This window comes from Oncorhynchus masou, chromosome 24, assembly GCF_036934945.1.
Source record: "Oncorhynchus masou masou isolate Uvic2021 chromosome 24, UVic_Omas_1.1, whole genome shotgun sequence".
NCBI lineage: Eukaryota > Metazoa > Chordata > Actinopteri > Salmoniformes > Salmonidae > Oncorhynchus > Oncorhynchus masou.
This window is the reverse complement of record NC_088235.1, coordinates 21,530,066-21,601,081: the sequence shown is the minus strand read 5'-3', so window position 1 is coordinate 21,601,081 and position 71,016 is coordinate 21,530,066. Positions and strand designations below refer to the sequence as shown.

The 71,016-nt window shown below is 41.0% G+C and overlaps 5 protein-coding genes across 7 annotated transcripts in view; 3 read left to right on the top strand and 2 right to left on the bottom strand.

The window, feature by feature from the left end:
* The window catches only part of LOC135511906 (PHD finger protein 10-like), a 17,369-nt gene extending 2,999 nt beyond the window's left edge, over positions 1–14,370 (bottom strand). Inside the window, exons 1-9 of the mRNA XM_064933426.1 lie at positions 13,986–14,370; positions 8,533–8,639; positions 8,089–8,219; positions 7,750–7,833; positions 7,476–7,600; positions 4,757–4,906; positions 3,945–4,054; positions 3,701–3,845; positions 3,400–3,525 (exon numbers count right to left, since the gene is read on the bottom strand). Coding sequence (XP_064789498.1) covers positions 3,400–3,525; positions 3,701–3,845; positions 3,945–4,054; positions 4,757–4,906; positions 7,476–7,600; positions 7,750–7,833; positions 8,089–8,219; positions 8,533–8,639; positions 13,986–14,054 — 1,047 coding nt within the window. The 5' untranslated portion in view covers positions 14,055–14,370. The remainder of the gene's footprint in view (positions 1–3,399; positions 3,526–3,700; positions 3,846–3,944; positions 4,055–4,756; positions 4,907–7,475; positions 7,601–7,749; positions 7,834–8,088; positions 8,220–8,532; positions 8,640–13,985) is intronic.
* A 13,956-nt stretch (positions 14,371–28,326) lies between these two features.
* LOC135511904 (proteasome subunit beta type-1-like) lies at positions 28,327–30,850 on the top strand. Its single transcript, XM_064933425.1, has 6 exons — positions 28,327–28,521; positions 28,883–28,990; positions 29,311–29,392; positions 29,545–29,674; positions 29,813–29,919; positions 30,543–30,850. Exons 1-6 carry the CDS (start codon positions 28,424–28,426, stop codon positions 30,726–30,728), a joined length of 711 nt encoding a protein of 236 aa, XP_064789497.1. The 5' UTR covers positions 28,327–28,423; the 3' UTR covers positions 30,729–30,850.
* A 6,452-nt stretch (positions 30,851–37,302) lies between these two features.
* Positions 37,303–45,690, top strand: tbp (TATA box binding protein). 3 transcript variants are annotated; one of them, XM_064933421.1, is made up of 8 exons: positions 37,303–37,410; positions 37,883–38,090; positions 38,209–38,534; positions 38,720–38,807; positions 42,402–42,493; positions 42,579–42,746; positions 42,924–43,018; positions 44,601–45,690. In XM_064933421.1, the coding sequence occupies exons 2-8, from the start codon at positions 38,040–38,042 to the stop codon at positions 44,678–44,680; spliced, it is 900 nt and encodes a 299-aa protein (XP_064789493.1). In that variant the 5' UTR covers positions 37,303–37,410; positions 37,883–38,039; the 3' UTR covers positions 44,681–45,690. The 3 variants fall into 3 exon arrangements, with proteins under 3 accessions (XP_064789493.1, XP_064789495.1, XP_064789494.1); XM_064933423.1 differs by lacking the exon at positions 44,601–45,690 and adding an exon at positions 43,359–44,578; XM_064933422.1 differs by having other exon boundaries at positions 37,310–37,410; positions 37,973–38,090.
* A 128-nt stretch (positions 45,691–45,818) lies between these two features.
* On the bottom strand, positions 45,819–49,869 carry pdcd2 (programmed cell death 2). Its single transcript, XM_064933424.1, has 6 exons — positions 49,478–49,869; positions 47,602–47,841; positions 47,356–47,496; positions 47,092–47,192; positions 46,553–46,666; positions 45,819–46,307 (listed from the first exon to the last, which is right to left on the bottom strand). The coding sequence occupies exons 1-6, from the start codon at positions 49,764–49,766 to the stop codon at positions 46,149–46,151; spliced, it is 1,044 nt and encodes a 347-aa protein (XP_064789496.1). The 5' UTR covers positions 49,767–49,869; the 3' UTR covers positions 45,819–46,148.
* Positions 49,870–51,247: 1,378 nt separating this feature from the next.
* On the top strand, positions 51,248–59,707 carry LOC135511901 (rho-related GTP-binding protein RhoU-like). Its single transcript, XM_064933420.1, has 3 exons — positions 51,248–51,970; positions 52,347–52,405; positions 56,634–59,707. The coding sequence occupies exons 1-3, from the start codon at positions 51,715–51,717 to the stop codon at positions 57,087–57,089; spliced, it is 771 nt and encodes a 256-aa protein (XP_064789492.1). The 5' UTR covers positions 51,248–51,714; the 3' UTR covers positions 57,090–59,707.
* The last annotated feature ends 11,309 nt before the right edge of the window (positions 59,708–71,016 follow it).

The window sequence follows — 71,016 nt, the reverse complement described above, 5'->3', positions numbered from 1 at the left end:
ATTCATATCATTATCAGTATGAAAATAAATACAGATTTTGTGTTAGGATTCAGATGGCTACCCCTGCAGTGTAGTGCCAACCAAGGATATTCATATCATTATCAGTATGAAAATAAATAAAAATGTTGTACAGCTCCTGAACTCTAACTTGCATTAAAATTATAATAAAGTCAACTTTAAGGCCATGTTATCTATAGCTATGTAATTATTCTGCAAGTACTGTATTGACTTTAGCCTTAAATTCAATGAGCGCCGATTAGAAAGTTAGTGATAAAATCTGAACACATCTAAGCCATATAGTTTATTTGTATGCATTACATACTAACAATAAATGTTTAAACTTCTAAAGTTTGGCTTGTTAATAAATTATTAAAATTCCCTTTGGAAACATGCTGATTGGAAAGTTAACAGACAAATCAATCCCTGTGGAAAGTTATGAACACTCCACAGCAATCAATGATCACATCCGGATGTAGTGTAGTAATACCAGTCATGCTACATTTGGCCTTACTGCTCTTGCTGTCATTCTTAGCAAACTAACTTTTATTAATCTCCCATGTTGCCTTGCAGTAAGACAGAGAGTAAATTACCAGAAGGTAGATCATGTTGATCCCAGAAAAGCCATACTCCTACCTGAACCCAACAATAACTTTCAGAGGCAATCGAAAGTAAAAAAAAATAAATTAAAAGCCAACATATAGAAAGTGTTAACAGGCCTCTGGCAGAGTAACATTGTGTTCTCCAGTCTCAAACAAAGAACAGTATGTAAGGTTATTTCAAACAACTGCAGAATACTGCATTAAAAGTACTGACAACTTGAATTATAAAACGTTCAAAACACTCAAGTAATACTGTAGTTGAGGTGCTACTACTAAATAAAATGGATGCATCTTATAAAGTCTGTATCATAACAAGAAATACTGTGTGGTTTAAAAATAATTAATCTAACAGACAAATATATCTGCTTACATGTCTCAAAGGGATAGTTCATCCAAATGATATATTGGTTTCCTTACCCTTTAAACAGTCTATGGACAGGGTATGACAACCATCCACGCTTTGGTTTCGTTTCCAAAGGAACCGTTTCCAAATGCTAATGTTTTAGCATTTGTGACACAAAGCCGCTTCAAGTCATGGGACTGATAATAGCATTTTTCACACATCACGCCCAAATCATCAGAAATGTATTGTAAAGTTCCATGAAGTCACTTATAAATTATTTGAACATGAAAAAGCTAATAAAAATCGGTCCCATGACTTTAAATGGATTTGTGCCACAAATGCTAAAATGTGGAAACAATGCCATGGAAACAAAACCAAAGCATGGATCGCTGTCATACCTTGTCCATATACTGCTTACAGGTTAAGGAAACCAATTTCATTTTGTAATTTGGGTGAACTATCCCTTTAATTAGTCTGTTGCCATGTAGACAGAAAAGAGGTATATTAAGACATTCAAAGAATACAGTGAAAAATGTACAAGTCTTCAGGACCAATTGAAAGTGCTGTGAAGAAAAAGTTCCAGATGTGACAGAACTACTCCAAAATGTTATTGCTTATAAAGTCTGATATAGAACCATCAGTGTTTCAACCAATGATGTATATAAACCCTGGATTGCTGATGCTATGTTTTGGCCAATGAGAGGCTTTGATGTCACCAGTCAACCATATTGGCACTGCCCAGAAGAAGCAGTCTTCCATAGGAATTCCACAGTATTTCAATTAAAATGTTAAGGACAAAATTACATGTAAATATGTTGTTGTTGTTGTTATTGTAGCAGGGAACGTAACAGTACTTTCACAAAATAATAATACCTTAAAGCTAGAATCCTTAGTAGATACATCAATTTTGGGATTTCAATTAATTATCTATACCCATTGATTTTTGAAGAAAATCATTTATAAATGCCTCATGAGCTTAGTTCAACTGTTGTCCACCATCAATACCCAAAATAGAAGCTTGTTTTACTCCAATGTTTGTAAACAAAGTAAATTGTAAACAAAGTAACTGTGACCAAGAGACTGAAAAACAGCTTCAATCTCAAGGCCATCAGACAGTTAAAAAGCCATCACTAGCCGGGTACCACCCGGTTACTCAATCCTGCACCTTAGAGGATCCTGCCCTATAAACATAGACATGTAATCCCTGCTCACTTTAATGTTTACATACAGTATTCTATTCTACTGTATTTTAGTCAATGCCACTCCGACATTGCTTGTCCTAATATTTATATATTTCTTCATTGTATTATTTTACTTTTAGGTGTGTATTGTTAGATATTACTGCATTGTTGGAGTTAGCGAAATGCTTGTGTTCCTACTCCTGCAATAACATCTGCTAAATATGTGTATGTGACCAATACAATTTGAACACTGTATAGCCTCAAAATGGTTAAAACTATACGTTTGGTATAATGGATGGTCAGTCCTTGCATCCATAGTTCTGTCTCTGAATTTGAGAGAGGTTACATTTCTCCAGGCCCATCCCTCAGACTTTAACAAAACAGAGACAAGGTGTATGCTTTTTTATTGTTTCAATTAAGGATTCTAGCTTTAAGGACAATGTTTTTATACTTTTTTATGTTAAGTCCTCTAGTGTATATACTGTATATAAATCATTGGTTTTAACCATACGGTTGATCTGGAACCATCAGTATTTTAACCATATGGTTGATCTGGAACCATCAGTATTTTAACCATACGGTTGATCTGGAACCATCAGTATTTTAACCATACGGTTGATCTGGAACCATCAGTATTTTAACCATACGGTTGATCTGGAACCATCAGTATTTTAACCATACGGTTGATCTGGAACCATCAGTATTTTAACCATACGGTTGATCTGGAACCATCAGTATTTTAACCATACGGTTGACATGGAACCATCAGTATTTTAACCATACGGTTGACATGGAACCATCAGTATTTTAACCATACGGTTGACATGGAACCATCAGTATTTTAACCATACGGTTGATCTGGAACCATCAGTATTTTAACCATACGGTTGACATGGAACCATCAGTATTTTAACTATACGGTTGATCTGGAACCATCAGTATTTTAACTATATGGTTGATCTGGAACCATCAGTATTTTAACTATATGGTTGATCTGGAACCATTAGTATTTTTAACCATATGGTTGACATGGAACCATCAGTAGCAAACTGGACCAAGTGAATGAAGGAAGGCAGAACAAGTCCACAGACTTGAGTGTTGCCCCAAATAAGAACTATTGCCACCTGGTGGAGTATGTGTGTGAGAGAAGTGACAGGGCCAGAAAACAAAGGAGAGTCTCTCTATTGAAAGTGCTGAAGAATCTGGAAAGGGTAGTAGAGAAGGGGAAAGGCAAGAGAAGTGCTGTTGAAGAATGTCAGGGGCTTTTTTCTTCTACCTTGTACCCAGGGACAGATTTGTGTTGGTTGGGGCGTGGGGTGGCAGTCCTGTCCTTGGCCTTGCCCTTTGACTGCACTCCACTGTCCTGACTGTCCCCATCTGAGGTGTTTCCAGATGAGCTGTCCTGTAGACACAATTCAGTTCTTACTATTCAAGCAAGCTGCAAAAGAGCTTACATTGAATCAACTTACAGAGCATCTCTAGGCATTTACTGGTAATACAATACAACATGTCTTTGCATCTCTAGCTCTGAAATCAAGTGAATTGTATAAAACCAGTTCAAGGATCCAGTTCCTTACCGAATTTTTCTTGCCCTCTTCTCCCTTGATGTCATCTGCATGGTCCGAGTCCCCATCACTGTCCAGGGCAGGCAGCTCTGGGTCCAGGGGGGGCTCGAACAGGGCTGTGTTCAGGGGCAAGTAGCGCAGCTCGTTGGGAGAGTACCTGTATCAAACACAGGAACATCAATTTATCAGCTACTCAAATATCTTTAGAGGTCAGGACCTGCATTCAGGAGACTAGTTTTTGGTTAGTGAACCTTACCTTTTGTAGTAGTCCTGGAACTGTCCAGGGATGAGGGCCACTGGATAGGGTCCAGTCTTGGTTCTCTCTGGAGGAAGGACTTTATACCTCCCTTGGGGTACTTGGATAATCTGTTAGAAAGTTAGTTGAAACTTTTACTCCTTCAATTGCAAGTTCAACTCCACATAGATAATACAGTTAATGAATGTACCAATACACACTGAGTGTACAAAAAATTAGGAACACCTTCCTAATATTGAGTTACACCCCCTTTTCCCCTTAGAACAGTCTCAATTTGTCAGGGCATGGACTCCACAAACTGTCAAAAATGTTCCACAGGGATGCCGGCCCATGTTGACTCCAATGATTCCCGCAGTTGGGTCAAGTTGGCAGGATGTCCTTTGAGTGGTGGACCATTCTTGATACACATGGGAAACTGATGAGTGTGAAAAATCCAGCAGCATTGCAGTTGACACCAACCAGTGTGCATGGTACCTGCTACCATACCCCATTCAAAGGCACTTAAATATTTTGTCTAGTCTATTCACCCTCTGAATGGCACACATACACAATCCATGTCTCAATTGTGTCAAGGCTTAAAAATCCTTATTCAACATGTCTTCATCTGCACTGATTGAAGTGGATTTAACAAGTGATAACAATAAGGGATTATAGCTTTCACCTGGATTCACCTGGTTAGTCAATGTCCAGGAAAGAACAAGTGTTCCTAATGCCTCGTACACTCGGTGGATCTACTCAAACATGGCAAGGGAGTTCTTATAAACACAAAAGACTAATGGAGCTATATGTCTTTATTCATGGAATTAACGTACATGTGTCTGAAGGTCAAAATAGGCCCTTCTCTCTTCCATCCTTTCCCTGTTGAAGTTACTGTTGAACTCAGCAGCTTTCTTGGCAGCTTTCTGTATGTACTCTGGCACTTTACTGGCTTCAACCTTCTGAGGCCTTTGTTGCTGCATTTTCTAGGAGATAAAAAAAAAATTGAATAAAAACTTACCAACAACATATTGAATAACCATGTCAACTTTAAATGAAAATACAGTTCAGGAGTTGTCCTTGTTTTTGGTCACATTAGATGTTGAGAGTCTATATACCAGCATTCCCCATGTGGGGGGGCTGGCAGCCGAACTCACTATTTGGGAGACAGAGATACTAACGAATATCCACCAACAAACTTTATTCTAGAGCTGGCTGAATATGTTTTGACCTACAGCTATTTCAGGTTTGATGATGAATATTCCCTCCAAACGAATGGAACATTGATGGGGTCCACAATTTAAAATGTAAAAATCCACCACTTATTGTGTATAGGACAGGTTGCAATTTACGCGATAAATTGGTTCATGTCAATTGCCAGCCAAAAAATACATTTCAGCCAGGTTCTTTTACACCCTCTTCCAAATGGTAGCTATAAATGCAGAGGATGCGCACAGTGCAACAATATCATGAAGTGTGAATATTTCTGCCACCCACATACAGGAAAACGGTTCCAAATAAATTACATTATTAAATGTCCATGTGGGCTGTGCTATGTAGGTAAAACCTCTCGTTCTCTCAAACAGAGAATCTGTGAACATAAGTACATTTTAATGACCTAAAACATGACATTTCTACCTTTAGATTTTGTGGAATAGAGAAAGTTAAGATATCAGACATGGGAGGTGATATCAATAATACTCTGAGTAAAAAGGAATGTTTTGGGATTTTCACCCTGCAGACATGATTTCCTAAAGGTCTTAATGATGAAATGCCTACGTGTGTTATGTTGTAAATTTGAACATGAATGATGCCCCTATTTCAGATTACTCTGATGTTTTTCGTACGATGTACCCAATGATTAATGGAAACTTGCTTGGTAGGTCTATGTCCTCATTGTGGTTTAACAGACGTGTTTAATACGTCTTATTTACACACTTTATTTGAATATTTACGAAATGCATATTGTTATATTTGGTAGCACTTATTTGTTTTCCTTCGCCTCCAACCCCTTTTGATGCGTGGAACGGATGTGGGTGGGTGGTCTACATAAGGGTGCAATTATTTTTTTTACTCACAAAAGCTCTGACGAAGGCCGTGAGGTCGTTACGTAAGCTTATTAAAGATCAGTGATACTATCAAAAGCTGTGTGCAGTTTCCTTTTTACCGCATCTTGTTTTTGAAAGAAAAGCTAATTTTTGGTCCATTAAAATAGCATCAAATTGATCAGAAATACAGTGTAGACCGTGTTGATGTTGTAAATGACTGTTGTAGCTGGAAACGGCTGATTTTTTAAACAGAATATCTACTGGCACATTATTAGCAACCATCCTGGCAGCTTCGTTAAATATTACCCGCAAAACACCAGTCTCAACATCAACAGTGTAGAGGCGAATCCGGGATGCTGGCCTTCGAGGCAGAGTTCCTCTGTCCAGTGTCTGTGTTCTTTTGCCCATCTTAATCTTTTATTTTTATTGGCCAGTCTGAAATATGGCTTTTTCTTTGCAACTCTGCCTAGAAGGCCAGCATCCCAGAGTCGCCTCGTCACTGTTGACGTTGAGATTGGTGTTTTGCGGGTACTATTTAATGAAGCTGCCAGTTGAGGACTTGTGAAGCATCTGTTTCTCAAACTAGACACTAATGTACATGTCCTCTTGCTAAGTTGTGCACCGGGGCCTCCCACCTCTCTTTCTATTCTGGTTAGAGCTTGTTTGCGCTGTTCTGTGAAGGGAGTAGTACACAGCGTTGTACGAGATCTTCAGTTTCTTGGCAATTTCTCACATGGAATAGCCTTCATTTCTCAGAACAAGAATAAACTGACAAGTTTCAGAAGAAAGTTCTTGGATTCTGGCCATTTTAAGCCTGTAATGGAACCCACAAATGCTGATGCTGCAGATACTCAATGAGTGTAAAGAAAGCCAGTTTTATTGCTTCTTTAATCAGGACAACAGTCTTCAGCTGTGCTAACATAATTGCAAAAGTGTTTCCTAATGATCAATTAGCGCTTTAAAATGATAAACTTGGATTAGCTAACACAACGTGCCTTTGGAACACAGGTGTGATGGTTGCTGATAATGGGCCTCTGTACACCTATGTAGATATTCCATAAAAATCAGCCATTTACAGCTACAATATCCATTTACAACATGAACAATGTCTACACTGTATTTCTGATCAATTTTATGTTATTTTAATGGACGAAAAAACTATTTTCTTTCAAAAACAAGGATATTTCTAAGTGACCCCACACTTTTGAACGGTAGAGTATACAAAAAATAAAAAATACAATTGGACTTGAGTTCCCCAAATATATAAAAATACACACGCATACACAGAAGTCTTGGCTTGAGTTGCACAAATATTATTTATATATAAAATATTCAGGGAACTCAAGTCCAAGACTTCTGTAACAAGATATAGAAATCTGCAAACACAAAGCTTACTTTGCATCAATTAATATGTCAATGTTGCTGAGCATACTACCTTGAGTACTAACGTTAGTGGTACTCTGAACAGAGTACTAACATAGTGATACTCTCTGAACAGAGTGCTTACAGAGTACTCTTCTGTTATCCTCTGGCGCTCCCTCTCTTGGAGGATTACAGAATACTCAGCATGTTTTCCTGGGTACTCCTTCATCATCAAATCAATCACTTCATCACTTCGTAAAGCAGTCAAGCCTGAAAAAAATATTTACAATTAATTATTGTATTCACGAGTAGCCCAATTCCCCAAAACAACTCTTGGTGAGGCTTGAGGCCCTGGTGGTTTATGCTGAACTCTAAGCTCTTCCTGATTACGCAACAATTCCATGTTTTTCACTTCTCACCCAATGTGCACTGTGTCTCTGTGATGACATTTTGCTCCCTCAGATATAGCTTCTCCTTGTGGGAGAGGTCTCTCCTTTCCAAATCTAAAAGAAGAATTGATTGATTGATTGAATTGATTGGGTAATTAAAAGTAGTAGACTGCTCCAGCCAGAGACAACATTAATGATTGAGGATAAAAACAATCAAACCTAGAGGCTTATTTCCATTGAGATAAGGCATGGTTAGTCAGAGACCCGTATGATCTACAGATAGGCTATAACAAGACTACTAGCCTAATAATCAAATTGACACGCAATGATCCTACTACACCATACAAGCCGAACATTTAGTCACATTACCTGGATATTTTCGCTTGAATGAAGTGACTCCCAGATATTCACTGACTTGTTCTTGTAACATATAGTACTCCCCACTACCGTCTGACGGCCACCTGTACTCGGTCAGATTTTCTGCTGAGAAGTATGTGGGCCTGGGGAAACACATATGACTGAAAAGTTAAGAGCAGGGTAGAAGTATTAAGCCTGTTTGAAAGACGGACTCAATGTTATTGGACACGTAGGCTGCGTTTAGACAGGCAGCCCAATTATGATATTTTTGACCAAGCAGATCTGATGTGAAATTATCTGATTTGTCAAAAGACCAATTAGTGGAAAAAATATCAGAATTGCACTGCCTGTGTAAAAGCAGCCAAAGTGTTTGTAATGGGGATTGGACATGGTCCATTAGGAAGTAGTGATGAAAATATTTCAAACTACGCCTTCAGATACAAACTGACCACATACCCAAGTTCCTGACTGAAGGTATCGCAACTTCTGGAACTGTCACCTGAACCCATGCGCTGTCTTTTTGGAGCTTGACTGCCATCATTGGACACTTCCTCGATGTCATCCTAAAATGATAGCCAATACTGTTAGAATACACAAAACACCTGAACTATTTCTACTTGTTAAAGTTAATAGTTTTCTCCAAAAATAATGTTTTCGGGATGTTTTCAGATCTCAAGGGGTGAGTTAATTTCCTCTGTTGTGTCGATCCAGCAAGCACCATTCCCCCCTCTCATTCGATAAAGCTGGCCTAGAGGTAGCCCGATTGCCTTCCACTGTGTACAGCAAAAGGCATGCACATATACATAGAAACCACTAAACATCGCTTGTCTGTCACAAATGATGAATAAAATTATATTTGAACTTACTCTGCCGATTGTCCATGGGGTTGGTCCATCAGCTAGTCAAAATGTAAGACAAAATATCCACAGGAAATCATTATTAAACGAATTCAAGACGCGAGTTTGTGGCAAACAAGATTTGTTTGCTCATGACACATCGCACGTGCACAAGATGGAAGTACATGCACGCGACAAATGCATACTAACCAAAGTATTGGAGGTGTTTACATGGTTTTTCTTATGTTCTTTGGCACAAAGTCGGGTAAATAACACTTTCCTGCGGATATTTTGTCTCCAATTTCGACCAAATTAAGTACCAACAGCACAGGAAGAGTAAATTAAAATGTACTTGTATTAAACATTCTGCATTGTAACCCCATCCCTGGGTCTCTCCTATTTTCAGTTGGCAACAGCTAACGTTAACTGCAAAAAACACTCAAACAGGACTGTTTTATCTCCATCTCTTCATTCAAAGACTCAAATCATGGACACTCTGACAGTTGTGGCTTATTCGCGTGATGTATTGTTCTCTCTACCTTCTTGCCCTTGCTGTTGTTTGTGCCCAATAATGTTTCGTGCTGCTGCCATGCTAAGTTGTCTTAGGTCTCTCTTTATGTTGTGGTGGCTCTTGTCGTGATGTGTGTTTTGTCCTATAATTTAAATCCCAGCACGGGAGGACTTTTGCTTTTTGATAGGTCGTCATTGTAAGTAATCATTTGTTGTTAACTGACTTGTCTAATTAAATAAAAAATAAAGGACACTTCAAGTTTTTGCTGTGTTTTGTTTCAGACTGTATACCAATAATTGTTATCACAATCTGATTTAGGCATTCCTAGAGGAAAAACAGAGAGCATTGGATTTGGACTGTGGTCTAACGACACATGCACAATGTACGATGCAAACAAAAACAATGAGCAGAGGTCAAGACAGTTTCAGGTTGGATATTCGACGGATATTCGCCTGTAGCTTTCCTTACGTCCACCAACAGCAGTTAGGGACCGTCAACATAGTGACAAATCACATTTTTCAAATTTCGATAGCTCTTTAACCATTACTCCTAAAAAACCCGATGGCATAGACACACGTTGCACACACACAATGTGTGTTACTTCTCGCACTATTTTAAATTATTTATTTATATTTTTGAATTTCAATAGCTTCTTGGTCATGTGACCTACTGATTTCAAACAAGGTTCAGTCTCCACTCAATGGGCCTACATATCGCACACCCTTTACTTTGTCGATTTTCATCTCACACGTTTTTACATGAATTTTTCCAAATGTAAAATTTCAATAGCTCCTTGGTCATGTGACCTAATGATCTCAAAAAAGGTTCAGAATGTCCACTGACTATGCCTTCATAAATCGCACACTTTGATGTGCGTCTACTTTCATCTCATGCTATTAGACTTAAATCTGTAAGCCTGAGACCCACACTCAGAAGTAATTTGGAGAAAAAGAGTATCTGACCGATAGACCCCCTTGTACGCTCAAACCCTTCCAGGACATTACAATCTCACATCGCAGGATATTTGATGGTCCCTAGACTCCTTTCTAACAGTCCTCAAGCTTCAATAGGATAGTCGATGACTGTGTAACGGTTGAAATTCAGAGTCAACGTTATCATTTTAGTAAGTCTTATGGTCGGGTATAAAATGTCTCCAGTTTCTTGCTTTCTCAGGTCCTGCTGAGTGGACGGTATTGATGCCTTTTCAGTCTAGCTCCAGTCAGGTGTCATTATGTTATAAGCACCACGCCACCCCACTCCCATTTCATAACACCCTCTCACCTTCTACCATTTGTCTACACTCCAAGAACCATGAGAGCCCACTAGCTGTAGACGCCCCAAGATCCATGACAACTGAGATTCCCATATCCATAGCCTTCTTAGCTTGTCGGTCTAAAAGGGTTTTTGTCCTTACTTTGTTGAAATATCAAAGACAAAGTTTTTTGTGTGACTCTGGTAAGTCATTTCAAGTGAAAGCCAAATTTTCCCTGGTACAAAAATGTGTACTACTAACGAGTTCTGTTTATTTTGACTATGCAGCATAAAACTCTTAATGGGAGCTGAAAAACACTTTCACAGCTGTATGTTAATAAAGAAATACTACAGCTCAGTGAAATGGTAAATGTTAAGTCAGCTGTGGGATATGGACTGTAGAGGGGGATGCTATTGTACTGACAGTAGAGTCATCACTATTTCAGGACTTTTCTTTTGATTAGGGTCACAGCACTGGAGAATAACCTGGTTCTGGTCCAGAGGTACCGGACTCAATTGCCTCTAAAAATAGAAAATAAAGATGTTTGCTTGTACACTGGTCATCCTTATGCACTCCATGCAATACTTGCTGTTGTTTGTAATAGTTATTGTCATGTTTTTGGAAATACACATTTTTTTATTTATTGTATTTTACCTTTATTTAACTAGGCAAGTGAGTTATGAACAAATTCTTATTTTCAATGACGGCCTAGGAACAGTGGGTTAACTGCCTTGTTCAGGGGCAGAACGACAGATTTGTACTTTGTCACCTCGGGGATTTGAACTTGCAACCTCTCGGTTACCACTACTCTAACCACTAGGCTACGCTGCCGTCCCAGTATAACTGTCCTTTGTCGTTGGCATACAGCTGCATGGTACTGTGACAGTTGTCATGTTGTCCATTAAGCTGGTCACAGCGCTGTGGCAAAGAAACAATTGCGAGGTGGTGGTTGCGGTTGTGAGGTCTACAGACAAAAAGTCCTCTCTCCTTCTCCAATTCAGTTTAAAACTCTGCAGCCCCACAAATGCTTGTGGGTGAGGTAATAAATGGTCGTCATAACATGACAATAAGCATTTTTTTTATCACAATTCTTAAAATAGTGTAAAAAATGTCATACAGTGTCAAGGATGAACATAGAAGTACATTAGATGTGCACCTAACCAAGTCTAAGGACATGTAATATCACTTTGTAGATAACTGGAATTGGAGTTGAATGTTTCTGATGTACACTTGAATATTTACGGTCCTTATGTCACTTAAGTAAATAGTGACTGTGTCATCACGTAAACACAGTATTGTCAGCAATAAGACACTTTGACTACATAACACCTTATGTATGATACTTAATCTCCCTAACAAGGCATATACAGTGGGGAGAACAGTATTTGATACACTGCCGATTTTGCAGGTTTTCCTACTTACAAAGCATGTGGAGGTCTGTCATTTTTATCATAGGTACACTTCAACTGTGAGAGACGGAATCTAAAACAAAAATCCAGAAAATCACATCGTATGATTTTTAAGTAATTAATTAGCATTTTGTTGCATGTGTGCCACTGATAAAGAACCTGGATGTGGCCCAAAGACTGACTGGGTTAGTAACTTTATTTAACATGTTTATAATCTTTTGACAACAGTTTTGACAACAGTGACGGCATGTAAGACCATTTATGATATAAGACAATGGATGGCTAATTCGTCATACTGCATTGATATTTGATATTATTTATAACATGTTACAAGTTGTTTTGTTTTGATTGAATGTTTTGCATGCCAATTGAGATTCCATGTGCTGTGCCTAGGAACGAAGACAACAGAGTTCAACAGAGTAAAGAACACAAACTGGAAGTGCAGTCTGTTGTTGAAAATGTATGCTATATCCTATCCACACTGAAGAGGCTCTGACATGTACATCAACCAGGGATAAAGTTAACACGGTGAAATGTGTCATACTTAATTGAAGTTAAGTGTCTGTTGACATGTTGGAAAAGATTAAAGGTATACAATTTCTGTGTAATTTGTCAATATTAAATGTTTATTCATTGATATACTGGCCACCATTACTGTGGTCACATGTTCAGTATATGTATTGACCAGCAAACCCACTGCAGCCTACCTTACTAGCTCACTCTCATCCCTGATTCGGACAATGAATAGCATGAATCTCATACTTTGCCCTTTATGGTTGATATTAACGATGAAAGGAGATATTATCTGTCTCTCTCCTATTGTGTACCGCTGTTAAATACTATGGTAAAATAAAATAAAAACAGGGAAAATAAGTATTTAGAACTACCAATTATTGTAGATAAATATTAAAGAAAAGGGTAAACAACACTGGACTGAACCCCCAAATTGTCAAACTAATATTAATGTACAACAATATAGAAGATACATAACTAGAGGTTATGCAATGGATGTATATCCACTGCACACTTCTTAGGTGTGTAATTGACATGACCAAGGAGCTATTGAAATTTAAAACTATCAAAAATGTACATTACATCGAGTGATTTTACAGTACACAAACAAGAGTGTGCAATATAGAAGGATAGTCAGTGTACATTCTGCACCTTGTTTGAAGTCAGTAGGGCACATGACCAAGGAGCTATTGACATTTTAAATGTTTTAACATTCATGTAAAATCATGTGAGATGAAAATGGACAAACTGGAGTGTGTGCAATATAGAAAGAATGGAAGTCAGTGGACATTATGAAACTTGTTTGAGTCAAGTAGGTCACATGCTATTGAAATTTGAATGTAAAAAAAAGTTTATTTACGCTCCCTAACTAATTCAACTAGGAATACAGAATGCTGCTCACATTTCCACATGTTTATTCGCTTTGGAAAGCGAATGGATGTCCAAATCGTGTAAATAATTCCCGTGCAATGTTGTGCGCAATTTTTCGAATAAACGAATATTTGGAGGTTTGAACGCGCGAATATCCAACTTGAAAACTGTCTATACCTCGGTAAACAATGATACGCTGACAGTACTAAACAGCTAAGATGCTAGATGCTATGCTAGCTAAGTAAATTCAGGTAACGTTATGGCTAGCTAGTACCGTAAACTGTCTAGTCGTTAACTAACGACGACACAAAAGTTAGAACACATCGACCCACAACAGCTAGATTGCTATCAATTGTATTTAACTAGCGAAACGGCAGTAGGTTGAATTAAACAGTTGTGTTCTCAGCTAACTAACGTTAGCTACCTTAGCCTGTTGTGTCTTCAACACAATATGTATGTGGCCAGCAATGTGTAACGTTATACTGGTATTTCTGATCCGATATATTTGCCAAGTTTACCTTTACAGACTGAGCTCCCGGGGTTGCAGGGTTGCTATCGCAAGGTCTGGTTGGGAAAACAGTAGCCATGTTTAGCGGTTACTGTGCTGCTTGCTTCAGAGATGCACACCAGGATAATAATGTTACCGACTGGAAACAGAGACAAGGAACAAATCTCCTTCAAGTGGCGGTAAAGCAAGTCTTTGGATGGGGAATACATGTTTGCCAACATAGGCTACATCGTACAAATTCATGAAAATAAAAATGTGCTTTGAGGTCTTCATTTAAGAGTTCGGCACAAGGTTTGCAGTGTGGTTGAGGTTATGTTTAAATTTTCAATTTAAGAAATTAAATTGTAGTAATTCGCGGGGTATATCCATAATTATGACTTGGTGATTTGGTAACTAATAACAACCAAGTATGGGTCACCGCATACGCGGAAAGCGGGCGTGGCGAAATAAGTGGGTGCATCATCAGCGAACTGTGATTGGTTAAACAGTTTTGATAGATTAAAATTGTGTTTTTTGTTTTATTCGTCAGGATGCACATGATACACACCTCCAACGAAATGCTTAACTTGCAGGTTCCTTCTTGTCAATGCAACAAAAATAAAAGATAATATTGTAATGACCTGACTAGATCATAAATGAACAATTGTCCAGACAGAGGCTTGAGTTTGCGAATTGACGGTTTATTAAACCAACTTTACACAGGCTACTGTTTGGGCCGTAGCACACGCCAAAAAGATGACAGATAACCCACAAGCCAATCGTGACATTCTCTTGGGAAGCCCAGACGTAAGAGAGAGAGAATAAAGGCTGAACCTGGTCTTAACTTCCAATGCTCCACCCCCCTGCCCAACCCCCCTCCACGCCACTCCGCCAACCACCAGGATGCCCGGCATCAGAACATTCCAGGCATTCCCGTGATTGGCAGATAGCAGGTTGATTGACATGTCGGACCCCGCGAACACCGGGTACTGGTCAGTACAACACAACCACCTCCTAGCCTAACACATAACACACAGCTGTCTGTGCGGGTCGCTACAATATGAACAAAGTAAATGGCTCAGTAGAATAGAATACACATTTTAGCATAAGTATAATACAAGAAGGCACAATTTATAGTCCAATAGTAACACGTGTTTTGGGGAAGGGGGATAGGGTGGTGAATGTTTTTTAAATTGTGCAGTATTTAGCAATCTTAACACTTGTAGCAGCAGTTGTGATGGGTGTGTAGCATGAGTGTATACATGTGTGTGTTTGGTCAAACACTTAAATGGTTCCAATCGTTTTTTCACCATTCATTTTCCCTATAGGGGATTTTAGAACTACTTCAGAAAAGGTCTGTTTCATCAATGCTAGAAAAAGTACTCAATTGTCATAGAGTCAACGTAAAGGAGTACAAATGTGCTTAACATGTCACATAAGTTCTATGGACTCACTGTGTGTTTAACATGATTTTTGAATGACTACCTCATCTCTGTACCCCACACATACAGATAATTGTAAGGTCCCCTCTGTTGAGCAGTGAATTAATTTCTAACACAGACTCAACCACAAGGACAAGGGAGATTTTACAATGCCTCGCAAAGGTCACCTATTGGTAGATGGGTAAAAAAAAAGCTGACATTGAATATATCTCTGAGCATGGTGAAGTTATTAACTAACACTTTGGATGTACCAAGATACAGGCGTCCTTCTTAACTCAGTTGCCGGGAAAGAATGAAATCGCTCAGGGATTTTACTGTGAGGCCAATGGCGACATGAAAACAATTACAGAGTTTAATGGCTGTGATGGGAGAACTGAGGATGGCTCAACAACATTAACATTTTGGTTAGTATTGTGGAGTTACCACAAAGTGAAAAGGAGGAAGGAAGCCTGTACAGAATAAAACATTTCAAAAACATGCATCCTGTTTGCAATGAGGCACTAAACTGAAACTACAAAAAATGTGGCAAAGAAAAGAACTGTCCTGAATACAAAAGTGTTATGGTTGTGGCCAATCCAACACATCACTGAGAACCACTCCATATTTTCAAGCATGGTGGTGGCTGCATGATGTTATGGGTATGCTTGTCATCGGCAAGGACTAGGGAGTTTTTGTTGGATAAAAATAAACAGAATAGAGCTAAGCACAGGAAAATTCGTAGAGGAAAACCTGGTTAAGTCTGCTTTCCAACACACTGGGAGACAAATTAAACTTTTAACAGGACTATTACTGAAAACACAAGGCCAAATATACACTGGAGTCTCTTACCAAGATGTCATTAACTGTTCATGTGGCCTAGTTACAGTTTTTACAAATCGGCTTATTTAGCAGATGTTATTGCAGGTGTAGCGAAATGCTTGTGTTCCTAGCTCCAACAGTGCAGTAGTATTTAACAAATCAACCAACTTGACAGAGCTCATAGAATTTTTAAAAGAATGTGCAAATATTGTACAATCCAGGTGTGCAAATCTCTTAGAGACTTACCCAGAAAGACTCACAGCTGTAGTCACTGCCAGAGTTGATTCTAACATGTATCGACTCAGGTGTGTGAATACTTATTTAAGTAAATTAGATATTTCTGTAAATTAATACATTTGCAAAAATGTCTAAAAACATGTTTTCACTTTGTCATTATGAGGTATTGTGTAGATGTGAGAAAATATATTGAATCTATTTTCATTTCAGGCTTTAACAACAAAATGTGGAATAATTCAAGGGGTCTGAATACTTTCTGAAGGCACTGGACACTAATATATAGGCTATACGAATTATGCATTAATATATTAACTTCTAACTTACACATCACTGTCTTTTTCACTGTTCCCTTGCTCAATTCATGCAAGGGAACAAAAAGGGGTTGTGTCTTCGTCAGAGCATCGTTATCTCTTTATTTTGTCTAGTACAGCCATTTAGCTTAGATAGCATGGCATATAAAGCATAGAACTAACAACCAGTTGGCTTGGCTGGCAACAAGCACCTTAGATTTGTGTTGGGACTATATCTTATGGAAGGAAGGAAATAGTATGAATCAATTAATCAAAAATAAAGTTTTTAATGAAAATAAGTCAATCATTATTTGAATATGTCGGTAACCGTTGTATAAAAGTGATAATGCCCTCCAAGCTGTTGGAGGTTATATTGGCACGGTTTGCTGGCCCTTGACGTATATAATCTACAGACCACGGCTTCTTGGGCATTATCACTTAAATACACCCATTTCCCAAGTCCATCATGGCACAGGGGCCACCACACTCCTTCCCGGTGTGCTGCCAGCTGCAACCACTTTTTCATGGCCGACTCCACATCGCTTTCAGACGCTCTATATGTTAACGGATTCTTCCAGACAACAGCTAATGAACAAGAGCACAAGTGGTTGCAAAGATGTGAAAAGGCAGTTGCAACAGGGAGAACGGAATACTGTAAAATGCCATGGTAATTGCACTGCAGGAAGCTATGTGTCACGTTGAGACATTTGTAAATATGAGAAATCCTTACCAATCAAAACCTCCCTCAGTAGAAAGGGATGCAAGAGGGATTTTTCTATTTACTCCTCTTCAATTCATGTTTTTTTGCCAGCGTGTTGGAAATTGTGCGCCTCATTAAACGCCACACAGCATCTTTCACGTCACATCCACTAATTAGGCTCAAATGGTTCATCTAAAGGAAAAAACATTTGAATAATGTATCAATTGACATAAAACTTTAAGCCACAAGTGACTGCTTTTCCCCAGGTGAGAGATGCATGGTTCTAAGAAACACATATGCTTATTCTGAGCATCAAAACATTATGCTTTTATCCTACATCAAGTTTAAACGTTTTTACAGGGGAGTGAGACGCCTTTTCATAAACAATATTTTGTGGACATAAATCATACTTTTTTTGTCTTGCTCAACTGAACAATTATTTTATTCTCATAAACTCCCATTGAATCTCTCAAAAAGAGCACAAGATACAAAGTGGAATGAAACTCACCAGTTTAAGTTTGAAGTCAGCCCCCTGAAGATCAGTTTCTAGGCTCTGGAGACCTTGCTGATCCTTCATCTATAACACAACAAGGTGGAGAAGAATGAGGTAAGTGTATATTGCTGCCCACCAGGAGCAGGGGAGACATGGAAGATGTGTCTACCCACTGGGCACACACAGGTTGAATCAACGTTGTTTGCATGTCATGTCATTTCAATGAAATTATGTTGAATCAACGTAGACGTCTGTGCCCAGTGGGTATCCTCGGTGTAGAATGGGCACATGCTTCCCATCTCTCCCTCCACTGCTGCTACTGAAACATGAGTGAGGTATTGGCATATGTAAATGGAATACACTATATATTTTATTATCATCATCATCATCATATACACTGATTTGACAAAACATTAGGAACTGCTCTTTCCATGACATACTGATCAGGTGATATATATGATCCCTTATTGATGTCACTTGTTAAATCCACTTCAATCAGTGTAGATGAAGGGGGGGAGACAGGATAAAGAAGGATTTTTAATCCTTGACACAATTGAGACCCACTTAACATACTGCTTGACTAGTTGGGCCCAAGCTTGCTGTACAACATTAAAACCTATTCAGTCTGTCTACAAACAGGCTCTCAAAGTGCTTGATAGGAAGCCCAATAGCCATCATCATTGTCACATCCTTAGAAAGCATGAGCTCTTGAGTTGGGAAAATCTTGTGCAATACACCGACGCATGTCTTGTATTCAAGATCCTTAATGGCCTGGCTCCCCCTCCACTCAATATTTTTGTTAAACAGAAAACCCAGACATATGGCAGCAGATCCACAAGTTCTGCCATGAGAGGTGACTGTATAGTTCCCCTAAGGAAAAGCACCTTTAGTAAATCTGCATTCTCTGTGAGAGCTTCCCATGTCTGGAATACACTGCCATCAGACACACATAACTGCACCACATATCACACTTTCACAAAATGCTTGAAGACATGGCTAAAGGTCAATCAGATTTGTGAACATGGTCCCTAGCTGTGTGTCGCAGCTTTCCATGTGTCTGTTGTCTGTAGCTTGTGAGGTGTGGAAACACTTTGTTGCTTTTATGAATTTTGTCTTGCTGCTTTTTGCTCTGTCTTGCTTGTTCTATGTTGCTATTGTCTATATTGTAATTGTTTTTAATAACCTGCCCAGGGACTGCGGTTGAAAATTAGCCGGCTGGCTAAAACCGGCACTTTTACTGAAACGTTGATTAATGTGCACTGTCCCTGTAAAAATACAAATAAACTCAAACTCAAACATGGATTGTGTATGTGAGCCATTCAGAGGGTGAATGGGCAAGATAAAATATTTAAATGCCTTTGAACAGGGTATGGTAGTACGTGCCAGGCGCACCGGTTTGTGTGTCAAGAACTGCAACGCTGCTGGATTTATCACGCTTAACAGTTTCCCGTTTGCATCAAGAATGGTCTACCACCCAAAGGACATCCAGCCAACTTGACACAACTGTAGGAAACATTGGAGTCAACATGGGCCAGCATCCCTGTGGAACGCTTTCGACACCTTGTGGAGTCAATGCCCCGAAGAATTGAGGCTGAGGGAAAAGGGGGGTGTGCAACTCAATATTAGGAAGGTGTTCATAATGGTGGTACACTCAGTGTATATATTATGTATTGCTGCTCACCAGAAGGAGAGACAGGTAAAATGTGTTTATCCTTTGCAAACACCCAATTGTCCTGGTCAAAGCAAAGCTGTCTTTTGAGATAGGAGTGAGCTGTAATGTACTTCTCAGCAGATGTATGCTTCCTTAATTGATGTTTCTTCATCATTTTTGTTAAGCCATAAACTGCAGTTACGACATTTGATTTTCCTCTTGCTTGCAGGTCTCATAGCTGGACACGCTGAACCTGGGTCTCTCGCAGTTGCACTGGTTACATCTGCACTGGTTACATCAGGGCCTTTCGCAGTTGCACTGGTTACATCTGCACGGGTTACATCTGGGCCTCTCGCAGTTGCATTTGTTAAATCTGGGCCTCTCGCAGTTTCACTGGTTACATCTGGGCCTCTCGCAGTTGCACCTGGGTCTCGCCCACATACTCACTCACATTGTAGAATGTGTTTGGTAAAATCACTCCTATTTACATAGATCTTGGGGCAGTATGGGCTGTGAAAATGCTTTGCTGCTCTCTACACTCCAAATGGCATATGAATATTGTGAACTCTGAAATGGGGGGAAAAAAACAATCAGCATCCAGGACCCAAAGTTCCCCAGTTGATAAAAAGCATGGTATCATGTGCTAAACTAGCATAATTAATGGATGAGATTACCTCTATGCAGCACAGCCTTCAATCTGTGAGACTCAATGTGTGCCGACACACTGGCATAGTCTCGGGGCTTGAAAATGGAGAGCTGGCAGTAGGGGCAATGATACAATTGGTACTTCTGGAACTTGGATAAAACAACACGGCCATCAGCTGCTTTCCGCACAGTGATATGCTGTCAAACACAAATGAAAAATATCCTGAACAATAATATAAACACAACCATTTCAAAGATTTTACTGAGTTACAGTTCATAGAAGACTTAAATAAATTCATTAGGCCCTAATCTATGGATTTCACATGAATGGGCAGGGGTGCAGCCATGGGTGTGCATAGACCCACCCACTGGGGAGCCAGGCCCAGCTAATCAGACTGAGTTTCCCCACAAAAGGGTTTTATTACAGAGAGAAAAACTCCTCAGCAGCCTCCTGAGTGGCGCAGCGGTCTAAGGCACTGCATTGCAGTGCTTAATAAGACGTCACTACAGACCCGGGTTCGTTCCCAGGCTGTGTTACAACCGGCCATGACCTCCATAGGGCGGTGCAGCATAGTCCGGGTCACCCCCAATTGGCCCAGCATCATGTTTTGGAGGACGCGTGACTCAACCTTTGCCTCACCCGAGCCCATTAGGGAGTTGCAGCTTTGAGACAAGATCATAATTGGATTGCAATTGGAAATCAAGAAATTGGGGAGAAAAAGGGAGTACAATACAACAACAACAAAAACACACAAAAATTGGAAAAAAAACACTCCAGCACCCCCCTTCCCCCTCCACAGACAATCCCGCAGATGAAGAAGCCAGATGTGGAGGTCCTGAGCAGGCGTGGGTACACGTGGCCTGCAGTTGTGAGGCATGTTGGATTCTAAAATGACGATAGAGAAATAGTTTAACAAGTCAGCTAGGTGAGTTAATAATGTTGCCTCACTGTGTATCGTACATCATGAATAAGGAGTTAGCGTAACTTTGCGTTCAAACAGGTCTGCAACGAATGGGCCTAAAGCCAATGTTCCCTCAAAAACAATTAGACACTGAGGAAATTTCAGGTCTGCTGAGCGCAAACTTCACAGTTGTGAAAATTCTGTGCAACGTCCAGCGCTGAACACTGAGGCTGTATCCGCTTTATGTTAGTTTTAACAGTGGCCAAGTCGGCTACTGAGGCTATTTGATCATAATGTAGACCTACCAGAGTGGCTACCAGAGTGGCCTACCATAAAAAATAATGGAGAAAATGCATCCCATAACATTTTAACATGGAAATAGCTGTTCTATCATTCAGCCTACAGTAGCAGCCAAAGTGTGGTGCTCAATGTAGGCCTACATTCCATGAGACTTGCAAGACTTGACAACATGCAGGGCTTGACAACCCACTTTACAAAATAAAATGCATTATTTTTCCCATACCATTATTACAGAGAATCAGACAAATTATGCTACCCTCTGTCTATTGGCTACTTATTCAAGACTGTCTCAAAATACAACACTGTCCCTTAAAAAAAAACTGGCTTTTCAATGATGTTTAGCAATGCGCACGTTTTGTGCTCTTGTAGGAAGCAATCAGTCCCCTATTGCTGGCTACAAATGATCTATAACCACGTAGCATCACTACTCAGGATGGTTCTGACTTAGAATATGTGGACAACCTCAAATACCTAGATGTCTAATTAGACTGTAAACTCTCCTTCCAGACTCTCCAATCCAAAATTAAATGTAGAATCATATTCCTATTCCGCAAGAAGGCATCCTTCACTCATGCTGCCAAACATACCCTCGTAAAATTGACAATCCTTGACTTTGGGGAAGGCATTTACAAAATAGCCTCCAACACTCTACTCAGCAAATTGGATGCAGTCTATCACAGTGCCATCCGTTTTGTCAACAAACCCACCACTGCGACCTGTATGCTGTCGTTGGCTGGCCTTCGCTTCATATTCGTCGCCAAACCCACTGGCTCCAGGTCATTTATACGTCCTTGCTTGGTAAAGCCCCGCCTTATCTCAGCTCACTGGTCACTATAGCAGCACCCACCCATAGCATGCGCTCCAGCAGGGGTCACTGATCACCCCCAAAGCCAATTCCTCCTTTTGCTGCCTTTTCTTCCAGTTCTCTGCTGCCAATGACTGGAACGAATTGCAAAAATCTCTGAAGCTGGAGACTCATGTCTCCCTCACTATTTTTAAGCATCAGCTGTCAGAGCAGCTTACAGATCATTGCACCTGTACGTAGCCCATCTGTAAATAGCACATCCAACTACCTCATCCCCATATTGTTAATTATTTTATTTATATATATTTTTTCCCCCCTTTGCACCACAGTATCTCTACTTGCACATTCATCTTCTGCACATCTTACTCCAGTGTTTATTTGTGAAATTGTAATTATTTTGCCACTATGGCCTATTTATTTCCTTACCTCCCTAAACTTACTTAATTTGCACACACTGTATATAGACTTTTGTATTGTGTTATTGACTGTACATTTGTTTATTCCATGTGTAACTCTGTGTTGTTGTTTGTGTCACACTGCTTTGCTTTATCTTGGCCAGGTAACAGTTATTAATTAGAACTTGTTCTCAACTGGCTTACCTGGTTGAATAAAGGTAAAATAAATGTGGGAATGTCTTATGTCCGTCCTACATGTAGTGTTGGTACATGGAATATTTCTCAACTGCATATATCATAAATTGCTATTGCAAATAGAAGTATTATGTTCAACAACTGACATTTTCAGATATTATTTTGACAAACACACTTTGGTGCTTACAATTTGTTATTGTCATAGAGTTGGTGGGCACTGTCATCTGGGATCTTTGTGATATGACTTTCTTTAAGCACGTACTGATGAATCTGTCACTTGATATTTTTTTCTTAAAGTCTACAAACACTACAGTCGTGGCCAAACGTTTTGAGAATGACATAAATATTAATTTCCACAAAGTTTGCTGCTTCAGTGTCTTTAGATATTTTTGTCAGATGTTACTATGGAATACTGAAGTATAATTACAACCATTTCATAAGTGTCAAAGGCTTTTATTGACAATTACATTAAGTTGATGCAAAGAGTCGATATTTGCAGTGTTGACCCTTCTTTTTCAAGTCGCAATCCGCCCTGGCATGCTGTCAATTAACTTCTGGGCCACGTCCTGACTGATGGCAGCCCATTCTTGCATAATCAATGCTTGGAGTTTGTCAGAATTTGTGGGTTTTGTTTGTCCACCAGGCTCTTGAGGATTGACCACACATTCTCAATGGGATTACGGTCTGGGGAGTTTCCTGGCCATGAACCCAAAATATCGATTTTTGTTCCCCGAGCCACTTACTTTTGCCTTATGGCAAGGTGCTCCATCATGCTGGAAAAGACATTGTTCGTCACCAAACTGTTCCTGGATGGTTGGGAGAAGTTGCTCTCGGAGGATGTGTTGGTACCATTATTTATTCATGGCTGTGTTCTTAGGCAAAATTGTGAGTGAGGCCACACCCTTGGCTGAGAAGCAACCCCACACATGAATGGTCTCAGGATGCTTTACTGTTGGCGTGACACAGGACTGATGGTAACACTCACCTCGTCTTCTCCGGACAAGCTTTTTCCGGATGACCCAATCGGAAAGGGGATTCAGAGAAAATGACAGTCCGCCGGTCCTCAGCAGTCCAATCCCTGTACCTTGTGCAGAATATCAGTCTGTCCCTGATGTTTTTCCTGGAGAGAAGTGGTTTCTTTGCTGCCCTTCTTGACACCAGGCCATCATCCAAAAGTCTTTGCCTCACTGTGCGTGCAGATACACTCACACCTTCCTGCTGCCATTCCTGAGCAAGCTCTGTACTGGTGGTGCCCCGATCCCACAGCTGAATCAACTTTAGGAGACGGTCCTGGCGCTTGCTGGACTTTCTTGGGTGCCCTGAAGCCTTCTTCACAACAATTGAACAGCTCTCCTTGAAGTTCTTGATGATTCGATAAATGGTTGATTTAGGTGCAATCTTACTGGCAGCAATATCCTTGCCTGTATCCATAGATTAGGACCAAATTTTCACAGCAACTTTGTGAAAATTAATATTTGTGCCATTCTCAAAACATTTGACACGACCGTACATTTATTCACTCTGTGATAGGGTTGGATCCTATATGCTACTTGTATTGTCCTGTTTTGTTTTGATTGAATGTTTTGCATGCCAACTGAGTAAAGAACACAAACTGGAAGTGCAGTCTTTGTTGTTGAAAATGTATGCTATATCCTATCCACACTGAAGAGGCTCTGACATGTACATCAATCAGGGATAAAGAGAAAGTTAACACGGTGAAATGTGTCATACTTAATTGAAGTTAAGTGTCTGTTGACATGTTGGAAAAGATTAAAGGTTTAATATTTAATTTGTCAATATTATATTTTTATTAATTGATTTACTGGCCACCATTACTGTGGTCACATGTTCAGTATATGTATTGACCAGCAAACCCACTGCAGCCAACCTCACCAGCTCTCATGCCATTGGGTTAGCTACAACCAGTTTTGAAAATGTTTGGAGTAATGGTTAAAGAGCTATTGAAATTCGAAAAATGTGATTTGTCACTATGTTGACGGTCCCTAACTGCTGTTGGTGGACGTAAGGAAAACTACAGGCGAATATCCAACCTGAAACTGTCTTTACCTCGGTGTAGGATATGGGATCAAACTTTTGCATCCGTCACTCTCCTCGCCCCAACCTGGCATTGAACCAGGGACACTCTGCACACATCGACAAGACACCATCGAAGCATCGTTACCCATCGCACCATTTGTGGATTGGTGATTTACATTTGTGGAAAGTTATTTACATTTGTGGATTGGTATCTTACATTTGCGAATACATTTGGCATGATATTGATCCCATAAATCAATCACGTCGAGCCGTGTTGACTCAAAAAGCAGTGACAGTCTCTACGCCCCCTATGTGTATTATCGTTAGCTAACAGCTAACTTAAGCAGTCACTCAACAGCAAACGGACTCTTAGTGATGATAGCTAGCTAGTTACCTGGGGACCAGACTGAATTTCTAAATGCACCGTCTGGAACATGACAGTGTTTGATTCTGGAAATGGTCCTCTCAGGTCATCTACAATTGTCAAACACTTATGTTCCAGACGGGTATTAATAAATGGGTAATTCCACGGTAGTAACAAAATAAATACCAATGATTGCAAAGTTAAACGAACTATACAACTCTATGCACAAGGACTACTTTTAACAGTTTCCACATAAATGTTTTAAGTCATTGCAAAGTAGCTAAAAAGTAGTTAAAGTTGCTAATTAGCAAAAATGCTAAAGTTGTCTATGATGAGGTTCGAACGAACACGAAACCTTTGGGTTGCTAGATGTTCACATTTATGCCCACCACTACCAACCACCATCCTTTCATTTTTTGCCTTAAGTAACCTTCTGTGATATGTAACCATACCAGTGCTTAATTGGAACAGGATCCAGCACCTCTCCGTTATGGACTGTTTCATTACAGAACCTATTTGGCCAGATCTGGTACCTATCGTGGCATGAAAACGAATAATCACTTTTTACAATGTCAAAATTTGAATGAAAGCAAAGTTAATTCGAGTTGCCTCTTCGTTAAAACATTTGCACAACATTGTAGCCAACGCATGGCCATCGCTGTGGTGAGAGAGAAGCTGGTCTCTCTCTTAGCCTAGCTGTAGATTGTAGCCCAATAACGAGGAATAGGCAACAGTCAGGAATGCATGGCAAATCTGTCATTGAACAAACAGCATGCAGATAAAACAGGATTTAAGGAATATTTCAAATTACAATCAAGGGAAAACACAGTTTGTAAAGAAAATGGCTGAATCTGAAAAAAAGAACACTAATCTGTCTGCTGTAGGCTAACAAAATATTTGATCAACTTCCAAATATTGTTTTACAAAGTAAAACGAGAGATATAGGCTTTTGGCACGAGAGCGTTGGCTATCACCGGTGAGTGAACTGCACATCATTGGGTGAGTCTGAAACTGTAAAGCATTTTTAGGACTATAATTTCCTCCTCATTTTGTAGCCTACAACATATGTCTCCACACACTTAGGCCTAGTCTATTGATGGATTCAACACATGGTCGTTTTCATTGATCTCAGATGTTCACTTTGTCAGTGTCAAAGCAGCCTGTCATTTCATTTACAGTATTAAAAAATAATCTGCCAAAGTCTCCAGTCATGTAAAATGACAGAGAATTGCATGAAATCCATTTATAAAAGCCACATTTTCCCTGACCCTTAGGCTACTAAAATGTTCCCCATGTGTGCGACTGTAAGTGCCTCTACTGCTCTATGCCACAAAGCAAATGCAATGATATTATTATGAAGGTGAGAAAAAGTAAGTAATGCACCCCTGGTACCGCAGAGCTCTCCAGATCATCCCCCTCTCACTTTTTGTTCCGGCATCTCCCGATTAACAAATTAAGCACTGAACCATACATACCAAAAGTAACATATAATAGAAATGAGTGTTCCAGATTTACATTTATTATGTCACGTCTTGTCTATGAGATCAGGCTGAATACACCGACTCCCGATGTAGTGTCCCAAAGCTAGGAATAGCCCAAACTCCTTGTCTTGTCCCCAGGGTAAGGTAAACCGCAACATTCAAACAAGGCTACAAACAAGGCTACAATAAAACTAATGGGACTTCAGCGACTGTGTTGACGTCAAAATCGGGGGTGTGAACTAGGTTTCTATTCAAGCGTTGATCGACATGGAAATGGCTCTATAGTATAAGAGAAAAGTTGAAAGAAACTGACCCTCCGTTACATCTTGACGTGTCATGTCGTAACGTACAGCACGCATAAAGCTACTTTTTCTGTCTTACAATCTCTCTCCACCAGGTGTAACATTTCTATCATCCTTTAAAAACAAGAAATGGACAGTGAAGGGGGTAAGGGGATACCTATTTTTTTTAATCATCATTGCATGCAATCATCATTCTCAAAGCTTCTGTTTACTTCTAAAATCACTTTAGCACCGCCCTAAAACCCCGATTCAAATTCGACAAACCTTCAAATGGGTATGTAATGACACATTATATGAACTATTTATAGTGTTGTATTTACATTTGAGAGGCGATAAGTTGGACAGATCGAGATTTTTTAAAAGCAATTTTCCCACACAACTCTTATTAGTTTCGCTTCCCCACCCGCCATTTAAAAAAAAAGACCCGACGGGGCTCATTGCCTGCTTTAATTATGCAGAAACGGGCAGCGTTTAGGTCATGTAATTGATTATGTTGGAAAGGGGAGAAATTATGCTTTACAATGGTATTGACATTACAGTTGATCTGGAAGTATTACGTTTTTGGGGAGCTAAATTAAGGGAAATTGTATGGACCAAAGCGATGTACGAGTTTACGTTAACTTACCTAGCAAGCTAAGGTAAAGGCGAGCTAGCTTGGTAGATTGATACGTTATAGTTATACAGCAATAAAAAGCTAGTGTATACATCTACGAAAAACGTAGATACCGGTAGCAACACCAAAGGCCAGGCTCAAAGTGAATCGCAAATTTGTTACAAAATGTTAACCTAAATGCAATGGCTTTACCCTCATCTCTGCGGACGAAGACACACTGAAAGAGACACAACTGTATTCATTACGTTTATTCTGTTGCAAAACGTTTACTCCGAAAGGAAAAAGTTTTGCAATGAAAACGACTTTCTATTGGACAAATTCAGGTAGGTCCCTCACCGTTTCGTTACTGTTAGCTTCCGTTTTGTTCTTAACGGTTTCCGTTGTAAGACGTGATGAATACACCCCAGCCCAAGCAGCGAAGTCGGCACAAGACAAAAGTGACGTAATTCGTAGGGTTCTGTATTTTCATATGCTAAAGTGATGTTTTTATTTTATTTTAAAAATGCTTTATCTGCTTTCCCAATGAAAATATGTTTGAAAATTGTTTCTGGACATTGTTTCTGCTGATTTGCTGGAAACATTGTTGAGCTGCACAGATTACTGTTCGATTTGAGAGCGCTCCTCCCTCACCGCTTTTCCGAACTCCCTCCATGACTCCAGCCACTGGGTGGTAGGAAAGACAACTTTTCTTGTTTTGTCGGTTGTTGTTGATGATGATGAAGAAGAAGCATTTCCGTCCGCCATATTGCAGTGATACAGCGAGATTTCCCATTTGTCTCAGCAAGTTGAAGAGTTCGGGTTTTCTTGCAAACTGCCATAATGTTTACACAAGTTTATGGAGATAATGGGAAAATGAAGGACTATCACTATACTGGACCAGTAGAGCACCGATTCTCTCCATATTCCTTCAACGGAGGGTAAGCGTCAATATCCAACTAACAATCATTTTGGTAGCACAAATGATAGCAAGCTACAGTAACGTTACCTAGCTAATGCTGTACATAATTGTTTTCTGCAGGAATGGACACTGACTGGAGATAGCGTCTGACTAGTCATATGTCATTGTGCCAATAGCAAACACTTAATCAGATGTTCGTAGTTAAGTAGCGTTAGCTAACTACGTGAACAACAATACATGTTTATCTGGTTTCGATTTCAGTTAGCGACAGTAGCTAACGTTAATTATCTGGTAGCTGAGTTAAGGTTTTGCCAAAACTAACGTCAACTTGTTTGTTAGGGCGTCATGTCAACTGACACTTAACTTTTTTGTGTTTCCAGGACTGTGCTTGCGGTTGCAGGTGAAGACTTCGCCATTGTGGCCTCAGACACCCGTTTGAGTGAAGGCTATTCAATCCACAGTCGTGACTCTCCAAAATGTTACAAGTTGTAAGTCAAGTGCACACAACTGTATTTCCAAGGATGACCGAAGGCAAATTGCCAGATGGTGTGGTTCAACCCCATTTACTGCCTCACTGTTGCTGTGTTTAGACAGGCAGCTCAATTCTGATATTTTTTCACTAATTGATCATTTGACAAATCCGATCAATCACAGATCTTTTTCTGAGCTGAACAAAAAAAAACAATTGGTCTTGGAGAAATCATAATTGGGCTGTCTGTCTATACTTGTGAACATCATAATAAATTATGTTAAATATTTCACCACTAAGTTACGGTACTGTGACTAATACATGTTTATTTTCTCACAGAACAAATACGACTGTCATAGGCTGCAGTGGATTCCATGGGGATTGCTTGACTCTGACCAAAATCATTGATGCAAGATTAAAGGTGAGATCATTTTGAGGCTGTTTCACTTTCATAATTTTTTCTTTCAAAATTGTTATTTGAGCTGAAAGTTATGGCGTACACAATAAGTTAACGTTTGTAAATGTATAATTTTCTAACATCAGCCAATATCTGATGGGAGAATGTATTTTTAGATGTACAAGCATTCAAACAACAAGAGCATGACAAGTGGAGCCATCGCAGCCATGCTGTCAACAATCCTGTACGGTAGAAGATTCTTCCCCTACTACGTTTACAACATCATCGGTGGCTTGGATGAGGAGGGTATGACTCCTGCTCTATTGCTGCTATTACTATTATCACATGCTTGGTTCCATATGTGGAAGGTATTCACTGCATGTGTTAAGTCTAGTCCACTATTTATGACTCTCTAAACTGAGCTGGTTTGTTTTTGCTTTTCAGGTAAAGGAGCTGTTTACAGTTTTGACCCTGTGGGATCCTATCAGAGAGACACATACAAAGCTGGTGGCTCAGCGAGTGCCATGCTGCAACCTCTGCTTGACAATCAGGTAAAGAAACCAAAAAGTGGTATAAGTTGAGCATTGCTAATAGCTTTAGAGGGCTTTGTTCCCCCCCAAAGCACCTCTGTCAAATTTGACAGCACAATATGGCTTGAATGTTTGTATGCCAAATGTGTATGCAGATTTTAGCAGTGGCAGGGAAACCCTAGACATTCTAGTGACCAAGATATCTTTGGTTCGGGACAAATCAAATTTATTTATATAGCCCTTTGTACATCAGCTGATATCTCAAAGTGCTGTACAGAAACCCAGCCTAAAACCCCAAACAGCAAGCAATGCAGGTGTAGAAGCACGGTGGTTAGGAAAAACTCCCTAGAAAGGCCAAAACCTAGGAAGAAACCTAGAGAGGAACCAGGCTATGTGGGGTGGCCAGTCCTCTTCTGGCTGTGCCGGGTAGAGATTATAACAGAACATGGCCAAGATGTTCAAATGTTCATAAATGACCAACATGGTCGAATAATAATAAGGCAGAACAGTTGAAACTGGAGCAGCAGCACGGCCAGGTGGACTGGGGACAACGAGTCATCATGCCAGGTAGTCCTGGGGCATGGTCCATCTCTTTGTTTCTGTATTGCCCCTTAGTCTGTCTTTTATTCTTAATTTACAATTAGATTGGATTCAAGAATATGGAGGGTGTGCAGCACCTGCCCCTGAACCAGGAGAAGGCTGTGCAGCTGGTCAAAGATGTCTTCATCTCCGCTGCTGAGAGAGACGTGTACACCGGAGATGCCCTCAGGATCTGCATCGTCACCAAGGAGGGCATCAAAGAAGAAACAGTCCCACTCAGGAAGGACTGAACAACTTATTTCTGCCACCATTTCAAGCTACCGCTTTTGTCTGGATTTTTCATATTTTGGACCCTTCCCCTGCTTTTCTCTTTACATTCTTGCTGAAGAATAAAAATGTTCCCTGTAGTTAATTTTCTCATGTCAGTATAATTTTTTTTTTTAAGAAACATGAAATGTTAAATGTATTTGATTACAATGAAGTCTGAACAGTTTCCAAATGTATCAAGACAATTCTTGCTCCAACATACACTACCGGTCAAAAGTTTAGAACACCTGCTCATTCTAGGGTCTTTATTTTTACTATTTTCTACATTGTAGAATAATAGTGAAGACATCAAAACAATGAAGTAACACACATGTCGTAACAAAGTGTTAAACAAATTCAGATATATTTGAGATTCTTCAAATAGCCTTCATGACAGCTTTGTGCACACACTTGGAATTCTCAACCAGCTTCTTTTTTTCTTTTTTTATTTCACCTTTATTTAACCAGGTAGGCTAGTTGAGAACAAGTTCTCATTTACAACTGCGACCTGGCCAAGATAAAGCATAGCAATGTGAGCAGACAGTTACACATGGAGTAAACAAACAAGTCAATAACACAGAAAAAGAAAGTATATACATTGTGTGCAAAAGGCATGAGGAGGTAGGAGAATAATTACAATTTAGCAGATTAACGAGTGATAAATGATCAGATGGTCATGTGCAGGTAGAGATACTGGTGTGCAAAAGAGCAGAAAAGTAAATAAAAACAGTATGGGGATGAGGTAGGTAAATTGGGTGGGCTATTTACCGATGGACTATGTACAGCTGCAGCGATCGCTTAGCTGCTCAGATAGCAGATGTTTAAAGTTGGTGAGGGAGATAAGTCTCCAACGATTTTTGCAATTTGTTCCAGTCACAGGCAGCAGAGAACTGGAAGGAAAGGCTTGAGGGACGATCAGTGAGATACACCTGCTGGAGCGCGTGCTATGGGTGGGTGTTGCCATCGTGACCAGTGAACTGAGATAAGGCGGAGCTTTACCTAGCATGGACTTGTAGATGACCTGGGGCCAGTGGGTCTGGCGACGAATATGTAGCGAGGACCAGCCGACTAGAGCATACAGGTCGCAGTGGTGGGTGGTATAAGGTGCTTTAGTGACAAAACGGATGGCACTGTGATAAACTGCATCCAGTTTGCTGAGTAGAGCATTGGAAGCTATTTTGTAGATGACATCGCCAAAGTCTAGGATCGGTAGGATAGTCAGTTTTACTAGGGTAAGTTTGGCGGTGTGAGTGAAGGAGGCTTTGTTGCGAAATAGAAAGCCGACTAGATTTGATTTTAGATTGGAGATGTTTGATATGAGTCTGGAAGGAGAGTTTACAGTCTAGCCAGACACCTAGGTACTTATAGATGTCCACATATTCTAGGTCGGAACCATCCAGGGTGGTGATGCTAGTCGGGTGTGCGGGTGCAGGCAGCAAACGGTTGAAAAGCATGCATTTGGTTTTACCAGCGATTAAGAGCAGTTGGAGGCCACGGTAGGAGTGTTGTATGGCATTGAAGCTTGTTTGGAGGTTAGATAGCACAGTGTCCAAGGAAGGGCCAGAAGTAAACAGAATGGTGTCATCGGCGTAGAGGTGGATCAGGGAATTGCCCGCAGCAAGAGCAACATCATTGATATATACAGAGAAAAGAGTCGGCCCGAGAATTGAACCCTGTGGCACCCCCATAGAGACTGCCAGAGGACCGGACAACATGCCTTCCGATTTGACACACTGAACTCGGTCTGCAAAGTAGTTGGTGAACCAGGCAAGGCAGTCATTAGAAAAACCGACCGAGGCTACTGAGTCTGCCGATAAGTATATGGTGATTGACAGAGTCGAAAGCCTTGGCCAGGTCGATGAAGACGGCTGCACAGTACTGTCTTTTATCGATGGCGGTTATGATATCGTTTAGTACCTTGAGCGTGGCTGAGGTGCACCTGTGACCAGCTCGGAAACCGGATTGCACAGCGGAGAAGTGGGTGGGATTCGAGATGGTCAGTGATTTGTTTGTTGACTTGGCTTTCGAAGACCTTAGATAGGCAGGGCAGGATGGATATAGGTCTGTAACAGTTTGGGTCCAGGGTATCACCCTCTTTGAAGAGGGGGATGACTGCAGCAGCTTTCCAATCCTTGGGGATCTCAGACGATATGAAAGAGAGGTTGAACAGGCTGGTAATAGGGGTTGCGACAATGGCGGCGGATAGTTTCAGAAATAGGTAGTCACCTGAAATGCACCATAAATTCATTTGTGGAGTTTCTTCCCTTAATGTGTTTGAGCAAATCAGTTGTGTTGTGACAAGGTAGGGGTTGTATACAGAAATGGCCCTATTTGGTAAAAGACCAAATCCATATTATGGCAAGAACAGCTCAAATAAGCAAAGAGAAATGACAGTCTACTTCGAGTCAAGGTCAGTCAGGAAAATTTCAAGAGCTTTGAAAGTTGAAGTGCCGTCACACTTGGGGCTCCCAAGTGGGGCAAGACGCTGCATCTCAGTGCTAGAGGCGTGACTAGTGAGAAACTGGTTCAAATCACAACCAGCTGTGTCTCAACCAGCTGGGATTGGGAGTCTCATAGGGTGGTGCACAATTGTCCGAATTCGGCTGGTATAGGCCTTCATTGTAAATAAGAATTTGTCCTTACCTGACTTTTTAAAATTAAATCAAGCGTGATGCACCTTGGTCTGAGGAAACAGATAATATACATTTCAACCTACTATGTGTGCCAGTAGGTGTTCCTCAGGAATTCCAGGCCCTAAACAGGAATGATGGTTTATGACATCTACTACCAATTCTTGGCCCCGCTATTGTGGATGCCAAATAGACCTCATGGATAAATATACTATAATCAACAACGTTTTGTTAACTATACCTGCTCTGCCCATACTGGTATGGCTGAGCAATTGGAGGCTACTACCAGGACCGCCAGGCAGAAGAGATTGACTTTCGATATGATCCTGGTCAGTCAGGGAGGGGTTTGCAAAACATTTGGTGAACAATGTTGTACATTTATACCTAATAATATCCCAGATGGGAGCATATCAAAAGCATTGGTTGGGTTGGACGAGCTTTCGGCAGAAATGAAGGGCGTGGCTGGGGTGGAGGAGTCTGGCTGGATGTCTTGGATGGGGGTGTGGCTTGGTGAGTATGCATCACTGGTGGTTACTGGATTTTTGACCCTAATTCTTGTATTTTTATTATTGATGTGTTTGTTGCTTGCATCATACCTTGTTTGAAGAAGTCTGTTACAGATGTGGTACAGGCTTCAGGTATGATGCCCTTGCTTGATGCTCCTGAAGGAGATGCAGATACGGGATCTAACTTCTGGAGAAAGATGGGGCTGACTGAGGATGACCCCTGGTTTGCTGTGGGCGAGGTCGTGGAATGATAACTTCTTAAATACATAACGTGTACGATATAACTTCTCCTCTCTTATGTGAAGGTTTAGAGTCCCTGGGTGGCAAGGAGCCCACCTGGTACAGGATAGGAGTAGCTGAGAGGACCAGATGGTTTATAATAATGCTTTGCTCTGCTTTACTCTGTTTTCCATGACCAATGTTGTATCCTATATCTAACATGTCAATAAACAATGAAGTTTTATCCTATTTTTGGTAAGTAACACCCTTGTGGGTATCAAAAGGGGGAGTCGAAAATAATATATAATTTGTTGATTTTTTTCTGTTTTTCTGTATTAAAAAAAAGAATAATACACTTTTTATTATTTTCATGAAATGCTATTAACATATTACTATGTTGGGACCGCTGAAATAAAGGATAATGATTGTGGGTGTCAAAAGGGGGAATCAAAAACTCCAGTTTATATATATGTTAATCAACAAAGGGACGTGCATCACTTCATGTATTCACAAAATAAAGGTTTAAAGTTCCTGGGTTCATCAGCAACCTAGTATATTGGATGGTGTAGTTACACCCCACAGGGGTGTAAAAAGGGGGATTGTGAGGTTCTGTGTTATACACTATAGCCCTTACCATATCATATGTGATGGAATATTATTTGCTGTTGGCTTGTGTGGGTATATGTGTTATGCAACATAGCTGACTTGAGACATTGTTAACAGTTTCAGGGCCATGGGCCTTTCTCGTGATGGAAAAATACAGAATAACTTGAAGACAGGCACTGTGCAATGAGTTGTGAGGGCACATTCAGAACGTAGTGTCGCTGGACCTGGTTAGGGGGTCCTCCTGGTTTTCCTCACTAGACCTCCGCAGTGGCTACTGGCAGGTACCCCTCTCCCCAGAGGCAGGAGCCAAAACTGAATTCTCCACTAACAGAGGACACTGGCAGTTCAAGGTCCTGTGCTTCGACCTGTGCAACGCTCCAGCTACTTTTGAGCGTTTGATGGACAGGGTGCTGGATGCCATCCCCCGACAGCAGTGTCTTGTATACCTCGATGACATCCTGGCCCATGGCAGCTCCTTCCAGTCAGCCCTGGGGACGCTACGGCATGTGCTGGAGAGGGTGGCTGCCGCAGGCCTGAAGCTCCACCCCGAGAAGTGCCACTTCAAGAGGAGAGAGGTGTCCTTCTTGGGCCATCGAGTGGGGAAGGAGGGGATCAGCACCATGGAGGACAAATTGGGGGCTGTCAGAGACTGGGGGCTGTCAGAGCATTGGAAGTTAAGACCAGGTTTAGCCTTTGTTCTCTCTCTTACGTCTGGGCTTTACAAGAGAAGGTCACGTTTGGCTTGTGGGTTATCTTTCATTTATTTGGCGTGGTTTAATAAACCGTCAATTCGTAAACTCAAACCTGTGTCTGGACAATTGTTCCTTTATGATTGAGTCAGGTCATTACAATAAGACAAGAAAAATACAATAATTTGTGTGTTATTAGTTTAAGCACACTGTTTGTCTATTGTTGTAACTTAGATGAAGATCAGATCAAATGTGATGACTCATTAATGCTGAAATCCAGGTAATTCCAAAGAGTTCACATACTTTTGCCACTGTATATGCCATCTTTCCAAACATTGGAAGTGTCTCCTTAGACGAGAATTGGTTAAGGCTTGCAATAATACTTTTAGCCAAATAGGGGTGTTTAGAGATTGAGCTTGGAAAGCCGGGACTGAATCTAGTACCACCTGTGCCATAACTGACCAGGGGGCGGTTGTCGATAGTAATGGAATTTAGGCTTACGAGCTTTTTAAGGATGCATCTTTCCTTCACCCGCCGAAGCTGTAATACGGCATTCAGATGCTAGTCAGAACTAGGAAACTGACATTTCAGATTTACAAACTGGTTGTTGTTATACACGTGCCGCGTTTAATTAATCAGCAAGTTGGACATTTCCTAGTTCCAACTAGTTTTTGAACGCAGCACAACATAAATTTTCCAAAACAACAAGCAAAGAAAACGAACGTTTGCTAAGTGCGTTTTTGAAGCATGTGTCGATACTGATTGGACTGATAGAACGACAATGCTGCTCTCGGATCAGCTTTCTCCATTCAGATCTTACCAATTACCATACCACTAGAATTATTCCACAATACTGAGGAGGGATCAGCTCCAAGAAAGATATCACCTATGGCTGCAAATATTGAGTCGGTTTATTCTAACGCTCAACCTAAAATAATGCACAAAATCAAGATCATTGCTCTGATACCTTGAAGTAGTGGTTCCCCTTGCTCTGCAAGGGTCGCGGCTTTTGTGGAGCGATGGGTCACGATGCTTCGTGGGTGCCTGTTGTTGATGTGTGCAGAGGGTCCCTGGTTCGCGCCCGGGTATGGGCGAGGGAACGGTATAAAGTTATACTGCTACACATGAAATATAGACACATTAGCCAACAGAGCATACAAGTAGCAAAATATAACTCAATTTATTTAGCATGAAATTTGTCAAATTAATGTAAATATGCCTATAACCTATTGTATTATTTTATTGCACTCATCTCGGTTTTAATTTGAAGCATTTTTTATACGTCGCTTGCTTGTTTTATTTGTAAAGACATTGGCAACTTTATTTGTAGTGAATTGTTCTGAAGTTATCGACGGGAACAGAGGCTAATAAACCACATGATGCTATGTTCAGTAAATATCTTGTGTATAAAGTTACACGGGAGGGCGAAAAATAATCAACCGATGCGTTAGCTGTTCTACGAGTGGTCTGAGGCAAGCGTTAGATTACGAGCGTTTTCACGTGCAACGTTAATAATGATGGTTTTGGGATACAGCTAGGAGATTTAACGATGGTCCTACGAAAATGTACTATTTAGTGCTGTGTAGTGGCTTTGCTGGCATGTGTCCCACTTATATATTTTGCTCCACCAAGATGTACATGCTAAAATCGGTACTGCCCCTATGCAACCAGGGGTAATGCTTTTGACAAAAGCCAGAAACCAGATTATCTTTCTGCTGCCACATATGTAAGGGTTGAGGGGTACTGCTGAAACAGGGATTGAATCAAAGAAAATCACGAAAGAAAATGCATAATGCCAACCTTTTTTTCTTGAACAGCAATTTCTGTTTTGTATTTTGGATAACCTTTGCCTTTGCTCCTGCCAGATACCATAACCCAAAATGTTACGTGAACTTTGACACCGGAAGTGTTTAAGTACCATACCGGAAATAACTTTTGAGCGAGTGAGCGCATGAACCAGTGAAAGCAGCGGCTAGGTTTTTAATGTGACATTTTAAGTGCCATTTTAGGGACGTGGTGAGTATTTGAAAATGTTGTCCCATCTCAACTTCACCACTTAGTGTGCAAAACACGTATGACCACATGAGTGTTGACATGGAAGTAGCTAGCTAGCGTAAATACTACGCTAACGTTAGACTGGCCAGCTCTGCCAATCATCAATTCAGTTGCGATTTTTGCGCCAAACAATTTGTACGAGTTCTGTGAACATTGGATTTAATTATTCCAATGTGTAATGTTAGTGCTAGCTATATTAAGATGGATTTCGTGCGCCACTACTGCTGTCTGTAGCTAGCTGAAGGTTTGCAAAGGCTAAGTTTGTTAACTAGCTTGCTAACGTCGATAGTTTTTCGCTAGCTACTGCTGTATAATGTGATCGAGTTGAGTCATGATCGAGTTTCTTGACAGCAGGGTTACTTGGTAGCAATTTCACCGGGCTCGATGCTTAGTTAACTTTATGTATGTTTTTTTTCTTCTAATATTCTTTCAGGTCAAAATTATCTAGCTAAGGGGTTCCCTGCTACGCTCTGTTCCAACACATGACTTTTGTCGGCATTTTCAAATACAGAATTGCTCCTAGTCCTAGGTCTCTGAATTTATTTCCTTTGAGACGGTCAACAAATTGTCCACCTTCATAATTTGAGGACATGGAGCAGAACAACAGTTTGCCTCCTTTCCAGGGTCTTGCCTCCCCTCAGGTAACTAATTTGACTAATAATACATGTCAGTGAGATGTTTTTGTTGACAACACAGCTTTGCTCACATGTTCTAGATTCAACTAGCCTAATGGAGGGCTTGTTCTCACGTCTTTTACAGGGGGCAATGACACCTGGAATGCCCATCTTCAGCCCCATGATGCCCTATGGCAGTGGTCTGACTCCCCAACCCGTGACGAACACCAACAGCCTGTCTCTCCTGGAGGAGCAGCATCGGCAACAACAGCAGCAGCAGGCTTCGACTCAGCAGGGTGGGGTGTCAGGGGGCTCGGGACAGACACCACAGCTTTATCACTCCCAAACGGTCACCACCACCACACTGCCAGGAAACACCCCTCTCTACACCACTACACCGCTAACCCCCATGACACCCATCACACCTGCCACACCTGCCTCTGAGAGCTCTGGGATTGTCCCACAACTACAGTAAGTGTTCTTGAATAATGTGTTAGTCTCAACCACTATGTAGGTACTGCTATAAACCTGAAACACAAGAAGCTAAAAGATTAAGGTGAATAGTGATGGTTTGAATATGATTTTTATAGTGATGTGACCATATCAACAAGGAGAATCTCCCATCTTGATTGCATGGTTTATTTCCTTCTCTCTAGGAATATCGTATCCACTGTGAACTTGGGCTGTAAACTTGACTTAAAAACAATAGCACTCCGAGCTAGAAATGCTGAGTACAATCCAAAGGTAAGCATATTGTTATTATTAATTTGTTGCATACATAGATTAGCAGATGCTAACCATTTACCGTCGTGTGAATTGACCATGGTAGCAATGGAAAGGGAACAGTTTAGAGGTTATTGGAATTTTGGCAACAGTTCATCTGACTCATGACTGAATCTAAACATTACACCGTTGATTTGATATCTATTTTACATTTGCTGTACTATAACTAAATCTGAAAATACTCTGAATACATTCAGTAACATAAAAAATGACAAGTGTTTTTTTGAGAGGATTAACTGGGTTCTCCAAGTGGCTACACACCTCTCCAATGTGCACAATTCCTAAGTATTTTCAATGCACTTTTATGACTCAGAGAGTCTTCAACTATAAGGTGCTTTTTTTAAATATTTTTTTTAGCTCTCCTGGCTGTGCCGTTGAGGAACTAGAGCAGCACACTTGTGGTTGTTTTGTTTGGAACACATTCCCGCCATCACACAATTACTGTTTATGCAATCAAAGAGTGGTCCATTTATAAATTGCAAATCTGGGTCAGATGGGCATCATTTGAAAACCTGTTCTCTTGTCAATATGACTAGCTAAGTTATAATATAGGACACAACAGTGTTAGGCTTTCACAATGCAATTCAGGGAAACGGATCATTTTGGTGCGCATGGGGATCATGAGTGCATTAAGGTGTGTGTGCCGCGGTGAATTTTCTTCAACAGACTAACATTCTGTTCAGAACAACCCAGGGTATGTCGCCATGTAATCCTGTACATCAAACATGGTGAGTTTTTTTTGATCTGGAAATGTGAAGTGCACATTTGGACTCACAGGTGTTTGGCTTGTTTGTTTCAAATTATATTGGTCACAATACACATGGTTAGCAGATGTTATTGCAAGTGTATCGAAATGCTTGTGCCTCTAGTTTCAACAGTGCAGTAATATCTAACAATTCCACAACAAAAATCTAATACACACATGTCTAAGTGAAAGGAATAACAATGTAAAAATATATGGGTGAGCAATGTGAGAGCGGCATAAGCTGAGATGCAATAGATAGCATAGAATACAGTATATACATATGAGATGAGTAATGCAAGATATGTAAATATTGATGTATGACATCAGAGGCATTTATTATAGTTCTCAACATCTCACATTTGAAAATACATTGAGTCCTCTTAATTTACAGCATTTACCACAGACAATTATTATTTTTTGTGCAAAAGTTGCGGGAGGGATGGAGGCAACGTCTTGTCGTGCGAAGTGCACAAGCTCTGAACCCATACAGTGCTGTGAAGCGCAAAGCCAGAGCTTTGATGTCATGTATGGCATTTTACTCTACAGCCACTGCATTCCAATTTAGCTGTTTATCAGTGCGCAAATCTCCTGTTTTCAACCCGCATATGGGTACGAGTGTAAAGTTAAAGCAGGTGCAGCAAAATGCCTGATTCTAGCTCCAGCATACACAAATAATCCCCCCCCGGCCTTGACAAAAAAGAATCAAGAAATATCTGAAGATGCAATGTCAGTCCGTAATATAAGTATGCAGTGTGTGTATGGACAATATATAAGTAATGGGTATGCACATCAGTAGTCAGGTAGCCTAGTGGTTAAGAGTGTTGGGCCAGTAACCAAAAGGTGACTAGATGAAAAATCTGTCTGTGCCCTTCAGCAAGGCACTTAACCCTAATTGCTCCTGTAAGTCACTCAGGATAAGTTTGTCTGCTAAATTATTAAAATGTAGTTAGTGTATTCATAAAGTATTCAGACCCCTTCACTTTATACACATTTTGTTACAGCCTTATTCTAAAATGGGTTATATTAGATTTTTTTTTCTCATCTACACAATCATTTATCAAGTTTTATTTCAAGCAAATTTATTACAAATAAAAAAGGATACCTTATTTACACAAGTATTTATGAAACTCAAACTTGAGCTTAGGTGCATCCTGTTATTATTGATCATCCTTGATGTTTCTCCAACTTGATTGGAGTCCACCCGTGGTAAATTCAATTAATTGGACATGATTTTAAATTTTTTATTTTTACCTTTTATTTAACTATCAAATTCTTATTTTCAATGCCGGCCTAGGAACAGTGGGTTAACTGCCTGTTCAGGGGCAGAACGACAGATTTGGAACGCTCTAACCACTAGGCTACCCTACCCCTGATTAGGAAAGGCACACACCTGTCTATATAAGGTCCCAAAGTTGACCATGCATGTCGGAGCAAAAACCAAGCCATGAGGTCGAAGGAATTGTCCATAGAGCTCAGAGACAGAATTGTGCCGAGGCACAGATCTAGGGAAGGGTACCAAATAATTAATGCAGCATTGAAGGTCCCCAAGAATGCAGTGTCCTCCATTCTTAAATTGAAGAAGTTTGGAACCACCAAGACTCTTCCTGGCGCTGGCTGCCTGGCCAAACTGAGCAATCAGGGGAGAAGGACCTTGTTCAGGGAGGTGACAAATAACTCAATGGTCACTACGACAACTCCAGAGTTTCTCTGTGGAGATGGGGAAAACCTTCCAGAATGACAACTATATCTGCAGCACTCCACCAAGCAGGCCTTTATGGTAGAGTGATCAGATGAAGAGAAGCCACTCCTCAGTAAAATGCACATAATAGCCCACTTGGAGTTTGTCTAAAGGCACCTAAAAGACTCTGACAAGATTCTCTGGTCTGATGAAACCATGATTAAACTTTGGCCTGAATGCCAAGTGCCAAGTCTGGAGGAAACCAGACACCGCTCATCACCTGGCCAATAGCATCTCTACAGTAAAGCATGGTGGTGGCAGCATCATGCTGGGGGGATAATTTTCAGGGACTGGGAGACTCATCAGGATCCAAGGAAAGATGAACGGAGCAAAGTACAGTGGTCCTTGATGAAGACCTCAGACTGGATTGAAGGTTCACCTTCCAGTAGGACAATGACCCTAAGCACGCAGCCAAGACAATATAGGAGTGGCTTCGGGACAAGTCCTTGAGTGGCCCAGCCAGCGCCCGGACCTGAACCCGATCAAATATCTCTGGAAAGACCTGAAAATAGCTGTGCAGCGACGCTCCCCTTCCAACCTGACAGAGCTTGAGAGGATCTACAGAGAAGAATGGGAGAAACACTCCAAATACAGGTGCCCCAAGCTTGTAGCGTCATACCCTAGAAGGCTCGAGGCTGTAAACGCTGCCAAAAGTGCTTGAGAAAAGGGTCTGAATACTTATGTAAATGTGATATTTCAGTTTTAAATATTTGCAAACATTTCTAAAAAGCCGTTTTTGCTTTGTCAATATGGGGTATTGTGTGTAGATTGAAGAGACAATTTAATAATTTTTACGTTACAGCCTTATGTTACATTATAGCCTTATTCTAAACATGTGGAAAAGGGAATTCGGAAAGTATTCAGACCCCATGTCGAGAATACACAGCTCATCCTATATAATAACTCGTGCTGTACATTTTCCAAATCATTGTCAGGGCCCAGGGAAAGGTGAAATGGGACCAAGCTAAAATGCCAACTAGAAAGGGCCTGAAAGGCATGTTGCTTCTGGTCCGAGAATGTCCCACCAAGACACTGTTGTTCTATTGAACAAATTCGCAACTTTGTCTTACAGCGATTTGCTGCTGTTATCATGAGAATACGAGAGCCAAGAACAACTGCACTTATCTTCAGCTCTGGGAAAATGGTGTGCACAGGAGCTAAAAGGTTAGTATCTTCTTTCAACAAAGAAAAAACACAACCTATGAGAACATCTATTTAAAGGCCTCATGCTCCCTCTTCCCCCTCCCAGTGAAGAGCAGTCCCGCCTGGCGGCCAGGAAATATGCCAGAGTCGTGCAGAAGTTGGGCTTCCCAGCCAAATTCCTTGATTTCAAGATACAGAACATGGTGGGCAGCTGTGATGTCAAATTCCCCATTCGGTTAGAGGGACTTGTACTAACTCACCAGCAGTTCAGCAGGTTTGTAAAATTCACTACTGCAATATTAAAGTCTGTAATAGCTGAGGAGATGCAATGTCATACTTGGAATTCTGTCATTTTGTTCATTATTTATAATACTGCGATTGGTATTCCTAAAGTGATTTAGTACTGAGAGCAAAGATCATAAGTAGACCTCATCGTTTTCTTGTTTTTCAGTTATGAACCGGAGTTGTTCCCTGGGCTAATCTATAGAATGATCAAACCCAGAATTGTCCTGTTGATATTCGTTTCAGGCAAAGTTGTTTTAACAGGTGAGTTTTTCTCCTTTTCCTAATGACATACAGTGCCTTGCAAAAGTATTCACCCCCTTGGTGTTTTTCTTTATTTTGTTGCATTACAACCTGTAATTTAAATAGATTTGGATTTCATGTAATGTACAAACACAAAGTCAATTGGTGAAGTGAAAATAATAAACTTAACTTGTTTAAAAAAATATATAAATGGAAAAGTGGTGCATGCATATGTATTCACCCCCTTTGCTATGAATCCCCTAAATAAGAAATTGTGTAACCAATTACCTTCAGAAGTCACATAATAATTTAGATTGCACACAAGTGGACTTTAAGTGTCACATGATCTCTGTTCTGAAAGGCCCCACTACCAAGCAAGCGGCACTATGAAGACCAAGGAGCTCTCCAAACCGGTCAGGGACGAAGTTGTGGAGAAGTACAGATTAGGTTTGGGTTATAAAAAATATCCTAAACTTTGAACATCCCACGGAGTACCATTAGATCCATTATTAAAAAATAGAAAGAATATGGCACCACAAACCTGCCAATAGAGCGCTGGCCACAAACTCACAGACCAGGCAAGGAGGGCATTAATCAGAGGCAACAAAGATGACCCTGCAGGAGCTGCAAAACTCCACAGTGGAGATTGGAGTATCTGTCCATTGGACCACTTTAAGCCGTACACTCCACAGAGCTGGGCTTTACGGAAGAGTGTCCAGAAAAAAATCCATTGCTTAAAGAAAAAAATTATCAAACATGTTTGGTGTTTGCTAAAAGGAATATGGGAGACTCCCGAAACATATGGAAGAAGGTACTCTGATCAGATGAGACTAAAATTGAGCTTTTTGGCCATCAAGGAAAACGCTTTGTCTGGTGCAAACCCAACACCACATCACCCCGAGAATACCATCCCCACAGTGAAGCATGGTGGTGTGGATGTTTTTCATTGGCAGGGACTGGGAAACTGGTCAGAATTGAAGGATGGCGCTAAATACAGGTACCTTCTTGAGGGAAACCTATTTCAGTCTTCCAGAGATTTGAGACTGGGATCGAGGTTCACCTTCCAGCAGGACAATGACCCTAAGCATACTGCTAAAGCAACACTCGAGTGGTTTAAGGGGAAACATTTAAATGTCTTTGAATGGCCTAGTCAAAGCCCAGACCTCAATCCAATTGAGAACCCATCCAACTTGAAGGAGCTGGAGCAGTTTCGCCTTGAAGAATGGGCAAATATCCCAGTGGCTAGATGTGCCAAGCTTATAGAGACATACCCCAAGAGACTTGCAGCTGTAATTGCTGCAAAAGGTGGCTCTACAAAGTATTGACTTTGGGGGGGTTGAATAGTTATGCACACAAGTTATGTTTTTTTTTTGTCTGGTTTCATATTTAAAAAATATTTAGCATCTTCAGTGGTAGGCATGTTGTGTAAATCAAATGATACAAACCCCCCAAAATTAATTTTAATTCCAGGTTGTAAGACAACAAAATAGGAAAAATGCCAAGGGGGGTGAATACTTTGGCAAGCACCGGTAGAAAAAGGGAATTTGTCAATTTTTGTCAAATGTAACTTGCATATTTGACTATTGTTGCTGCTTATTTCAAGGTGCGAAGGTGAGAGGAGAAATTTATGAAGCATTTGAAAACATCTACCCGATCTTGAAAGGATTCAGGAAGACGACGTAAATATTTGTCTGACATTATTTTAAAAATTTGTTTTAATAGTCACGGGTACACTTGTCCTTTGTTGTGACCCGTTCCTTTGGGGGACTGATTGGACCTGCACAGTTTAATCAACAAAGCAGGGACCACTCCTATTCACCTTAAAGGGATAATTCTGAGATTTTGGCAATGAGGCCTTTTATCTACTTAGTCAGATGACCTCGTGGATACCATTTTTATGTCTGTTTCCAGTATGAAGGAAGTTAAATGTAGTTTCTTGAGTTAATGCGAACTAGCTTTAGCATGCTAGCAGATACCCGTAGATTTCCAGTCACTGCACTAATGCTAGTTAGCATTGGCTTGCAAAAATACCTTTTAACTTCCTTCATACTGGACATGCATGGTATTTATGAGTTGATCTGAATCTGGGGGAGTAGATAAGGGTGGTACTTGGAGAAATGCTGTATTTTAGCAGTTTTTTTTTGTTTTTGTTTTTTTTGACTCTTGCTTATTAAATAAGGCAGTCTTGGCTGGCTCTTTAATTTTTCTAAAGTAGGTTTTATTGTTAACGTACAGTTTCTCAGTGCATCTTTGTCCACACATTCCCTACAGACATTTTAAGATTGATAATTTAAATGGTTTTGTCTTTTTCATTGTTGTATGAAGAATCTCACTTGGGATTGTATCGCAGCAAGTCTTAACTACCCAATTTGTCATTATTTTAACATTGTTTGGATGACTGGTACTGAAGGCAAGAAAATGGAACATTAATAATGCAGCCTTAGTCTGCATCTTAGGAATGTTATTAGTCATATCTGTATGTACCTCATGTCTTATTTCTCATTCAGTTTTTGGTCATGATTGAAGAACCCTCATGTTTTAATGCTATAATGGACAAACTAGCCTTATTCACCATGGATTTTGTTTCATTTTACACACTGTATTTTTGGTCTACCATGAAAGCCCTGTCAGTAATTTGTTCGTTTTAAATGTTATTTTGCTACCTTGTGAACAGTTAAATGTTTCCTTACTAATTCTGATCTCCCTCCTTTAGTTTAAAAAGCTTTGTCTTGAGGGTATGGCAAGATTTACAACAATCCAGGGAATGACTGTACATGGATTTGAGATAGCATGACCAGTAATGAATGGACACAATGTCACATGACATTAACATGTTTTAATTTGAGCTTTAATGCTCAAAAAATGACATTGCATTACAGAAATGTTTTTAAACCAGTTGAAGCTATGCAAACTATTAGTCCTATGGCAAAACAAATGACATGTTTTTTGCTTATGGTGATAAAGTAAGAATGTAACAACCTGAAGTAAGATTCCTCAAAACAAAATGTATGAGCGATTTGGAACAGATTGTGGCTGTTTATGCGTAGTTTCTCTAGGAAAGGAAATAGCCACTGAGACAAAGAGACAGTATAACTATGCAAAAACCACACTAAATATTTTCTTAACTAGGTACATTTGGATTTTAATACAATTATTTCTGTTCTGTGAAATCTTGTTTCCAGATGAATTCAGAAGAGTACTTGTTGCCTTGGTCGCAGCTGTCAGCACATGTGTAGACAGCCAAGGTTCCCCAGTCTATACTGGCATCAGTGCTGTCCACTTTCAGATCATTCAGTAGCTGGGGCATGACCTGTTGCGATGCAAAACACTATCAGCACATTGTCATTTATAAACAGCAATCCTTAGACGTTGAAACATTAAGGTCTGTCCTGGATCAAAGATCTCCACTGAAAGTGTGGTTTAGTCCAGGATTAGGCTTAAGGGGTGTATTCATTAGTTGCAGACCACTTCAAAACATTTACTCTAGGATCGAAACAAAGAAATTGAGGGACCTACCTGAATTTGTTTAATAGAAACGGTTTCTGTTGCAAATACCTGAAATTCAAAGATACGCCTGGAACCACATGAACAATGCGGGATGCCCTTCTCCACAGGAACATGTTCAGACGAAACCCAAAGAGGAGAGCCATCTCTGAAATATCGCAAAACCTACAATAACACAATATTATAGTCTTCAGTAATTTAGGAAACCCAGAACTAAAATAATTTAATCAGATGCTCGATTAAGTTCTGAGGGAGATGTATGAAAATATACTACTAAGTGTCCACCCAGCTAAATGAAACTCTCAGCCAGAGCATTCGCCAAATGTCACCTCCCCTTATGAAATTCGAAAGCTGTGAATACCTGCGAAATCGTGATTTGTCCAAATGATCAGTGGCAGAAAAAAATATGAGTCTTAGCATCTGTCTTGGCAGAAGCTACGATACCATCCTAAATGATGTGCGTCTGTCCACAAGCGATTTGTTTCAAGTAAAAAATATTAATTTCAGAGTTATCTACACGATGGCCAAATATATATGAGTAATTCTGATGCTCTTCATGTCTGAGGATACTGCTTGAAGAGTTATGTTACCTGATGTGGCTCTGATGCAATCCTCCGTTTAAACTTCTGGAACACTTTGCCATCTTCGGTTTCATGCATGGCCATGTTTTCAAGTTCTGTCTCAGCCAAATCTGTGGGATAGAAAGTATGCTTTTATACAACAGAAATTGTAATCATGTATAGACTCCTATTTAGGTTGGGTCCAACGTCAACATTTTCTCTCATCCTCCTTTTGGTGTCTTAATGGATCTGAAAAGACTAGGCATGTAAATGCAATGCAGTCTAACTTCTTACCATCAACTAAGGAGGAGCATTCCACATTATTCTGTGCATCCCCCACCATTTCACTAGACTCTTCTTTCTGATGTTCCTCAGGCTCTGTGACCAGTTCCAACTCGGGGAACAGGAATGGGGAAGGCACTGCACTTGACGGCACTAAACATGTATTGAAAGTTGAATTTTTATCTTTCAGGCGGGCAGAAAACACAATTTCATAATTATTACAAATAGTGTGACAGTTTATGGTAGCAGTATAATTACCTTGTTTGCAACACTCTTTCTTGTGACAGTGTTTCCAGTCTATGGTCTGGTGTTCTTTGCTGCAGTAGGACACTGCATGGCATTTAGAGCAAACTTTTTGACCAGGACAGCCACAGAGCTTGCATAGTTTAACCCCTGAACTGTGGAGGCAGGGGTCACGCTCAGTCCAATTGGGGTCTTCATCAGATGGAGGATTGTAGGGATAAAAGTCATTTCTCCTTGGCAACTGGCTACGAAATACTGGAAAAGAGTAATCTCAATGTCAGCTTGAGAATAAAAGCAGAGGAACATCATTAGTTTCAAGTTTTATTAGTCTTATGTACAAGATAAACATGGTATAACGCCGTCTAACGAAACGCTTACTTGCAGGTTCCTTTTGGACAATGCAACAAGAAATAAAATAACATGAACATAAATGTCTCAATAGAATAAACATTTTAGCATAAGTATAATACAGGAAGGGACAATTTTATAGTCCAATATGAATGTGTATTGGGGGATAAGTGTTTAAATTGTGCAGTATTAGCAATAGTAAATAAGCGTTTGCTAGCAGCCATTGTGGTGTGTGTGCAGAGTCAGAGCAGGTGGTCAGTCTAGTTCAAGTGTTCAGCACTGCTCTCATGGCTTGTAGATATAAACTGTCGCTGAGCCTGTTAGTATCAGACCTCATGCTCCAATACTGAATGCCCAATGGTAAGGGAATGAACAGCTCGTGGCTGAGGTGTGTGGGGTCCTTGATGATGCTGTGGGACTTCCTCGGGCACTGTTTCAAGTAGATGTCCTTGATGGGTGGGAACACGGCCCCAGTGATGTACTGGGCTGTCTTCACCACCTGCTGGAAGGTTGTGGACAGCAATTCCCTGTCCCAGGCTGTGATGTAACCGGTCAGGATACTCAATGTTGCAGCAGTATTTGGAGAGGACCCGGGGTGGCATGCCAAATTTCATCAGCCACCTTTGGAAATATTGACACAGGTGGTGGTGTTGGTCCATGTCAAGTCCTTGGTGATGTGGACGCCAAGGAACTTATATTGCTGACTACTGCAGTCCTCCTGTTGATGTGGATCGGGCATATTCCTGCCTCTGATTAATATAATCACTAATGTTGCACATCATAACTACACTCAAGGCTCAGCTGAATAAGGAGAGCTCACTATGGATCCCAGCAGCTTTTTGCAACTACCAAACAGCTTCCTCTTGCCAAGGGATGGATCTGGACCTTTGGTAGTGTCAAAGATTTGTTTAACTCGCCTTTGGCCAAAGCCAGGAATTTTCAAAGGGGGCAAATGAGTCAGAGGGGGCAGAGCCAAGCAGGAGCTAGCGAGATCCTATTGGTGCGTTGTAGCATGTATTTGCATTTTTCTGTTAGGGAACGCCTACTCTGGCACGTGTGAAATAACTCAACTTGCACTACTTCTAAACCACTTTTACTTTGGAAAAAGGTAAAATCTACTAAACTTCGTCCACTGTTTGATTATAGTTTTGAGAACAGAAAACTATTGACGTCAAACGTTTCATCGTTGAGTAAATTGACATTATGTCGGCCAAAATCCACCTGGCTCCATCTTCCACTGCCGACCACTGGGCTTCCTCTCGCCATATTTGGTAGTGAGTGGAAACGCCAACCGGATGCTTCACACTTATCCAATCGGTGAAATATCTGGCTCATTGCTCCATCTGTGGTAATGTGCTTGCCCTCTAACAGGTTTGCAAATTCAAACCCCACTCCAACTGTTGCACCGCTGTAGCTAACGTTACACTGGTAGGAGCGGTGGATAATCCCAGCCTTTTAGTGTGCCCCTCTCCTTCCCTGACCATGTGACTATGGGTGTGATGTTGATGGAAATGCAATAGCTAGTTTGCTAACGGCCATTTACCTTTCAGACAACGGCTGTCGTTTCGTGAATAGCAGTCTGGTGTCTTGCAGCAGAATACAAAAAGAGTTCGGTGAAAACTTCTATCCTGTCCAGTTATTGGAGCGTAAACTTGCATGAGAAATGCGGTAGGAAGATGGCATTTTCCACATTCTAACTCAGGAAGACCTGGGATGTCCAACTGACTCAACCATGCAGGTTTGCCTCCAACTTTGCTGGGGAACTGATGACTCTGTAGTTGCCAGTTTTCGGCCTCTTCCAAAAAGCCAAGAGCAACCCCTGTTTCTGCCATAGTGTTAATTGTATCGTACTCTTTCAATCGTTTGCTAGCTGTCTTGTCACAACAAATTCCAACGTGAGTCCCTGTTGTAGCTTTTAAATATGTCCGGAGTGGAACAGTACTTTTAGGAGGCAAACGTTCCGTGTAATTCGCGCTCCTGCCATATCGCCTATTTGCAATTAAAACACTAGAGAGGGAACAGTGCTTTGGCCTTATTATAGTTGAAGAGATCAATCGAATAAATGAACACCTTGAAAATCAGTCTCCTGGGACTGGTATATCTGCTGAGTTTTACAAACGTTTTATCAACAGTTAGCCCCGTATTTTCTAAAAGCATTGCAAATAATGCTCTCCCAGTTTGACTCAAGGTCTTTTCTTTTTTTTCCAAAAATCTTTATTCTACTAGGCTAGTCAGTTAAGAACATATTCTTATTTTCAATGACGTCCTAGGAACAGTGGGTTAACTGCCTGTTCAGGGGCAGAACGACAGATTGGTACCTTGTCAGCTCGGGGATTCGAACTTGCAACCTTTCGGTTACTAGTCCAACGCTCTAACCACGCCGCCCCAGATTACATTAATACCTAAACCCAATAAATATTTGCTTCTCGATAATTGGCGTCCAATCTGTCTGCTCAATAACGACTACAAAATGTTAGCCTCTATATTTGCAAAAAGAATGAAGGCAGTGTTGGGCTCAATTATAGAAAATACCCTATCTGGCTTCATGAGGAATAGACATATATCTAATAATATCCGACTGGTGTTAGACCTTATTAACTATTCTGATCTAAACTTCCATGATAGTTTCATTGTATTCTTACACTTTTATAAAGCCTTCATACGGTGGAACTTGAGTTTCTATTTCTCTCCTTGAGAAATTTGGTTTTGGGGAATTATTTTGTAGCACTATTACAATTATTTATATGAATGGGACCAGTTATATTAAATTAAAGCATGGCACTTGTCCTAGATTTAATTTGAAAAGAGAAATTAGGCAAGGATGCCCAATTTCGATTTACCTCTTCCTGCTCGCAACCCAACTTCTTACACGTTTTTTTTTAAATCCAGCGATATAAAATGTATCTCTATTGTTGACAGAAATTATCATGTGAGCTTGCAGATGACACCACTCTATTTTTAAAAGCTACCAGGGATCGAGAGTCCCATAGGGCACAATTGTCCCAGCGTCGTCAGGGTTAGGGGAGGGTTTGCCCGGTATAGGCCGTCATTGTAAATACGAATTTGTTCTTAGAGATTTTCAATATAGCGTCTTTCATGTCACAGTCCACAAGATGGCAGACTTGAGCTACTGTACCATCGCTCAGCCATTTCATCCAAGAGAAGTAGTGTTGGTGCGATCAAACAGGCTGAGGAATACAATTGTAAGAATTGTGTCCAATTTATGTAACAATTTGACCATCAATAGTAGAGCATTGGAAAGCATTGAACAGACGAAGCCTTACAAATTAGTTCATAAAAAAACAAAACATTTTTGCACATAAATAATCTAATTCTAGCCCCAGAGTATGATATTTTTGCAATCTACGGGGGGCTTGCTTGTTGCTATTGGTCAATGGTGCAATGTTTTTTCTGACTAAGTGGTGTTTGATGATGTCATGTTGTTCACGAGTAGAAGGCTGAGTTTTTTTAGTCATAGGGCTGAGTATGTGAGTGGAGTGCAAACTACAACTTTCGAAAATATTCAGGAAATACATTTCTAATCATACGGGGTGGAAACATTTTCCCCTATTGGATTTATTTCTTGAAGAATTTATTTCTGTACAATGGGGGATTGACATCAAGGTGTCTACATCGTCTTTGTAGAAAGGCAACACTTTTTCTAGCCATGGAACACTACAGGAGATAAGGGACAGTTCTTGTGAAAGTCCCGTTGAAGTCAAATCTAGGAAACAAATGGTTTGGCGTAACTAGGATTAACTGGTTGCTGGACAGATCCACATGGCGATGCCACCCCAGGGCGACGGAGATTATAAACCTGTAGCGGTGTCGGCGACGGTCCCACCGGTTCCTCCTCGGAGGGTTCGGAGCAGAGAGTCGTTTTCGGGCTCCAAGTGTCGGCCCGGTGGCGGAGAGCGCAAAGTGAAGTGTGTGCTTGTCGGTGACGGTGCAGTTGGGAAGACGAGCTTGATTGTCAGCTACACCACAAATGGATATCCAACTAAATATGTCCCAACTGCCTTTGATAATTTTTCAGGTAACTTGACAAATATGTGCCTTTTTAAATCGGGTAGACTATTAGGACCTGTTGTGGTCCTATTGGTCTATGCAATTAATTGTTTTTATCTGGCACTTTTAACAGCATAGGTTTTACCTGAAAAACAGGTATTGTTTTCTATGAATTCTGTATTTGAACTCAGCCTGACTTACAACAATCTAAGTTTTTTTCTTTTCTTTTTTCTGTCAACTGTCTGCTGCCGTAAATTGGCAACAGGAACACTGGTAATTGTTATACTCAATAGTTTGTCCATAACAACACTATTCTGGCCTTAACAGTATTTAATTGCGTTGTGGTTACCAATTTTTTCTGTGTTATATTGGCTGATTTAAATGTATAATTTGTTGTATTTTAGCTGTCGTGGCAGTTGATGGCAAGCCAGTGAAACTGCAGCTTTGTGACACAGCTGGGCAGGTTTGTAATTCAAATACACCTATAGGACAGTTTCATATGATCGCTACAATCCTGGAAGTGTAAAGGATTCATTAAAAATAAACAAGTTGACCTTTTTGCTGTTCCTAAATGTCTCAAATGTCTTCTAACCCCCTAGGCAACTACACGTACGGAATGGGTTCAAATGGTCTACTAGTGTAGGGAAGATAGGGGATCTGTCTGTCTAAATTGATGCTCTACAGTAGTGTTTTTGTCCAGTCATGAATCTGCACCAGAAATGGGCTTACTCAGATAAATACTGTCTTCCGCACATGTGAGGGGGTAACAGGCTTGGGGGGATTACAGAGAGGACTGAATTGAATCTGAGCCTGGAAACGAAACGTGAGATGGGTCTGTTTCTGAGGAGCAGAGCAGGCTGGAGAGAGTCCGCAGTGGAAAACAGTCCAGGAAAGCAGGCAAAGAGAGATCCAGAGCGGTTCTGTCTAGACACAGAGAGAGTCCCTGGCTGGAGGCTGAGCTCTGTGGGTTCGTAGGTTTCTGCTTTGTCTCTTTGCAGAAAGAGCAGCGAGGCTCTGAGGCGATGGGCTTTTCATTAGACACCAATGATCTTTTCAATTGTTTTGAAATAATGTTTTACAAGACAATGCAAGCAATATCATAGTTATAACTTTGTTATAACATAGTTAAACCTTGGTTTAATTGAAATATATTCAAGATGACATTTCTGTTTGCATTAATATTTTGCTTTCATGAAACAGCCCAAAATAATTGTGAAAGCACATGCACCACCTGCCCGCCCAACCCCATGATGTGCTACAAATATGAGATAATGGCTGAGCCAATTCAACAAAATAATAGTTATTACCTTTCAATGCCCAATGTCACCCTGCTCCTCTGGGCATAACTGAGTCCATGTATTTAGCATACTAAGCATGCAGAAGACTGTCTGAATACCAAATACAGGATCCCTCACTGTCAATGTTTTAGTATTTTATTGGGATCCCCATTAGCTGTTGCTGAAGCAGCAACTACTCTTCCTGGGGATGTTGTTGACCTCATTGGGTTCCCGATACCGCTAATTAACTCCCAGCCAATCAGAAAAGATTTGGAGACCCTTTGCTGCTACCATCTGAGGAGGGAAATGCACTATTAACATCTCAGAGAGAGAGTGATAGAATGCACTTTTGTCAATTAACAACAAAATATAATCTCAGTGGAATGCCACCGTTATCTTGCCTCCTATAGAACTATATGTATTGGAGATATGCAAACGTAATATGAACGTTGTGTAATAAGTTTGCCAGATAAAATGGCTAAACACATATTAGCGAAGATAAGCACACACTTATACCTGATAAATTATGTCATCGCTCCACTTGGGCTCTTTAACTGGTAATGTAAATTATGTCACTGCTCCATTCAGGGGCTCTTTAACTGGTAATGTAAATTATGTCACTGCTCCATTCAGGGGCTCTTTAACTTATGATGTAAATTATGTCACTGCTCCATTCAGGGGCTCTTTAGCTGATGATGTAAATTATGTCACTGCTCCATTCAGGGGCTCTTTAGCTGATGATGTAAATTATGTCACTGTTCCATTCAGGGGCTCTTTAGCTGGTGATGTAAATTATGTCACTGCTCCATTCAGGGGATCTTTAGCTGGTGATGTAAAATTATGTCACTGCTCCATTCAGGGGCTCTTTAACTGGTGATGTAAAATTATGTCACCGCTCCATTCAGGGGCTCTTTAGCTGGTGATATAAATTATGTCACCGCTCCATTCAGGAGCTCTTTAGCTGGTGATATAAATTATGTCACTGCTCCATTCAGGAGCTCTTTAGCTGGTGATATAAATTATGTCACAGCTCCATTCAGGGGCTCTTTAGCTGGTGATATAAATTATGTCACTGCTCCATTCAGGGGCTCTTTAGCTGGTGATATAAATTATGTCACTGCTCCATTCAGGGGCTCTTTAGCTGGTGATATAAATTATGTCACTGCTCCATTCAGGGGATCTTTCGCTGGTGATGTAAATGATGTCACAGCTCCATTCAGGGGCTCTTTAACTGGTGATATAAATTATGTCACTGCTCCATTCAGGGGCTCTTTAGCTGGTGATGTAAATTATGTCACTGTTCCATTCAGGGGCTCTTTAACTTATGATGTAAATTATGTCACAGCTCCATTCAGGGGCTCTTTAGCTGGTGATATCAATTATGTCACAGCTCCATTCAGGGACTCTTTAACTGGTGATATAAATTATGTCACTGCTCCATTCAGGGGCTATTTAGCTGGTGATATAAATTATGTCACTGTTCCATTCAGGGGCTCTTTAGCTGGTGATATAAATTATGTCACAGCTCCATTCAGGGGCTCTTTAACTGGTGATATAAATGATGTCACCACTCCACTCAGGGGCTCTTTAACTGGTGATATAAAGGATGTCACCACTCCACTCAGGGACTCTTTAACTGGTGATATAAATGATGTCACCACTCCACTCAGGGGCTCTTTAACTGGTGATAGAAATTATGTCACCACTCCACTCAGGGACTCTTTAACTGGTGATATAAAGGATGTCACTACTCCACTCAGGGACTCTTTAACTGGTGATATAAATGATGTCACCACTCCACTCAGGGACTCTTGCTGGTGATATAAATGATGTCACCACTCCACTCAGGGGCTCTTTAACTGGTGATATAAATGATGTCAGGGGCAGACAAAGTGTGGACTATGGTTCATGGTCTTATGTATACTGAACAAAAATATAAAGTGTTGTTTTCATGAGCTGAAATAAAAAATCCCAGATATTTCCCATATGCACAAAAGTTTGTTTCTCTCTAATTTTGTGCACTAATTTGTTTACATCCCTGTTAGTGACCATTTCTCCTTTGCCAAGATAACCCACCCACCTGACAGGTGTTGCATATCATGACGCTGATTAAACAGCAAGATCATTACACAGGTACACCTTGTGCTAAGGACAATAAAGGGCCATATGCAGTTTTGTTACACAACACAATGCCACAGATGTCTCAAGTTTTGAGGGAGTGTGCAATTGGCATGATGACTGCAGGAATTTCTACCAGAGCTGTTGCCAGATATTTGAATGTTAATTTCTCTACCATAAGCTGCCTCCATCATTTTAGAGAATTTGGCAGTCCGGCCTCACAACCACAGACCACGTGTAACCACGCCAGCCCAGTACCTCCATATCCAGCTTCTTTGCCTGCAGGATCATTTGTGTGTGTGTGTGTGGGGGGGGGGGGGGGGGGGGTCACTTTTGTGGGGAAAAACGTATTCTGATTGGCTGAATCTGGCTTTCTAGTTGGTTGGCCTATGCCCTCCAAGGCCCACCCATGGCTGCACCCCTTTCCAGTCATGTCAAATCCATAGATTAGGGCCTAATTTCTTCATATGAACTGGAACTCAGTAAACTCTTTGAAATTGTTGCATGTTGTGTTTATATTTTATGTTCAGAGTAATTATTTAAATCTATAATATAGTCACGTTCTAGCAATTTAACAATGCTCTTTCTCTACAATTTAGCTATTGGTCGTTTTTCTATTTAGAATTCATGCTAGTGTATTATATGCTGGTTGGCATGAACAGTACCTTCATTACTAAATTGCATGTCAGTCAGCAACATTAGAGGAAATTAAAATCAACTGTAGGCTTTGCTGAAAGAGCTGTCCCTAATCAGAACCACTACGGCATGTCACGCTAACTGAAACTGATACAGGTGTCATGGGTTTTCAGGATGTGGACACAGATTGTGTGTTCCTGCTTGCCAGAGACACTTTGTCATGAGGCTGAGGCGCCACTAGTTACAGACATGCACATGGTGACATAGCCAATGAGGGCAGGATTTTCCTTCTCTTGGCTATGATGATGCCCTTGTCAACCCTATATACTCTTGGGGAAAAAGGGTTATTCGGCTGTCCCCATAGGAGAACCCTTTTTGGTTCCAGGTAGAACGCTTTTTGGTGTTAGGTAGAACCCTTTTGGGTTCCATGTTGAACCCTCTGTGGAAAGGGTTCTACCTGGAACCATAAAAGGTTCTTCAAAGGATTCTCCTATGGGAACAGCCAAATAACCCTTTTAGGTTCTAGATGTCACCTTTTTTTCTAAGTGTACTCAAAGACCTTTTCACAAGGAGGGCTATTGAGTTGAGCTTCCCATTCTCGGTTCTGCTTGTTATCATGTCGTGTCATGAACCCCCTCTCCTCTCCATTCCTCCCTGCAGGATGAGTTTGACAAGCTGCGTCCGCTCTGCTACACCAACGCAGACGTCTTCCTGCTGTGCTTCAGTGTCGTCAGCCCCTCCTCCTTCCAGAACGTAACAGAGAAATGGGTGCCGGAGATTCGCCGGCACTGCCCGCAGGCGCCGGTGGTTCTGGTGGGCACCCAGTCAGACCTGCGGGAGGATGTTAATGTTCTGATTGAGCTGGCCAAGTACAAAGAGAGGCCAGTGGAGCCCCAAGAGGCCCAGCAGTGTGCCGAGGACATGAGGGCCGTGTCATACATGGAGTGCTCCTCACTCACCCAGAAGAACCTCAAAGAGGTGTTTGACGCAGCCATCGTGGCCAGCATCCAGCACTCTGACAGTCAGCAGCAGCAGCATCGACTGAAAAAACGGACTCCAGACAAGATGAAGAAGCTTTCTAAATCATGGTGGAAGAAGTACTGTTGCGTGGTTTAGCCTCTATCTGTGTGTGTGACAGGACGGACGCATAGGTTCCAATTTTGCTTCCATGTCAGCACGTTAACAGACTTCAGGGACAGTAAGGAAAACAGTGACTGGAATATGGACGCAGGTCTGGTCTGGAGTATCTGAGTTATGTGTAGGTTCGGCTTCAATGACCCCATGCTATTTTTGCTGTACCAACGTGAGCTGCACTGGAGACAGAGCTGACTTCCCTCAAAGAATACTCATTGACTTTCCACTGCCTTGTATCCATGATCCTTGGGGGGGGACAGCTTCTACAAGGACGACTGTGGAAGATGAAGCCCTCTTTATAACCAGGAGGGCTTATGTTGTTATATCATTGTGTTATTAACCTGGTTTACTCTGACCTTTCCCATGGTAAGTGTACAGTATGTAAACTCAGATTCATTTAGCATATGAGATTGAGTCAACTTTCCGATGTGGGATTTACCATCTCTTTGATTTAGCAGTGCCTATGGTAAAAATAAAAACAATCTGTGCGGTAATCAGATAATGCGAGGAGAGTACTGTGTAACGTTCATTATTTGAATGCTTGTTCTTCCAGCCCATATTGGATAGCCTCATTTGGCTTGTTGTCTAATGTACAAACCACTCAAAAACAGAATTTCTGTTTTCAAAAATAGTTTTTCAGAATTTCGAACTGTTGTTTAAATTAGGACATGGGTTCTGTCTAAGCTCATATGAGGGTCACAGTCTCTAGCTATGTGCAGGAATTCAAACTAGACTTGTTGACCTTTGGTTCACTTCACCATAGCACCACCTGAGGAGTTTTAAACAAACACCTTACTCTGTACAGGGCTGACTGCAGCTGAGTCAACGTTAACTCTTAACTACCTTACTCTGTACAGGGCTGACTGCAGCTGAGTCAACGTTAACTCTTAACTACCTTACTCTGTACAGGGCTGACTGCAGCTGAGTCAACGTTAACTCTTAACTACCTTACTCTGTACAGGGCTGACTGCAGCTGAGTCAACGTTAACTCTTAACTACCTTACTCTGTACAGGGCTGACTGCAGCTGAGTCAACGTTAACTCTTAACTACCTTACTCTGTACAGGGCTGACTGCAGCTGAGTCAACGTTAACTCTTAACTACCTTACTCTGTACAGGGCTGACTGCAGCTGAGTCAACGTTAACTCTTAACTACCTTACTCTGTACAGGGCTGACTGCAGCTGAGTCAACGTTAACTCTTAACTACCTTACTCTGTACAGGGCTGACTGCAGCTGAGTCAACGTTAACTCTTAACTACCTTACTCTGTACAGGGCTGACTGCAGCTGAGTCAACGTTAACTCTTAACTACCTTACTCTGTACAGTGCTGACTGCAGCTGAGTCAACGTTAACTCTTAACTACCTTACTCTGTACAGGGCTGACTGCAGCTGAGTCAACGTTGACTCTTAACTACCTTACTCTGTACAGGGCTGACTGCAGCTGAGTCAACGTTAACTCTTTACAGCTAGCAGAGTAAGGTAGTTATTAATGACTGAGCAAATAATTCAATATGTTTCTGAAACTAATACACTGGAAAGAGTATGTTAATTGTCCCAAGCAAGCTTAACAATACCATAATATTTTATTATGTTGAAAAAAAGTTGTCAATACCTATTTTCCTATCACTGTGGCATGTGATGTCTATCTCTGTCAATACAGTGTTCTGATTTAACCTATAGAGATGAGGTTATTAGAATTTCAAAATGATAACCATAGAATTAGGAATTAGAATACTAAAATGGACATGCACATTCTTAAGATGGTCCAAAGGTCAGCCATTTTGGTCAGGGAGTTGGTCAACTATGGTTTGACAGTGCTGTGATAAGAAATGGTGTGAAACAATGAATGTGTAGAATTTATCTGCACTGTATGTTTGTTAGCTAGCTAGCCAGCCAGTTTTAGAGGAATGATTACATTAATTTTTCAATTTAGCTGCCAGTATTCCAACATTCCACTCAAACAATGCAGTCAACCCACAGCCGTACACTGGCTGAAATCAGTTGATGATATTAGGACTGAGACAAGTTGTAAATGCAACAACTACTGATGCTGTATCATAAAAGCACTCACACTTTCCAAGAAAATAAAATCAGTGGTCAGTTTACATATATTTTAGAGGCTATTTATACAGACAGTTGGTATAAAACCTGTATAAACTGTATTTATAATTATATGACAATATTATTTGTTGATTATAATTATATTTCTGATACATGCATCTCCTATGCCTCTGCTGCCATTCATTCTAATTACACTGGTTTTGTCACGACTTCCGCTGAAGTCAGTCCCTCTCCTTGTTCGGGCGGCGTTCGGTGGTCGACGTCACCGACCTTCAAGCCATCGCTGATCCATTTTTCATTTTCCATTGGTTTTGTCTTGTCTTCCTCCACACCTGGTTCCAATCCCATCAATTACATGTTGTGTATTTAACCCTCTGTTTCCCCTCATTGTCCTTGTCGGTGATTGTTTGATTGTATGTTATGTGCAAGTTATGTTATGTTATGTTGTGGTGTGCGACGGGTTTTGAACCCACTTTTATTATTTTGTATATGATGGTTTTCGGAGTTTGTGAGCATTTATTAAAAGACATTTATACCAAGTTCGTTCTCCTGCGCCTGACTTCCCTGCCACCAGCACGCACCCCATTACAGGTTTTGTATTTCTCCCTGACCAATATGGCTACCATTTTGACCCCATTCTGTACCTTTGAGGTTTTATGACATAGCCCCTGTAGTAATGTAATAGGATCTCTATGGTGATAACTGTCACCTCTTTCAGAGATTTGTTTTTCAAGCATTGTAACTCAAGCCTTGTAATAGCTCTTCCAGTAGAATGCCAAACTAAACCTTGGGCTAAACAATACAGTTTCATGTATGATCAGATTCACCTCCTTAGATGTTTGATGGACCTCTGAAAGGAAATTATAGTGGAAGACAGACAATGGAGAAGTTAATGTTTTACTGGATCACTCTTAGTCGACTATGTTGCCTCAACGGTCAGTTCAATGTTAATCATAACCATGAATAAATAATATATACAGCTAGTGATTTTATCTCCTCCTTATGAAATACAAGGTATATATTTTCAAACTTCATCCATGTCCAGTTTCTCAGTATTGCAGGGATTACAGTACCAGTCAAAAGTGTGGACACGCCTACTCATTCAAGGGTTTTTCTTTATTTGGACTATTTTCTACATTGTAGAATACTAGTGAAGACATCTAAACAATGAAATAACACATATGGAATCATGCAGTAACCAAAAAAGTGTTAAATCAACATATATTTTATATTTGAGATTCTTCAAAGTAGCCACCCTTTGCCTTGATGACAGCTTTGTACACTTGGCATTTTCCCAACCAGCTTTATGAGGTAGTCATCTGGACTGCATTTAAATTACACATTTATTTTTATTTAACCTTTATTTAATTAGGCAAATAAGTTAAGAACAAATTATTATTTACAATGACGGCCTACCCCGGCCAAACCTGAACGACGCTGGGCCAAGTGCGCCGACCTATGGTACTCCCAATCACGGCAGGATGTGATACAGGTGTGCCTTGTTAAAAGTTAATGTGTTTGAGCCAATCAGTTGTTGTGACAAGGTAGGGGTGGTATACAGAATATGGCCCTATTTGGTAAAAGACCAAGTCCATATTATGGCAAGAACAGCTCAAATCAGCAAAGATAAACAACAGTCCATCATTACTTTAAGACATGAAGGTCAGTCAATCTGGAACATTTCAAGAACTTTGAAGGTTTCTTCAAGTGCAGTTGCAAAAACCATCAAGCGCTATGGTGAAACTGGTTCCCACGAGGACCACCACAGGAAAGGAAGAACCAGAGTTACCTCTGCTAAAGAGAATACGTTCATTATAGTTACCAGCCTCAGAAATTGCAGCCAAAATAAATGCTTCACAGAAGAGTTCAACAGACACATCTCAACTGTTCAGAGGAGATCGAATTGCTGCAAAGAAACCCATATTAAAGGACACCAATAATAAGAATAGGCTTATTTGGGCCAAGAAACACAAGCAATGAACATTAGACAGGTGGAAATCTGTTTTGGTCTGATGAGTCCAAATATTAGGTTTTTGGATCCATCCTTTGTGTCTTTGTGAGATGCAGAGCAGGTGAACGGATGACCTCTGCATGTGTGGTTCCCACCGTGAAGCATGGAGGAGGAGGTGTGATGGTGTGGGGGTGCTTTGCTGGTGACACTGTCTGTGATTTATTTAGAATTCAAGGCACAATTAACCAGAATGGCTACCACAGCATTTTGAAGCGATACACCATCCCATCTGTTTTGCGTTTAGTGGGACTATCTTTTTTTTAACAGGACTATGACCCAACACACCTCCAGGCTGTGTATGGGCTATTTGACCAAGAAGGAGAGTGATGGAGTGCTGTATCAGATGAACTGGCCTCCACAATCACCCGACAAATACCAAATTGAGATGGTGTGCCATGAGTTGGACTGCAGAGTGAAGGAAAAGCAGCCAACAAGTGCTCAGCATATGTGGGAACTCCTTCAAGACTTTTGGAAAAGCATTCCAGGTGAAGCTGGTTGAGAGAATGCCAAGGTTGTATAAAGTTGTCATCAAGGCAAATGGTGGCTACTTTGAAGAATCTAAAATTGTAAATATATTTTGATTTGTTTAACACTTTTCTGGTTACTACATGATTCCATATGTGCTATTTCATAGTTTTGATCTCTTCACTATTATTCTGCAATGTAGAAAATAGTAAAAATAAAGAAAAACCCTTGATTGAGTAGGTGTGTCCAAACCTTTGACTGGTACTGTATATCCTCAATACGAATGCATTTTACGACGATGCATTTCTTCAAATGCTTCTCTTTGTAACAGTGCAAATCACATGGTGTACTATACTCTTGTACTATACTGAGTGGACAAAACATTAATATTGAGTTGCACCCCCTTTTGCCCTCAGAACAGCCTCAATTCATCATGGCATGGACTCAACAAGTTGTCAACAGCATTCCACAAAGGATGCTGGCCCATGTTGACTCCAGTGCTTCCCACAGTTGTGTCTATGTCATGGAAAGAGCAGGTGTTCCTAATGTTTTGTACACTCAGTGTATTTCCAAGTAAGCTATGACTTCCAGCAAACGTGGAGGTTCAAGGATCTCTGTTCAGGGCTCTGTGGGGGATGGCGCTGTGGTGAAATAACAGCTTGCATTCAGTGTCATGTTAGGACAAAGATCCCGTTTGTCTGTAGTTTGATACCTTTGGAAAAGAAAGAATATTTGGTATACATGCTGGATTTTGTGTTTGTTACATTGGAATGGATTTGTGTCGGGTTTTGCCTCTGAAGCTCTTTTCCTTTGTGAGTTTTGAAATTACGTAGTTATTACAACTTAATGCTTGATTGATCGACCAACTATGGCTCAATAGTGGATAGTTTAATTGTACTAACAGAATCCATATACAGTTGTGCTTAGGTCAATATTGTAGAAATGTAGTTCAATAAGGAGAGTTTATGCAGTTGAAATGGACATATGAAGAAACAAGTTGATTTGGAAAGCCCTCTTATGCTTTCACTTGTAGTCACAACTCTATGAGCCGTTAGGCCAATTCATCTGGCGTCTGTGTGAGTCACTCAAACGTTCGGTAATCTGACAGCCTGCTCTTTTTTTCTCAGCCCGCAGCTGGCCCTGCTTAATGACTGAGACATTTTAAGGCCACTTTTTTGTGATTGTTTCACATTGCAAAGATTTGTGTGTGTTGGCGGTGCAATGTGTAGAGGTGTTGGCGGTGCAATGTGTAGAGGTGTTGGTGGTGCAATGTGTAGAGGTGTTGGCGGTGCAATTTGTAGAGGTCTTGGCGGTGCAATGTGTAGAGGTCTTGCCCAACCATACAAAACCACATGACAAATAACTGCCTCAACTTAGAACAGAATAAATGTGACAGATGTCTAGATGGTACAGATAACATGTTTTGACTTATGCACACTGATGCCCACAATCACCTATGAAGAAAGTCCCGCAAGACAAGTTCCATAACTTCCTAAAGAGTGCGGGAGAGATACCGGTGGCCTGATAGATTTGCTAGAGTAGCTGTACAGCACAGCTGCAGAAAAGCCAAACGGTATCCCAGAGTTGCAAACGTGGTGCATAGAGCTGCAAGCAGACCAGAGGGACTTGGCAGATCAAGTAAAGCTGTGACTTCTAAGAGGCTCAAGTCTGGATGGATGTTGAAAAGTAATTGGGCTGCTGGCCAGGTCGTCACTAGCAGGAAGTTATGATCCACTTGTTTCTCTTTACGTGACAGAGAAAGGCAACAGTGAGGACTTAGTCTGAATACTCCAGACCTACTAATGCTCTTCTTTGAATACAGTGTATAAATACAAGATGGGTGAAATGAGGAAAACATCATATTAAATTGTATTAGTCACATGCGCTGAATACAACAGGTGTAGACCTTACAGTGAAATGCTTACTTACAAGCTCCTAACCAACAAAACAGTTAAAAAAATACAAATAAGAATAAGAAATAAAAGTAACATGTAATTAAGCAGTATAATAACAATAGCGAGACTATATACAGGAGGGTACCGGTACAGAGTCAATGTGTGGGGGCACCGGTTAGTTGAGGTAATATGTACATGTAGGTAGAATTATTAAAGTGACAATGCATAGATGGTAACAACAGAGTAGTAGCGGTGTAAAAGGGGGGGCAAAGCAAATAGTCTGGGTAGCCATTTGATTAGGTGTTCAAGAGTCTTATGGCTTGGGGGTAGAAGCTATTAAGAAGCCTCTTGGACCTAGACTTGGCGCTCCGATACCGCTTGCCGTGCGGTAGCAGAGAGAACAGTCTATGACTAGGGTGGCTGGAGTCTTTGACAATTTTTAAGGCCTTCCTCTGGCACTGCCTGGTATAGAGGTCCTGGATGGCAGGAAACTTGGCCCCAGTGATGCACTGGGATGTTCGCACTACCCTCTGTAGTGCCTTGCGGTCGGAGGCTGAGCAGTTGCCATACCAGGCAGCGATGCAACCAGTCAGGATGCTCTCGATGGTGCAGCTGAAGAACCTTTTGAGGATCTGAGGTCCCATGCCAATACTTTTCCGTCTCCTGAGGGGGAATAGGTTTTTTCATGCCCTCTTCACGACTGTCTTGGTGTGCTTCAACCATGTTAGTTTGTTGGTGATGTGGACACCAAGGAACTTGAAGCTCTCAACATCCTCAACTGCAGCCCCGTCGATGAGAATGGGGGCATGCTTGGTCCTCTTTTTCCTGTAGTCCACAATCATCTCCTTTGTCTTGATCACATTGAGGGAGAGATTGTTGTCCTGTCACCACACGGCCAGGTCTCTGACCTCATCCCTATAGGCTGTCTCGTCATTGTTCGGGGATCAGGCCTACCACTGTTGTCATCGGCAAACTTAAAGATAGTGTTGAATAGTGCCTGGCCGTGCAGTCATGAGTGAACAGGGAGTACATGAGGGGACAGCAGGCACCCCTGAGAGGCCCCTGAGGGCGGCCAGTCAGGAAGTCCAGGATCCAGTTGCGGAGGGAGGTGTTTAGTCCCATAGTGCCCTTAATGAGCATTGAGGGCAATATGGTTTTGAACACTGAGCTGTAATCTATGAATAGCATTCTCACATAGGTGTTCCTTTTGTCCAGGTGGGAAAGAGCAGTGTGGAGTACAAAAGAGATTGCATCATCTGTGGATCTGTTGGGCCGGTATGCAAATTGGAGTGGGTCTAGGGTTTGGTGTTAATGGTGTTGATGTGAGCCATGGCCAGCCTTTCAAAGCACTTCATGACTACAGACGTGAGTGCTACGGGTCGGTAGTCATTTAGGCAGGTTACCTTAGTGTTCTTGGGAACAGGCAATATAGTGGTCTGCTTAAAACATGTTTGTATTACAGACTCGGACAGAGAGAGGTTGAAAATGTTGGTGAAGACACTTGCCAGTTGGTCAGCGCATGCTCACAGTACACGTCCTGGTAATCCATCTGGCCCTGCGGCCTTGTGAATGTTGACCTGTTTAAAGGTCTTAATCACATCGGCTGCGGAGAGCATGATCACACAGTCTTCCGGTACAGCTGGTGCTCTCATGCATGTTTCAGTGTTATTTGCCTCGAAGCGAGCATATAAGTAGTTTGGCTTGTCTGGTAGGCTTGTGTCACTGAGCAGCTGTGCTTCCCTTTGTGGTCTGTAATGGTTTTCAAGCCGTGCCACATCCGACGAGCATCGGAGCCGGTGTAGTACGATTCAATCTTAGTCCTGTATTGATGCTTTGCCTGTTTGATGGTTCGTCGGAGGGCATAGCGGGATTTCTTATAAGCTTCCGGGTTAGAGTCCCGCTCTTTGAAAGCGGAAGCTCTAGCCTTTAGCTTCGTGCAGTTGCCTGTAATCCATGGCTTCTGGTTGAGGTATGTACGTACGGTCACTGTGGGGACAACGTCATCATTGCACTTATGAATGATGTGGTATACTCCTCAATGCCATCGGAAGAATCCCGGAACATGTTCCAGTCTGTGCTTGCCAAACAGTCCTGTAGCTTAGCATCTGCTTCATCTGATCACTTTTTAATTGATCAAGTCACTGGTGCTTCCTGCTTAATTTTTTTGCTTGTAAGCAGGAATCTGGAGGATAGAATTATGGTCAGATTTGTCAAATGGAGGGCGAGGGAGAGCTTTGTATGCATCTCTGTGTGTGGAGTAAAGGTGGTCCAGAGTTTTTTTCCCTCTGGTTGTACATTTAACATGCAGATAGAAATTTGGTAAAACAGATTTAAGTTTCCCTGCATTAAATTCGCCGGCTACTAGGAGCGCCGCCTCTGGGTGAGCGTTTTCTTGTTTGCTTACAGTGGAATACAGCTCATTCAATGCTATCTTAGTGCCAGCCTCTGACTGTGGTGGTAAACAGCTACGAAAAATATAGATGAAAACTCTCTAGGTAGATAATGTGGTCTACAGCTTATCATGAGATACTCTATCTCAGGCGAGCAATAGCTCGAGACTTCCTTAGATATCGTGCACCAGCTGTTATTTACAAAAATAGATATCTCTTGAGTCCACTATCAGATCACTCTGGTAGAAGTCTACATAAGAGCAAACAAGACACCCCATGACGTCTTTAACTGGGTCCACATCAGACATTTCTGGTTATCCTCAAAACCCGACCCTGAAACTCTGCATATACACAGTGTGTGCTGTTCAAGAGACTGGACCCATAGTTGTGGCAAACAATTTCAGTATATGTGATTGTTTATGGGGAGTTAGCACACCTAGTTATTGGATCTGAGACGCAATGTTTGGGCTGTTAAAGTTAATAGTGGTTGGAATAACCTCAAAACAGGTTGTGTGTGTGCGCTCCTTTAATCAATTCCAAATGTTGGATGAGAAAAAGGCCCTGTTCATAATTTCCCTGAGGAGAGTAATAGATGGCTGTTCATCATTTCCCTGAGAATAGTAACAGAGTAACAGATGGCTGTTCATCATTTCCCTGAGCAGAGTAACCGATGGCTGTTCAACATTTCCCTGAGGAGAGTAACAGATGGCTGTTCATCATTTCCCTGAGGAGAGTAACCGATGGCTGTTCAACATTTTCCTGAGGATTGTAACAGATGGATGTTCATCATTTTCCTGAGGATTGTAACATATGGCTGTTCATCATTTCCCTGAGCAGAGTAACCGATGGCTGTTCATCATTTCCCTGAGGAGAGTAACCGATGGCTGTTCATCATTTCCCTGAGGAGAGTAACCGATGGCTGTTCAACATTTCCCTGAGGAGAGTAACCGATGGCTGCTCATCATTTCCCTGAGGAGAGTAACCGATGGCTGTTCAACATTTCCCTGAGGAGAGTAACCGATGGCTGTTCAACATTTCCCTGAGGAGAGTAACCGATGGCTGTTCAACATTTCCCTGAGGAGAGTAACAGATGGCTGTTCATCATTTCCCTGAGGAGAGTAACCGATGGCTGTTCAACATTTCCCTGAGGAGAGTAACCGATGGCTGTTCAACATTTCCCTGAGCAGAGTAACCGATGGCTGTTCATCATTCCGCTGAGTAGGAGAGTAACAGAGTAACATATGGCTGTTCAACATTTCCCCGAGGAGAGTAACCGATGGCTGTTCAACATTTTCCTGAGGATTGTAACAGATGGATGTTCATCATTTTCCTGAGGATTGTAACATATGGCTGTTCATCATTTCCCTGAGCAGAGTAACCGATGGCTGTTCATCATTTCCCTGAGGAGAGTAACCGATGGCTGTTCATCATTTCCCTGAGGAGAGTAACCGATGGCTGTTCAACATTTCCCTGAGGAGAGTAACCGATGGCTGCTCATCATTCCGCTGAGTAGGAGAGTAACAGAGTAACATATGGCTGTTCATCATTTCCATGAGGAGGAGAGTAACAGAGTAACATATGGCTGTTCATCATTTCCCTGAGGAGAGTAACAGATGGCTGCTCATCATTCCGCTGAGTAGGAGAGTAACAGAGTAACAGATGGCTGTTCATCATTTCCCTGAGGAGGAGAGTAACAGAGTAACATATGGCTGTTCATCATTTCCATGAGGAGGAGAGTAACAGAGTAACAGATGGCTGTTCATCATTTCCCTGAGGAGGAGAGTAACAGAGTAACAGATGGCTGTTCATCATTTCCCTGAGGAGGAGAGTAACAGAGTAACAGATGGCTGTTCATCATTTCCATGAGTAGGAGAGTAACAGAGTAACAGATGGCTGTTCATCATTTCCCTGAGGAGGAGAGTAACAGAGTAACAGATGGCTGTTCATCATTCCGCTAAGTAGGAGAGTAACAGAGTAAGATATGGCTGTTCATCATTTCCATGAGGAGGAGAGTAACAGAGTAACAGATGGCTGTTCATCATTCCGCTAAGTAGGAGAGTAACAGAGTAAGATATGGCTGTTCATCATTTCCCTGAGGAGGAGAGTAACAGAGTAACATATGGCTGTTCATCATTTCCCTGAGGAGGAGAGTAACAGAGTAACAGATGGCTGTTCATCATTCCCCTGAGAAGGAGAGTAACAGGTGTCTGGACTACCCCATCTGCTAGCCTCATCTATACCGGATGTGCTGGAGATACATTTTGTATAACTGCTTAAGTAAACTCTTAATTTCCCCTCAAATCATATTTTTCTTATCTTTTTTGTCTGTAACTCAGCTTTTATCTGTTAACCTTACTGTTCAGGTATGTATCATGTGTAAAGGTCATTGTGTTATTTGAATGGTCAATGCCTGCTTACTCTTGTAGTACATTGCATCTGAAACGCCATAGGCTCAGTAGGAAACAAAAGTCCTTTAATGCAGGCATGTTTTGCCTCTAAACTAAGCCACAGTAACAAGTAGTCTAGATAAAGACCCATTCCCATGTAGAGAAAGGGTATTTTCAGAACATTTCCAACTGCTGTCTTTCTCCCTTCTAGAATTACAGAATGAATTTGCTCGGTACTCTGTAAACTGTAACGACACAGCACGGCCAGGGCAACATGCATTCTGACACAGGCCAAAAAGGAGGGCATTGCAGACCATTATGGTTTCAGGCACAATTACAACTCAACCAGTTATATGATGTTATATAACCAAGGGAGGAACCAGGATCTTCACAGAAATGTTTTTTTTTTATGGCCGAGGAACTAAAAAAATGATATCGGCCAGACATAACTCACATTGCAAGGCCCCCTAGTTTTGAAGATAGTGTAATACATGTGTTGCCAGTGTAACGGATGTGAAACGGCTAGCTTAGTTAGCGGTGCGCGCTAAATAGCGTTTCAATCGGTGGCATCACTTGCTCTGAGACCTTTAAGTAGTAGTTCCCCTTGCTCTGCAAGGGACGTGGCTTTTGTGGAGCGATGGGTAACGATGCTTCGTGGGTGACTGTTGTTGATGTGTGCAGAGGGTCCCTGGTTTGCACCCGGGTATGGGCGAGGGGACTGTCTAAAGTTGTACTGTCACACCATGTCATTTGGATGGAGTAAAAAGAACACTGAAGATGTAATAGCTTATTTAACCATTTTTTTATTGTTTTGGCTTTGTGTGTGTGTGTGTGTGTGTGTGTGTGTGTGTGTGTGTGTGTGTGTGTGTGTGTGTGTGTGTGTGTGTGTGTGTGTGTGTGTGTGTGTGTGTGTGTGTGTGTGTGTGTGTGTGTGTGTGTGTGTGTGTGTGTGTGTTAAATGAACAGGTCAAAATACCTAGCCCAGGGAGACTGGCAGCAGATCATTTGTACTGGCCTTGGCAAACTGCCATCTCTTTCAACCACCACCAACATAATTGGGTCCAGGCTTTTCAATTGTGTGGACAGTATCCACTTGAAATCATGAAAGAAAGCCTTTAGAATTGCCCTGTCCTCCTTGAGTTCACTGTCCTTAATAATTCCATTTAACAAACAATTAACCACACAACAATAATGCATTTATTAAGTTCTTCTACAGAAGGGAGGCTAATGTAGAGAGCCGATGGCTCTCGCGCACTACAATATCGTGTAGGCTATTGTCAACCCTTTGTGATGATGAAAGGAGCTTTACTAACTGCACTGTTGATCAAACTTCACACTGTTTGAACAGTTTGTTTTGCTTTGACGCCTACAGCTGTGCTTAAATGGGGTAGGAGTTACTGTAAGATAGTAAACAAGTACTAGCACCTTGCATGTTTCAAAAGGCAAACATTTCATGTTTGCAGCAGGCGGAAAAAGAAAAGGCGAATTCAATTATCACAACATCAAATTCCTTGAACAAACTCAGTATGCTTGTAAACTTCATACCGGCCGTTTAAACTCAGTATGCTTGTAAACTTCATACCGGCCGTTTAAACTCAGTATGCTTGTAAACTTCATACCGGTGGTTTAAACTCAGTATGCTTGTAAACTACATACCGGTCGTTAAAACTCAGTATGCTTGTACACTTCATAACGGCCGTTTAAACTCAGTATGCTTGTAAACTTCATACCGGTCGTTTAAACTCAGTATGCTTGTACACTTCATAACGGCCGTTTAAACTCAGTATGCTTGTAAACTTCATACCAGTCATTTAAACTCAGTATGCTTGTACACTTCATACCGGTCATTTAAACTCAGTATGCTTGTACACTTCATGCCAGTCGTTTAAACTCAGTATGCTTGTACACTTCATAGCAGTCATTTAAACTCAGTATGCTTGTACACTTCATAACGGCCGTTTAAACTCAGTATGCTTGTAAACTTCATACCGGTCGTTTAAACTCAGTATGCTTGTACACTTCATAACGGCCGTTTAAACTCAGTATGCTTGTAAACTTCATACCAGTCATTTAAACTCAGTATGCTTGTACACTTCATACCGGTCATTTAAACTCAGTATGCTTGTACACTTCATGCCAGTCGTTTAAACTCAGTATGCTTGTACACTTCATAGCAGTCATTTAAACTCAGTATGCTTGTACACTTCATACCAGCCGTTTAAACTCAGTGTGCTTGTACACTTCATACCAGTCATTTAAACTCAGTATGCTTGTACACTTCATACCAGTCGTTTAAACTCAGTATGCTTGTACACTTCATACCAGTCATTTAAACTCAGTATGCTTGTACACTTCATACCGGCCGTTTAAACTCAGTATGCTTGTACACTTCATACCGGCCGTTTAAACTCAGTATGCTTGTACACTGCATTATTATTATTTTTTTAAACAAGCAAGTTATGACTAAACAAACTAACTGCTGGTTACTGTATGATAATTAGGGCTCAGTTTAACGGACCATTACCCCTTTTGATTTGATGTGACTGACTGATCCGTCTCTGAAGGTCCGCGTGGGTTTTAAAAGTAAAAGCATCTGGACACTGAAAAGAGAGAGAGTTCTAGTCTCAAATCAGCTGGTCTGCAGTCATTTGGACTTTTGCCAATACATTACTTTTGTTGCCAAGAGCATGGTTTCTAAGA

Bases quoted from the DNA above. Each gene is read 5' to 3' on its own strand.
- LOC135511904 (XM_064933425.1), top strand. From the start codon at position 28,424: ATGTTTACACAAGTTTATGGAGATAATGGGAAAATGAAGGACTATCAC. The intron at 28,522-28,882 runs GTAAGCGTCAAT...TTGTGTTTCCAG, and splicing joins CCATATTCCTTCAACGGAGG to GACTGTGCTTGCGGTTGCAG. The intron at 28,991-29,310 runs GTAAGTCAAGTG...ATTTTCTCACAG, and splicing joins TCTCCAAAATGTTACAAGTT to AACAAATACGACTGTCATAG.
- tbp (XM_064933421.1), top strand. From the start codon at position 38,040: ATGGAGCAGAACAACAGTTTGCCTCCTTTCCAGGGTCTTGCCTCCCCT. The intron at 38,808-42,401 runs GTAAGCATATTG...TTTGTCTTACAG, and splicing joins ATGCTGAGTACAATCCAAAG to CGATTTGCTGCTGTTATCAT. The intron at 43,019-44,600 runs GTGAGTTTTTCT...GCTTATTTCAAG, and splicing joins AGGCAAAGTTGTTTTAACAG to GTGCGAAGGTGAGAGGAGAA.
- pdcd2 (XM_064933424.1), bottom strand. From the start codon at position 49,766: ATGGCAGAAACAGGGGTTGCTCTTGGCTTTTTGGAAGAGGCCGAAAAC. The intron at 47,193-47,355 runs GTAAGAAGTTAG...TCTATCCCACAG, and splicing joins ATGCTCCTCCTTAGTTGATG to ATTTGGCTGAGACAGAACTT. The intron at 46,667-47,091 runs GTAACATAACTC...GTGTTATTGTAG, and splicing joins TTGCATCAGAGCCACATCAG to GTTTTGCGATATTTCAGAGA.
- LOC135511901 (XM_064933420.1), top strand. From the start codon at position 51,715: ATGGCGATGCCACCCCAGGGCGACGGAGATTATAAACCTGTAGCGGTG. The intron at 51,971-52,346 runs GTAACTTGACAA...GTTGTATTTTAG, and splicing joins TGCCTTTGATAATTTTTCAG to CTGTCGTGGCAGTTGATGGC. The intron at 52,406-56,633 runs GTTTGTAATTCA...TCCTCCCTGCAG, and splicing joins TTTGTGACACAGCTGGGCAG to GATGAGTTTGACAAGCTGCG.